Source organism: Triticum urartu, chromosome 5 (assembly GCF_003073215.2).
Source record: "Triticum urartu cultivar G1812 chromosome 5, Tu2.1, whole genome shotgun sequence".
Lineage (NCBI taxonomy): Eukaryota > Viridiplantae > Streptophyta > Magnoliopsida > Poales > Poaceae > Triticum > Triticum urartu.
In genome coordinates this window covers 46,740,095-46,812,183 of record NC_053026.1, presented here as the reverse complement: position 1 = coordinate 46,812,183, position 72,089 = coordinate 46,740,095, and the positions used below count along the sequence as shown (strand labels likewise).

The 72,089-nt window shown below is 47.9% G+C and overlaps 1 protein-coding gene across 1 annotated transcript; it reads left to right on the top strand.

The window, feature by feature from the left end:
* The first annotated feature begins 24,287 nt into the window (after nt 1-24,287).
* Nucleotides 24,288-58,118, top strand: LOC125506740. The gene is made up of 5 exons (XM_048671470.1): nt 24,288-24,394; nt 55,000-55,279; nt 55,609-57,382; nt 57,465-57,583; nt 57,666-58,118. The coding sequence occupies exons 1-5, from the start codon at nt 24,288-24,290 to the stop codon at nt 58,116-58,118; spliced, it is 2,733 nt and encodes a 910-aa protein (XP_048527427.1).
* Nucleotides 58,119-72,089: the final 13,971 nt, after the last annotated feature.

The window sequence follows — 72,089 nt, the reverse complement described above, 5'->3', positions numbered from 1 at the left end:
ATATGCCCTAGAGGCAATAATAAAGTTATTATTTATTTCCTTATATCATGATAAATGTTTATTATTCATACTAGAATTGTATTAACCGGAAACATAATACTTGTGTGAAAACATAGACAAACATAGTGTCACTAGTATGCCTCTACTTGACTAGCTCGTTAATCAAAGATGGTTATGTTTCCTGACCATAGACATGAGTTGTCATTTGATTAGCGGGATCACATCATTAGGAGAAATGATGTGATTGACTTGACCCATTTCGTTAGCTTAGCACTTGATCGTTTAGTATGTTGCTATTGCTTTCTTCATGACTTATACATGTTCCTATGACTATGAGATTATGCAACTCCCGTTTGCCGGAGGAACACTTTGGGTGCTACCAAACGTCACAACGTAACTGGGTGATTATAAAGGAGCATTACAGGTGTCTCCGAAGGTACATGTTGGGTTGGCGTATTTCGAGATTAGGATTTGTCACTCCGATTGTCGGAGAGGTATCTCTGGGCCCTCTCGGTAATACACATCACCTAAGCCTTGCAAGCACTGCAACTAATAAGTTGGTTGCGAGGTGATGTATTATGGAATGAGTAAAGACTTGCCGGTAACGAGATTGGATTAGGTATTGAGATACCGACGATCGAATCTCAGGCAAGTAACATACCGATGACAAAGGGAACAACATATGTTGTTATGTGGTCTGACCGATAAAGATCTTCGTAGAATATGTGGGAGCCAATATGAGCATCTAGGTTCCGCTATTGGTTATTGACCGGAGACATGTCTCCGTCATGTCTACATTATTCTCGAACCCGTAGGGTCCGCACGCTTAAGGTTACGATGACAGTTTCATTATGAGTTTATATATTTTGATGTACCAAAGGTTGTTCGGAGTCCCGGATGTGATCACGGACATGACGAGGAGTCTCGAAATGGTCGAGACATAAAGATTGATATATTGGACGACTATATTCGGACACCGGAAGTGTTCCGGGTGATTTCGGAGAAAACCGGAGTGCCGCAGGGTTACCGGAACCCCCCGGGAGATGTAATGGGCCTTATGGGCCTTAGTGGAGAGAGAGGGGCGGCCAGGGTGGGCCGCGCGCCCCCTCCCCCTCTGGTCTGAATTGGACTAGGAGAGGGGGGGGGGGCGGCGCCCCCCTTTCCTTCTCCCTCTCCCCCTTCCTTTCCCCCTCCTAGTAGGAGTAGGAAAGAGGGGAGTCCTACTCCTACTAGGAGGAGGACTCCTCCTCCTGGCGCACCTAGCTAGGGCCGGCCGGCCTCCCCCTCCACTCCTTTATATATGGGGGTGGGGGGCACCCCATAGACACACAAGTTGATCTTCATGATCGATCTCTTAGCCGTGTGCGGTGCCCCCCTTCACGATAATCCTCGATAATATTGTAGCGGTGCTTAGGCGAAGCCCTGCGATGGTAGAACATCAAGATCATCACCACGCCGTCGTGCTGACGGAACTCATCCCCGACACTTTGCTGGATCGGAGTCCGGGGATCGTCATCGAGCTGAACGTGTGCTCGAACTCGGAGGTGCCGTAGTTTCGGTGCTTGATCGGTCGGATCGGGAAGACGTACGACTACTTCCTCTACGTTGCGTCAATGCTTCCGTTGCCGGTCTACGAGGGTACGTAGACAACACTCTCCCCTCTCGTTGCTATGCATCACCATGATCTTGCGTGTGCGTAGAATTTTTTTTGAAATTACTACATTCCCCAACAGTGGCATCAGAGCCTGGTTTTATGCGTTGATGTTGTGCACGAGTAGAACACAAGTGAGTTGTGGGCGATATAAGTCATACTGCTTACCAGCATGTCGTACTTTGGTTCGGTGGTATTGTTGGATTGAAGCGGCCCGGACCGACATTACGCGTACGCTTACGCGAGACTGGTTCTACCGACATGCTTTGCACACAGGTGGCTGGCGGGTGTCAGTTTCTCCAACTTTAGTTGAACCGAGTATGGCTACACCCGCTCCTTGCGAAGGTTAAAACAGCACCAGCTTGACAAACTATCGTTGTGGTTTTTGATGCGTAGGTAAGAACGGTTCTTGCTAAGCCCGTAGCAGCCACGTAAAACTTGCAACAACAAAGTAGAGGACGTCTAACTTGTTTTTGCAGGGCATGTTGTGATGTGATATGGTCAAGGCATGATGCTAAATTTTATTGTATGAGATGATCATGTTTTGTAACCGAAGTTATCGGCAACTGGCAGGAGCCATATGGTTGTCGCTTTATTGTATGCAATGCAATCACCCTGTAATGCTTTACTTTATCACTACGCGGTAGCGATAGTCATAGAAGCATAAGATCGGCGAGACGACAACGATGCTACGATGGAGATCAAGGTGTCGCGCCGGTGACGATGGTGATCATGACGGTGCTTTGAAGATGGAGATCACAAGCACAAGATGATGATGGCCATATCATATCACTTATATTGATTGCATGTGATGTTTATCTTTTATGCATCTTATCTTGCTTTGATTGACGGTAGCATTATAAGATGATCCCTTACTAAATTATCAAGATAAGTGTTCTCCCTGAGTATGCGCCGTTGCAGAAGTTCTTCGTGCTGAGACACCACGTGATGATCGGGTGTGATAGGCTCTACGTTCAAATACAACGGGTGCAAAACAGTTGCACACGCGGAATACTCAGGTTAAACTTGACGAGCCTAGCATATAACAGATATGGCCTCGGAACACGGAGACCGAAAGGTCAAGCGTGAATCATATAGTAGATATGATCAACATATTGATGTTCACTGTTGAAACTGCTCCATCTCACGTGATGATTGGACATGGTGTGGTTGATATGGATCACGTAATCACTTAGAGGATTAGAGGGATGTCTATCTAAGTGGGAGTTCTTTAATAATTTGATTAATTGAACTTAAATTTATCATGAACTTAGTACCTGATAGTTTCTTGCTTATCTATGTTGTTGTAGATAGATGGCTCGTGCTGTTGTTCCATTGAATTTTAATGCGTTCCTTGAGAAAGCAAAGTTGAAAGATGATGGTAGCAATTACACGGACTGGGTCCGTAACTTGAGGATTATCCTCATTGCTGCACAGAAGAATTATGTCCTGGAAGCACCGCTGGGTGCCAGGCCTGCTGCTGATGCAACGCTAGATGTTTTGAACACCTGGCAGAGCAAAGCTGATGACCACTCAATAGTTCAGTGTGCCATGCTTTACGGCTTAGAACCGGGTCTTCAACGACGTTTTGAACGTCATGGAGCATATGAGATGTTTCAGGAGTTGAAGTTAATATTTCAAGCAAATGCCCGGATTGAGAGATATGAAGTCTCCAATAAGTTCTATAGCTGCAAGATGGAGGAGAATAGTTCTGTCAGTGAGCATATACTCAAAATGTCTGGGTATAATAATCACTTGATTCAACTGGGAGTTAATCTTCCGGATGATTGCGTCATTGACAGAATTCTCCAATCACTGCCACCAAGCTACAAGAGCTTCGTGATGAACTATAACATGCAAGGGATGGACACGACTATTCCCGAGCTCTTCACAATGCTAAAGACCACGGAGGTGGAAATAAAAAAGGAGCATCAAGTGTTGATGGTTAACAAAACCACTAGTTTCAAGAAAAAGGGCAAAGGGAAGAAGAAGGGGAACTTCAAGAAGAACGGCAAGCAAGTTGCCGCTCAGGAGAAGAAACCCAAGTCTGGACCTAAGGCTGAAACTGAGTGCTTCTACTGCAAGCAAGCTGGTCACTGGAAGCGGAACTGCCCCAAGTATTTGGCGGACAAGAAGGATGGCAAGGTGAACAAAGGTATATGTGATATACATGTTATTGATGTGTACCTTACTAATGCTCGCAGTAGCACCTGGGTATTTGATACTGGTTCTGTTGCTAATATTTGCAACTCGAAACAGGGACTACGGATTAAGCGAAGATTAGCTAAGGACGAGGTGACGATGCACGTGGGAAATGGTTCCAAATTCGATGTGATCGCGGTCGGCACGCTACCTCTACATCTACCTTCGGGATTAGTATTAGACCTGAATAATTGTTATTTGGTGCCAGCGTTGAGCATGAACATTATATCTGGATCTTGTTTGATGCGAGACGGTTATTCATTTAAATTAGAGAATAATGGTTGTTCTATTTATATGAGTAATATCTTTTATGGTCATGCACCCTTGAAGAATGGTCTATTCTTATTGAATCTCGATAGTAGTGACACACATATTCATAATGTTGAAGCCAAAAGACGCAGAGTTGATAATGATAGTGCAAATTATTTGTGGCACTGCCATTTAGGTCATATCGGTGTAAAGCGCATGAAGAAACTCCATACTGATGGACTTTTGGAGCCACTTGATTATGAATCACTTGGCACTTGCGAACCGTGCCTTATGGGCAAGATGACCAAAACGCCGTTCTCCGGTACTATGGAGAGAGCAACAGATTTATTGGAAATCATACATACTGATGTATGTGGTCCAATGAATATTGAGGCTCGTGGCGGATATCGTTATTTTCTCACCTTCACAGATGATTTAAGCAGATATGGTTATATCTACTTAATGAAACATAAGTCTGAAACATTTGAAAAGTTCAAAGAATTTCAGAGTGAAGTGGAAAATCATCGTAACAAGAAAATAAAGTTTCTATGATCTGATCGTGGAGGAGAATATTTGAGTTACGAGTTTGGTGTACATTTGAAACAATGCGGAATAGTTTCGCAACTCATGCCACCCGGAACACCACAGCGTAATGGTGTATCCGAACATCGTAATCGTACTTTACTTGATATGGTGCGATCTATGATGTCCCTTACAGATTTACCGCTATCATTTTGGGGTTATGCTTTAGAGACGGCTGCATTCACGTTAAATAGGGCACCATCGAAATCCGTTGAGACGACGCCTTATGAACTGTGGTTTGGCAAGAAACCAAAGTTGTCGTTTCTTAAAGTTTGGGGCTGCGATGCTTATGTGAAAAAGCTTCAACCTGATAAGCTCGAACCCAAATCGGAGAAATGTGTCTTCATAGGATACCCAAAGGAGACTGTTGGGTACACCTTCTATCACAGATCTGAAGGCAAGACTTTTGTTGCTAAATTTGGAAACTTTCTAGAGAAGGTGTTTATCTCGAAAGAAGTGAGTGGGAGGAAAGTAGAACTTGATGAGATAACTGTATCTACTCCCTTATTGGAAAGTAGTACATCACATAAACCGGTTTCTGTGACACCTACACCAATTAGTGAGGAAGCTTATGATGATGATCATGAAACTTCAGATCAAGTTACTACAAAACCTCGTAGATCAACCAGAGTAAGATCCGCACCAGAGTGGTACGGTAATCCTGTTCTGGAAGTCATGTTACTAGACCATGATGAACCTACGAACTATGAAGAAGCAATGGTGAGCCCAGATTCCGCAAAATGGCTTGAAGCCATGAAATCTGAGATGGGATCCATGTATGAGAACAAAGTATGGACTTTGGTTGACTTGCCCGATGATCGGCAAGCAATTGAGAATAAATGGATCTTCAAGAAGAAGATTGACGCTGACGGTAATATTACTGTCTACAAAGCTCGACTTGTTGCAAAAGGTTTTCGACAAGTTCAAGGGATTGACTACGATGAGACTTTCTCACCCGTAGCGATGCTTAAGTCTGTCCGAATCATGTTAGCAATTGCCGCATTTTATGATTATGAAATTTGGCAGATGGATGTCAAAACTGCATTCCTGAATGGATTTCTGGAAGAAGAGTTGTATAGATGCAACCAGAAGGTTTTGTCGATCCAAAGGGAGCTAACAAAGTGTGCAAGCTCCATCGATCCATTTATGGACTGGTGCAAGCCTCTTGGAGTTGGAATAAACACTTTGATAGTGTGATCAAAGCATTTGGTTTTATACAGACTTTGGAGAAGCCTGTATTTACAAGAAAGTGAGTGGGAGCTCTGTAGCATTTCTGATATTATATGTGGATGACATATTACTAATCGGAAATAATATAGAATTTCTGGATAGCATAAAAGGATACTTGAATAAGAGTTTTTCAATGAAAGACCTCGGTGAAGCTGCTTACATATTGGGCATTAAGATCTATAGAGATAGATCAAAACGCTTAATTGGACTTTCACAAAGCACATACCTTGACAAAGTTTTGAAAAGGTTCAAAATGGATCAAGCAAAGAAAGGATTCTTGCCTGTGTTACAAGGTGTGAAGTTGAGTAAGACTCAATGCCCGACCACTGCAGAAGATAGAGATAAAATGAAAGAAGTTCCCTATGCTTCAGCCATAGGCTCTATCATGTATGCAATGCTGTGTACCCGACCTGATGTGTGCCTTGCTATAAGTCTAGCAGGGAGGTACCAAAGTAATCCAGGTGTGGAGCACTGGACAGCGGTCAAGAACATCCTGAAGTACCTAAAAAGGACCAAGGATATGTTTCTCATTTATGGAGGTGACAAAGAGCTCGTCATAAACGGTATGTCGATGCAAGTTTTGACACTGATCCGGACGATTCTAAATCGCAAACCGGATACGTGTTTATATTGAATGGTGGAGCTGTCAGTTGGTGCAGTTCTAAACAAAGCGTCATGGCGGGATCTACTTGTGAAGTGGAGTACATAGCTGCTTCGGAAGCAGCAAATGAAGGAGTCTGGATGAAGGAGTTCATATCCGATCTAGGTGTCATACCTAGTGCATCGGGTCCAATGAAAATCTTTTGTGATAATACTGGTGCAATTGCCTTAGCAAAGGAATCCAGATTTCACAAGAGAACCAAGCACATCAAGAGACGCTTCAACTCCATCCGGGATCTAGTCCAGGTGGGAGACATAGAGATTTGCAAGATACATACGGATCTAAATGTTGCAGACCCGTTGACTAAGCCTCTTCCACGAGCAAAACATGATCAGCACCAAGACTCCATGGATGTTAGAATCATTACTGTGTAATCTAGATTATTGACTCTAGTGCAGGTGGGAGACTGAAGGAAATATGCCCTAGAGGCAATAATAAAGTTATTATTTATTTCCTTATATCATGATAAATGTTTATTATTCATACTAGAATTGTATTAACCGGAAACATAATACTTGTGTGAATACATAGACAAACATAGTGTCACTAGTATGCCTCTACTTGACTAGCTCGTTAATCAAAGATGGTTATGTTTCCTGACCATAGACATGAGTTGTCATTTGATTAGCGGGATCACATCGTTAGGAGAAATGATGTGATTGACTTGACCCATTCCGTTAGCTTAGCACTTGATCGTTTAGTATGTTGCTATTGCTTTCTTCATGACTTATACATGTTCCTATGACTATGAGATTATGCAACTCCCATTTGCCGGAGGAACACTTTGGGTGCTACCAAACGTCCCAACGTAACTGGATGATTATAAAGGAGCATTACAGGTGTCTCCGAAGGTACATGTTGGGTTGGCGTATTTCGAGATTAGGATTTTTCACTCCGATTGTCGGAGAGGTATCTCTGGGCCCTCTCAGTAATACACATCACCTAAGCCTTGCAAGCACTGCAACTAATAAGTTGGTTGCGAGATGATGTATTACGGAACGAGTAAAGATTTGCCGGTAATGAGATTGAACTAGGTATTGAGATACCGACGATCGAATCTCGGGCAAGTAACATATCGATGACAAAGGGAACAACGTATGTTGTTATGCAGCCTGACCGATAAAGATCTTCGTAGAATATGTGGGAGCCAATATGAGCATCCAGGTTCCACTATTGGTTATTGACCGGAGACGTGTCTCGGTCATGTCTACATTGTTCTCGAACCCGTAGGGTCCGCACGCTTAAGGTTACGATGATAGTTTCATTATGAGTTTATATATTTTGATGTACCAAAGGTTGTTTGGAGTCCCGGATGTGATCACGGACATGACGAGGAGTCTTGAAATGGTCGAGACATAAAGATTGATATATTGGACGACTATATTCGGACACCGGAAGTGTTCCGGGTGATTTCGGAGAAAACCGGAGTGCCGGAGGGTTACCGGAACCCCCCCGGGAGATGTAATGGCCTTATGGGCCTTAGTGGAGAGAGAGAGGGGCGGCCAGGGTGGGCCGCGCGCCCCCTCCCCCTCTGGTCCGAATTGGACTAGGAGAGGTGGGGGGGGCGGCGCCCCCCTTTCCTTCTCCCTCTCCCCCTTCCTTTCCCCCCTCCTAGTAGGAGTAGGAAAGAGGGGAGTCCTACTCCTACTAGGAGGAGGACTCCTCCTCCTGGCGCGCCTAGCTAGGGCTGGTCGGCCTCCCCCTCCACTCCTTTATATACGGAGGTGGGGGGCACCCCATAGACACACAAGTTGATCTTCGTGATCGATCTCTTAGCCGTGTGCGGTGCCCCCCTTCACGATAATCCTCGATAATATTGTAGCGGTGCTTAGGAGAAGCCCTGCGACGGTAGAACATCAAGATCGTCACCACACCGTCGTGCTGACGGAACTCATCCCCGACACTTTGCTGGATCAGAGTCCGGGGATCGTCATCGAGCTGAACGTGTGCTCGAACTCGGAGGTGCCGTAGTTTCGGTGCTTGATCGGTCGGATCGGGAAGACGTACTACTACTTCCTCTACGTTGAGTCAACGCTTCCGTTGTCGGTCTACGAAGGTACGTAGACAACACTCTCCCCTCTCGTTGCTATGCATCACCATGATCTTGCGTGTGCGTAGGAAATTTTTTGAAATTACCACGTTCCCCAACATGAACTACTCCCTCCTCGTCATGGAGAGCACCGGGATGATGAAGATGGCCACCAGTGAGGGATCCCCCCCTCCGGCAGGGTGCCGAAACAGGGTCCTGATTGAATTTTGGTGGCTACAGAGGCTTGCGGCGGCGGAACTCCCGATCTATTTTGTTTTGGAAGTTTTAGGGTATATGGGTATATATGGGTGAAAGAAGTACGTCGGTGGAGCTTTGGGGGGCCCACGAGGCAGGGGGCGCGCCCTAGGGGGGTGGGCGCGCCCCCGCCCTCGTGGCCACCTCCCTTCTCTCCTGACTTGCACTCCAAGCTTTTCCGGTAGCTTTCCTTCCAAAAATAACTTCTCCAGTTGATTTCATTCCGTTTCGACTCCATTTGATATTCCTTTTCTTAGAAATACTGAAATAGGCAAAAAACAACAAATCTAGGCTGGGCCTCCGGTTAATAGGTTAGTCCCAAAAGTAATATAAAAGTGGAAAATAAAGCCCGATATTTCCCAAAACAGTAAATAATATAGCATGGAGCAATCAAAAATTATAGATACGTTGGAGACGTATCAGTCATTCCGACCGAAGAATCTGCTAAAGAAGTCATTCCAGAACATGAAGAACGTCATGCTGATGCACCTGAGGAAAATGACGCTGAAGAAAATGCTGGTCAAATTCCTCAATGACAACCAACTCATCCTCGCGTTGCAAATGAAGTGCAGATTGAGAAAATCATCAGCGACATTAACGTTCCAGGTCCTCCTACACGCTCAAGAGCTTCACATTTATCTAACTTTTGTGGGCATTTTGCTTTTGTCTCTATCTCAGAACCCACTAAGGTAGATGAAGCATTTCTGGAGCCTGAGTGGATTCAAGCTATGCAAGAGGAATTACATCAATTCGAGCTCAACAACGTCTGGGAACTGGTCAAACGTCCAGACTGATGGGCTGTGAAGATGCGAAGATTGAAGACTCCACCCGTATCCAGATGGGACTCTCCTTGGCGTGGAAGGCAAGCTCGGCAATTGAATACGAAGATTCTTTTCTCTGTAAACCAACCTTATGTAACCCTAGACCACCCCGGTGTCTATATAAACTAGAGGGTTAGGTCTGTAGAGCCGAAGACAGATAGCCATAGTCAAACAGGCTAGACTTCTAGGGTTTTAGCCATTACGATATCGTGGTAGATGAACTCTTGTAGTACCCATATTCATCAAGATCAATCAAGCATGAAGTAGGGTATTATCTCCATAGAGAGGGCCCGAACCTGGGTAAACATTGTGTCCCCTGTCTCCTGTTACCATCGACCTTAGATGCATAGTTCGGGACCCCCTACCCGAGATCCGCCGGTTTTGACACCGACATTGGTGCTTTCATTGGGAGTTCCACTATGAAGTCAAAGATAGGATCGATGGGTCGCCTTGTTCTCAAGGACAATATCACCTCCGGAGGAGCACTGGCCCCAGGCAAAACCCTCCGGCTGGGCGGCTTTACCATGACCGCCCATTCGGCCATTAAGCTGACGATGACCTCTCGGGTCATCAAAAATCCCCTTCGTATCGACTCCAAACACTCCAAGCAGATGGATCCGACGGAGCTTTCGTCTTTAACGAGCTCCTAGATCACATCGCCGCCCTAGGGGTCGCTACAGACTACGATCGAATTGGGCTTAAACCCGATCAGAGAGAAACAAATCTCCACCGATCACCTACCAGATAGCGGTAGTCGAGGAGCGAGACACCAACTCTTCCTCCATATTAAGGACGGACTGTGTCCGGATCTCCGACCTCGAAGAGCCGGACACCCACCTATGAAGAGATGCATCCTACCCTCCGAACATAGAATCGGACGACGGGCCTAAGAAGTCAGTGGATATCTCGGAGCCCGATCTGTTAATTTCAGAAGACCTTCAGACCCTGGATCCAAAATTGGGCCAGGGTTCGGATTTAAAACCACCCACCCACCCAAATATAAGCGCTCTCATGAGCATACAACAGCAGTCTCAGGAAACGGTCCACCACTTCTGGGCTAGATTCCTTCTTGTCAAAGACAAGATTAAAGATTGCAGCAACGTGGAAGCAATCTCAGCATTCCGCAACAATTGCATGGATGAAGGAATCCTCAACGCCATCAACCGCCATCACATATTACACTTCGCTGAATTGGCAACTATCGTACAGAAGTACAACGCAATGGAAAGCGCCTGGAAAACTCAGGCTGCCCGTTGGGAACCATCTGTCCCCACTCAACCCCTCGTTCAGGCGAAAAGGGCGCACCCTCGTGGCACGCCCGGTCCAATAATAAAGAAATATAAGCCCATTACGGGGCGTGGAACCGTTCTGGAAGGATGGCTCGATGGGCCATGCAAAATACATACAACACCGGATAACATACCAACCCACAACCTTAGAGCATGTTGGATACTCCGGCAAGTTGCCAAGAGCGGCGAGGATATCCTCACCAAGAACACCCCAGAACAACACCCCTCAGAAGACGACGACCCCGGAGTACTGACGGTCTTCGAGACATTCGCTTCAAACAACAAGCGCAAAAGGGCACTCCGCGAACTCGCCGAAGTCTGCCAAATTGCAGCAATAAACCCTTGGAACGACACGGCTATAACTTCTAATGCCAATGACGAACCCAAATATAGGACAGTCCGGGCACCAGCCGCCTTGGTCCTCAGTCCAATCGTGGACGGCTTTCGGCTCGCCAAGGTTCTCATGGACGATGGCAGCGGACTAAAACTCATCTATGAGGATACACTCCACAAAATGGAAATAGACAGGAGCCGCATCGAGCAAAGCAGCACAACCTTCTGAGGAATCATTCCCAGTCGGGAGGCGCGGTGTGTGGGAAAAATCACACTTGACGTGGTATTTAGCACACCGGAGAATTATCAGTCCAAAGAGATAACCTTCCAAGTGCCCCCTTTCAACAGTGGATATCACACCCTCTTGGAGTGAGAGGCATTTACATGCTTCCAAGCTATACCTTGCTACCTCTTGAGCATTGCGTTGGTTTTCCCTTGAAGAGGAAAGGGTGATGCAGCAAAGTAGCGTAAGTATTTCCCTCAGTTTTTTAGAACCAATGTATCAATCCAGTAGGAGGCCACACGCAAGTCCCTTGTACCTACACAAACAAATAAGAACCTTGCAACCAACGTGATAAAGGGGTTGTCAATCCCTTCAGGGCCACTTGCAAAAGTGAGATCTGATAGAGATGATAAGATAATATTTTTGGTATTTTTATGATAAAGATTAAAAGTAAAGATTGCAAAGTAAACAAAGATAGAAATAGCTTGTTGACGGGAGATTAATAGGATGGAAAATAGAACCGGGGGCCATAGGTTTCACTAGTGGCTTCTCTCAAGATAGCATAAGTATTACGGTGGGTGAACGAATTACCGTCGAGCAATTGATAGAAAAGTGCATAATTATGAGAATATCTAGGTATGATCATGTATATAGGCATCACGTCCGTGACAAGTAGACCGACTCCTGCCTGCATCTACTACTATTACCCCACACATCGACCGCTATCCAGCATGCATCTAGAGTATTAAGTTCATAAGAATGGAGTAACGCTTTAAGCAAGATGACATGATGTAGAGGGATAAACTCATGCAATATGATATAAACCCCATCCTTTTATCCTCGATGGAAAGAATACAATACGTGTCGTTTCCCCTACTGTCACTGGGATCGAGCACCGCAAGATTGAACCCAAAGCTAAGCACTTCTCCCATTGCAAGAAAGATCAATCTAGTAGGCCAAACCAAATTGATAATTCGAAGAGACTTGCAAAGATAACCAATCATACATAAAAGAATTCAGAGAAGATTCAAATATTGTTCATAGATAATCTTGATCATAAACCCACAATTCATCGGATCTCGACAAACACACCGCAAAAGAAGATTACATCGAATAGATCTCCAAGAGAATCAAGGAGAACTTTGTATTGAGATCCAAAGAGAGAGAAGAAGCCATCTAGCTAATAACTATGGACCCGAAGGTCTGAGGTAAACTACTCACATCATCAGAGAGGCTAAGGTGTTGATGTAGAATCCCTCCGTGATCAATGCCCCCTTCGGTGGAGCACCGGAAAAGGCCCCAAGATGGGATCTCACGGGTACAGAAGGTTGCGGCGGTGGAATTAGGTTTTCGTGGTGCTCCCCGATGGTTTGGGGGTACATAGGTATATATAGGAGGAAGAAGTAGGTCGGTGGAGCCACGAGGGGCCCACGAGGGTGGAGGGCGCGCCCAGGGGGTAGGCGCGCCCCTGCCTCGTGGCCTCCTCGATGATTTCTTGACGTCCACTACAAGTCCTCTGGATCACGTTTGTTCCAAAAATAACTCTCCTGAAGGTTTCATTCCATTTGGACTCCGTTTGATATTCCTTTTCTGCGAAACACTGAAATAGGCAAAAAACAACAATTTGGGCTGGGCCTCCGGTTAATAGGTTAGTCCCAAAAATAATATAAAAGTGTATAAATAAGTCCATTAAACATCCAAAACATAATATATAATAGCATGGAGCAATCAAAAATTATAGATACGTTGGAGACGTATCAAGCATCCCCAAGCTTAATTCATGCTTGTCCTCGAGTAGGTAAATGATAAAAACAGAATTTTGATGTGGAATGCTACTTAGCATATTCTTCAATGTATTTCTCTCTATTGTGGCATGAATGTTCAGATCCGAAAGATTCAAGATAAAAGTTTAATATTAACATGAAAATAATAATACTTCAAGCATACTAACAAAGCAATCATGTCTTCTCAAAATAACATGGCCAAAGAAAGTTATCCCTACAAAATCATATAGTCTGGCTATGCTCTATCTTCACCACACAAAGTATTTAAATCATGCACAACCCCGATGACAAGCCAAGCAATTGTTTCATACTTTTGATGTTCTCAAACTTTTTCGATCTTCACGCAATATATGAGCGTGAGCTATGGGCATAGCACTATCGGTGGAATAGAATGGTGGTTGTGGAGAAGACAAAAAGGAGAGGATAGTCTCACATCAACTAGGCGTATCAACGGGCTATGGAGATGCCCATCAATAGATATCAATGTGAGTGAGTAGGGATTGCCATGCAACAGATGCACTAGAGCTATAAGTGTATGAAAGCTCAACAAAAGAAACTAAGTGGGTGTGCATCCAACTCGCTTGCTCACGAAGACCTAGGGCATTTTTGAGGAAGCCCATCATTGGAATATACAAGCCAAGTTCTATAATGTAAAATTCGCACTAGTATATGAAAATGATAACATAGGAGACTCTCTATCATGAAGATCATGGTGCTACTTTGAAGCACAAGTGTGGAAAAAGGATAGTAACATTGTCCCTTCTCTCTTTTTCTCTCCTTATTTTTTTCTCTTTTTTTATTTGGGCCTTCTTTTTGGCCTCTTTTTTTTGTCCGGAGTCTCATCCCGACTTATGGGGGAATCATAGTCTCCATCATCCTTTCCTCACATGGGACAATGCTCTAATAATGATCATCACACTTTATTTACTTACAACTCAATAATTACAACTCAATACTTAGAACAAAATATGACTCTATGTGAATGCCTCTGGCGGTGTACCGGGATATGCAATGAATCAAGAGTGACATGTATGAAAGAATTATGAAGGTGGCTTTGCCACAAATACGATGTCAACTACATGATCATGCAAAGCAATATGACAATGATGAAGCGTGTCATAATAAATGGAACGGTGGTAAGTTGCATGGCAATATATCTCGGAATGGCTATGGAAATGCCATAATAGGTAGGTATGGTGGCTGTTTTGAGGAAGGTATATGGTGGGTATATGATACCGGCGAAAGGTGCACGGTATTAAAGAGGCTAGCAATGGTGGAAGGATGAGAGTGCGTATAATCTCTGAGTGGCTTCGAAAGTAGTGTTAGGTGTGAAGGCAGCTTGGGAACTGGCCAATTCCGGAGCAAACGAACGAGTAACTCATTGAGATGCTGGTACAGTTGAAGCGGATGCTGCAGCTGGTGGAGCAGGTGATACTGTGTTTGTAGATTTAGCCGGTGGACTTGGACCTTCTACTGCACTATAAGTACTAGCAGAATCTGGAGGGCAGATCCTTTTCCGTTTCACCTGATGAGTAACACCACTCCCTACTATATTATTTTCCTTGCTCTTTTTTGACTTTGCCATGTCAAGCCGTACCCACAACACAAAAGAATAAAATCGCTCTTCAGAACTCATTGATGCATGATACAGACAAGCAATACTTTGATGTAAGACAACCGTATGAGGATGGAATATGTAAGAAAAACAGGACGGCATGACATATTCACAGCTACGATGTGTAAACTAAGCAGAAGGATTTTCAAGAAAATAGAAGTAATGCAAGCTAGACACCATATGAAAGATGCAACCAATATTACTCTGCCAAGTTAAAAGTGTCTTGTCATAAGTGGAAATTCAAAAAATTAGAAGCAATACAACGTAGAAATCAATGCAAGATGCAACCTTTATCAAACTGCCATGTTAAAAGTGTCCAATCATGAGTGACTGATGCGGGATACACAACAACAATACTTTGATGTAAGAACATGGTATGATAGATAGATGCAGTGTATTCTAGACACATAACGCCATGTCATATGCACATGTATAACGTATGAACTCAACATGTGCAATTTAATCAAAATAGAAGAAATACAGGCTAGACAACATATGCAACATGAAACCAATTATCACACCGTCAACTTAGAGCAAGCACCTGCGATGGTGGAGTACGGGAGATGAACTCATCATGTGGACTTGGGACTTCAACTTCATTAGCAGTAGCAGTGGAAAATCTAGAGAGTCTCTGTTTGCGTCGGTGCAGAGAACCACCAACATCCCCTAACTTACTCTTTTCCTTCCCATTCTCTGATATTGCCTTACGAAGTCAAAACCACAAGAATATGAATAAAATTAGCTCTGCATAACTGGTTGATGCATGATACAGATGAACACTACTTTGATGTAAGGCAAGCGCAGGATAGGAGGATGGAATATATACAAAAAAGACAGCGTTTCATATTCACACGTACGATAGGAGGATTGAATATGTATGAAAAAACAATAAGCGGAAGGCATTTCAACAAAATTAGAAGAAATGAAAGCTAGGCACCATATGAACATGCAACCAATATCACTCTATCAGGTAAAAAGTGTCTCGTCGTAAGTGCCATTTCAAGAAATTAGAAGCAGTACAAGCTAGAAGACAATGCAAGATGCAACCTACATCACAATCCCAAGTTAAATGTGTCTTATGGGTAAGTGATCGTTGCAGGTATAAGTTGTAAGCTACGCAGATGCAATTCAACATAATCAGAAGCAATACAAACTAGACATCATACGGAAAATGCAACCACATATAACAGTTCCAAGTTAGAGCAAGCACCTGTGATGGTGGAGTAGGGGAGATGTGCTCATTGTCGGCGTTCTAGGAATGGGGGTCCCCAGACTTGCCTGCCTGCGGCGTGGTTCAAGAGGGGGCCCAGCGCGGCCCATCTTGATCAACTCAGGCTCAAGACCCTCGCGAGGGGCCAAGCCTCACGGGGCGGACGACAGGAAGCTTCCTTAGAGGCAGCCTCATCAGGCAGGCTCGCGAGGAGGCGGAGAGATCAAGGCAGGGGTACCTCATGAGGAGCCCGTGACGCAAGCCATGACGATCGAGACCAGGCGCGCGCCGGCCTGCGCAGTGTCCTTGTATCCCTTTCGGTGCAAAGGGGGCAAGCACAAGCCAAGGCATCAGGAAAAGGTTACCATTCCGGTGCAACAAGACCAAGACCAGCCGAGCGGCAGGACGGAGGTCACCGTGGAGCCCAAGACGGCGTCACCACCAGTGCTTTTGGTAGCCGAAGACACCCTTTGGTCAGGATAACTTGTACTAGATGTTCCCCTTCAAAATGGCCAATTGTTGGCGTCCTTCCCGCTCAATATTTGGGGAGAGGCCCAGGGCCTCTATAAATAGGGCTAGCCACCACAAAGTAGAGGTGACCCGACCAAAATCTGACTAGATCAGACAGAGCCCTACCAGAGAGAGAAAGAGAGAGGCGATCGAACTCACCCAAGTAGTTCATCGCACCAGTTCAAGAACACCCCTCGCGAGGCTGTTCTTCCTCTGTACTGTTCATCTTCAGCCCCTGAGGCAATCCACCACACCACACACTGGAGTAGGGTATTACACCACAACGGTGGCCCGAACCAGTATAAATCTCGTGTCCTTTGTGTTGTTCATCATTTCCAGCTTAGATCGCACGAGGAGATCAGACGTAGATCGGTAGGGGAGAGATCTCCGCGCGCACCCCAGTGTTCGAACCTCAAGGGTCTGCTGGAACCCGAAATCTGACATTTGGCGCGCCAGGTAGGGGTGCGCCGAAATCTTTCTTCCGCTGTTCGCGTGTGATCTTCCGTCGAGTCCATGGCTGACGCTCGTTGGGCTTGCGCCGAGCGCCAGGCTGCTCTCGCCACCCGCGTCGCCTAGACGGCGCCTGTTGGCGGACACCCTCGTCGTTCCCTGTCGCCTGCCGCCAACGCCGCCACTGGCCCGACGGGGAATGAGCAGCATGCCTCATCCCAGCATCCTTCGGTGCGGCGGGATGGCCGCACCGCCACCCCGTCGCTGACTCCAGGTGGTTCGTCGTCCCACGCCCGTCGCGCCCCCACATATGCGCACGCCGCGCTTCTCCTGGCAAGAGAGCTCCTGCACTACCGCCCCGTCGACGACCTCTACGAGGACTGGCTCGCCCGCATCACCGAGCTCGTCAGCGCCGCAGGGGGCTCCCCCTTGCCATCCCTCTCGATGCCTCGCCCTCCATTCCGCGCAAGGGGCGAGGACCAGGAGGTGCCTCCGCCACCTCCTCCCCAAGAAGGCGCCTTGGCTCCAAGGCGCATGGTCCCAGGGCGAGATCCTCCATGTCCGGCGCCTGCACGGCAAGAAGGGAGCTGCCAGGAGATCCCTCGCCCCCAAGAAGGTGCTCGCGCGCTCCCAGCGCCGGCGCGCCAAGATCGCGTCCCTCCGCCTCCACGCCAAGACCCCGCGCTGCTCCAAGTGGCGGCACGTGGTAATCCCCAGGAGCAAGCCCAGCACCAGCAAAGGGCGCCGGTGGCCATAGCAGGCTGCCGCGCCTTCACCCCCGAGCTACGCGGGGTCGCATGGCCAGGCAAGTTCAAGCCCGACCTGCCCCCTCGCTACGATGGCATGGCGGACCCCGCGGAATACCTGCAGCTTTACGATCTGGGCATCAAAGCGGCCAACGGAGACGAAAAGATCATGGCGAATTGGTTTCCCATGGCGCTCAAGGACGGCGCCCGCACCTGGCTCCTGAACCTGGCTCCCGGCACGATCTCCTCCTGGGACGAGATGCGCACCCGCTTCATCGCCAACTTCCAGGGCACTCGCGACCGGCCCCCGGTCATGATCGACTTGCGTCGCATCAAGCAACAGCCAGGGGAAACCCTGCAGAAGTACATCCAGCGCTTCAACAACGCTCGCCTCAAGATCCCCAAGGTGACTGATGAAGGAGGAGCTGGCGATCCATGAAGACCTGTGCACATCCCTGGAGCTGTTCAACTTGGCGACCAAGTGTGCCAGGGCTGAGGAAGGGCGCCTCTCCCTCCTCGAGCTCGCGGCAGCCGATCTAGAAGAGGAGAAGCTCAAGGACAAGGACGTGAAGCGCAAGGGGGCTGTCGTGCTTGCAGCGGAACCAGACACCAAGCGAGGCAGGGATCAGCCTGAGTCATCCAAGGGCAGCCGATACTGCGTGTACCACGACCTCCACACCCACAACACCAATGAATGTCAAGAGATCAGGGCCGTGCGAGATGGGCGAGTCGGCCTACGCCCCGAGCGCAACGACAGGGGCTATGGTCGAGGAGGAGGAAGAGGTGGCGGACGATGGGAAGACCGTGGCCCTCGCCAAGGGTGGCGTGACCGACCTCGCAAGGATCGCTGGCAGGACCAGCCTCGCGAGGGAGGCTGGAGGGATCAGCCTCGTGAGGATCGTCCCCACGGCAACGCCGGCCTTCCTCCTTTGCCACCACCACCAAGGAGGAACGAAGACCAACATCAAGACGATGGGGCTGGGGGCTTCCATGAGCCGCGCGCAATCACTTGCATCTTGGGTGGCGCTCAGGCCCCAGCCTCACAGCGCAACTTCAAGCAGTTTGTTCGCGAGGTGAATGCAGTCCTCCCCAAGCTTGAGGCCACACGCCCTCTCAGGTGGTCTACGTGCGCTATCACGTTCAGCTTAGCGGATCAGCTCAAGTGCGCGGCAACGGCCGGAGTCCTCCCGATGCTTTGCTCCCCAGTCATCAGCAATGTGCAGGTCACCAGGACCCTCATCGATGGCGGAGCAGGGCTCAACGTCCTGTCCGTCGAAACGTTTGACAATCTTCAAGTGTCGTACGATCAGCTTCAGCCGACCAAGCCTTTCTCAGGAGTCACTGATGGTTCCACTGTTCCAATAGGGCAGGTTCGCCTTCTAGTCACCTTCAGGCAGCGCAACAACTACCACACCGAGCTCATCGACTCCGACGTCGCTCACATTCGCCTGCCGTACAACGCCATCCTCGGGTATCCGGCTCTAGCCAAGTTCATGGTAGTGACTCACCATGGCTACAATGTCCTCAAGATGCCAGGAAGCGGTGGAGTCATTACCGTACCCTGTGAAGAAAGGGACGCAGTGTGTTCGCTTGAGCGCGCGTTCCAAGCCACAGCAATCGAAGACCCAGATCACAGGAGCGGGAGACTTCCCGAGGCGACCCCCAAGAAGAAGAAGGCTTCGCCTAGCTCAAGCTACAAGGAGGCAGGCGCCTCCGGAGGTGTCGTGTCAGGGTTCGCGCCCGATCAGGGAGCGCCACCCTCTCACGCATAGGAAGGCGCGCCCGGCGCCCTCCTCAGGTAGGGCTCGGGGGCTTTTTCTTGGAGAGCCACTGACTTTGCCAAGGTCGCGAGGGAGGCGCTCGGGCACCACTTGGAGGGGTGCTTCCAGGCACATTTCCCTTAGGAAGATACAAGGCAAGGAAGACCAAACCCTCAGGAGTTCATCGCAAGGAATACCCAGGAGCTACAGGATTCGAGAGTCATGCGCGGCAGCCGCCGCTTGCCCGCCGTGGCCCCACATCCAGGCAAGGATGGTGGGCTGCGCGTCTGCATCGACGTACCAGGGCTCAACCGAGCCGTGTCTCAGGAGCGCCTCTGGCCTTCGCACGTGGGGCGCTGCGAGGGGCCACCTCACAGCTACGTTCGCATGCCATTCGGCCTGCCGAACACGGCCGCCACTCATCAGCGCCTGCTGAGGAGCATTCTGGAGGCTCAGGAGGTCAGGCATCGCGCGGTCCTGGCGCAGCTGGAGATGGCCCTCGAAGACCCACCTGTGCCCCTGGAGCCTCCCGAGGCTCCTGGGCCAGGGGGCTCGCGAGGACCGACGCCTTCACCGCGCATCACCAGCTTCTTCAGCGTCACTTCATCCTCGACGGCACTAGGTGACATCTTTCTAAGTTCCATTTTTAGCTGGGAGCGCCCACAAGGCCGCATCATTCCCAGGCCGCGTGGATCCGTCCCCGCGGCATGTATCCGTTTTGCTTATGCTCTTTACCTACCTTGTTAGGGGTGCTCCTCGGGCTGCATCATCCTCAAGCTGCTCGGGTCCGACCCAACGACGTTTGCTTTTCCTGCATCTACCTGAATGAATTTACTCTTTCCCATGATTGTCACCTGTTGCTTATCGCGGACTTCTCCGCTCTCATGCAAAGCGCTTGCACGTTAAAAGGGGGGGTACCTGAGCATCGCGACTCATGGGCTCCTACTGGCTCTCCAGCCCTCACCCCTGGCCTTGACCCACGGCATCGCGACCTGTCATACCAGCGGCGGCTGAGCTCGCTCGAGGGCCGGGACCTGAGGACGTAGAGCATTTGCATTCTAACCACCCTGCAGGAACACACCATTGATAAAGGCCCAGAGCCAGGCGCAACCCGCCTTGAGGTAGGGCCTCGTGAGTCCCGTGCTGGCTCACGAGTGCCCAGATACACCTCTCCTAGCCCTACCGTGCCGGCCACGTGTCAGGGCGGGGCTGTACACGCCCCGGGGGCTCCTCCCGGAGGGGATCCCCCTCCCATGCACCAGTGGAAACACCATGCTCCGCGTTGGCTGACGACACTTCCGAGGAGCGGCTATGCCTGTACACATACAGAAGCACTATGCTCCGCGCTGGTGATAAACAACTGAGGGCGGCCCATGGCCGTACCAAGCTCAGGGAGCCCAGTGCTCAGTGTCCGGCACCGTCGCAACGCCTCCCCTCAGGAGCACCGCGCGAGGGGCTGGACACGGGGGCTACGCCCGGGCCTCGCCCGAGCGCATGCCACCCAGCCAGGTCCCTCGGACCTGGTCGTCGCGTGCCCTCCCCGAGCGGAGCCAAGGTATGAAGACCCGTTTGAGCGTCAAGGGGGACTCCTGAGCATCGCGACTCAGGAGCCTAACTGGTCACATAGCCCCTCACTCCTTAGTCCCGTCCTGGTTTCCGGTCGGGGCTAACGCTAGGTGAGGTACGCGCGGGGCCGGCCCCTGCCGACGCAGAATGATCAATCCACTCCTCACTCCCCCTTCCCTACTTGTTGCTTGCGTGTCAAGGGGGACTCTTGAGCATTGCGACTCAGGAGCCTAACTTGCCATGTAGCCCCTCACTCCTTAGTCCCGTCCTGGTTTCCGGTCGGGGCTAACGCTGGGTGAGGTACGCGCGGGGCCGGGCCCTGCCGACGTAGAGCGCAAGCAAGTAGGAGAGGAAAATGCAAATTCCAGGAAATTCAAAGCAAATATTACAAGCCATAGATTGTTTCGCAACGCCAAACACAAGTTTAAACGCCTCCACGAGGCATGGTGCATGTTGCAGGGATAAAAACAGGATAGAAGCTGCGAAGGGATCACTCTCCAGTGGCGTCACCGCCTGTGGTGGAGTCATGTTGGGCGACTCTGCCTCCTGAGGCTGAGGAGCTGGCGGCACCGCGCCCGGGCAAGATGCTGAAGGAGTGGAACTTCCCCAGCAAAACCTCGGCTCGGCCTTTCACGGCCTCAGCGGCAGCGGTGGCACGGTCGCCGCTCATGGGCTCCAACAGGCTGTCGAGACGTTGGGGTCGCGTAGATAGACGTGGTTGAGGACATGCATCAGCGCCGCGGAAGACAGAGCACGCGCCTCGGCCTCGACTGTGGGGCCAAGGCCGTCCGCGACATCTTCAAGCGCATCGACCAGGAAGGAGAGCAGCTTGGCGGGGCCGTCCTCCGCACCAGCCAACGGCTCCTCCAAGCCGCTCTCGTAAAGCGTCTTCAGTATGGCGCGAGCCTTCTTCTCCAGCTTCGCGAAGGCCACCCGATCCTCCGCCAGGACCTTCGCCTTGGCGTCCAGCTCGGTCCTCTCCACCTTCAGTGACTACTCCAGCATCTCCAATCGGCCCTGGCGGTCATCAAGCTTGGCGTCCCGGTCCTTGACGGTAGCCTCCCGAGCCTTCATCTCCTTCTCCTTCTCCTGGCGGCCGTGCACCTCCTTGGCGAGCTCGTCGCGCAGACCTTGCAGCTCGACCTCCAGTGCCTTGCAGCGGCTCTGGGCGGCCGCAGCGTCGCCCAGGGCAGCGTCGCGAGCGGCCTTGGCTTGGCTGGCGGCCTACTTCTCCCCATCGGAGGCCGACACGGCCTGGCTTAGCGCTGCTCAGATGGAGGCGGCAGACCGAGCCCAGCCAGAAACTTGCTCCAGGCACCCGACCACTAGGCGAGGGTCCGCGCTCAGAAGATCCTCCCGCAGCTGGCTCAGTTCGTTGGCGGCTTGGTCCAGGACGGCGGCAGAGGGAGCAGAAGAAACAGGAACCAGTGGAGCGGGCGGAGAGGACGGCAGCGTGATCACGACTTGGAAAGGAGGAACCCCCTGGGCCTTGGCTGCCCCAGCCGCAGCGCCAAGCGCAGTCGACTCCAGGGTCAGCGGGGCCACGGGGGCTGACTTCTCACCAAGGTGTCCCAGTTGGCCTCGCGAAGATGATCAGGCAGGGGAGGCGCAAGCCTCGCCGTCCTCTTCCCCAACAGATGAAGGTGCCGCCCCGATAGGTGGACTTGCCCCAAGCAGGGCCCAGAAGCCCCTCTCAACTTCTTCGCAGCGAGCGCCGTCCTAGCAAAAGAATACGGACATCAAGCCTCGGCGGCAGAAACCAAGCAAAGCACGAATCAAGCACTTACTGGTCGTCGTTCGTGGACTCAAGAAACCTCCGGCCGAACTTGAAGCCCGAAAGCCTGCAGCTGGGTTCGGCCTTGGGAGGCCTGGAAGCAGAAGGCACGTCAGGAGGGCCAGAGCTGGCCCCGGACCGCTCAGGGACCAGAGCAGACCCTGGGGGAACCAGGCTCGACCTTCCCCTCTTTGTGATCAAGGGAGAATCCTCCCCTCCTCGCCCGGCGCCGGCCTCATCGTCGTCCGGCATGGAGCGGAGGGCCTGGGTCCTGCGCTGAGGGAAGGACTCCCTCGACTCCTCGCCAGTCGCTTCAGAGTCGGACTCTTCCTCCTCCGCCTCTTCTTCCCCCTTACTCCCGCTGGAGCTGCCGAAGGACACGTGCACCATCGCCAGCGTCGCCAGATCCTCGAGAGCCTCCATGGGCACCAGTCCCTCACCATTGAAGGTGGGCATGGCGTTCACCACCTGCTCCCAGTCGTCGCGAAGGAACAGGGGGACGGGGGCGCCCGCCGGGCTCGCCACGTCTCCCCCAACCAAGGATTGGAGGGCCGCGACCAGATTCTTGCCAGTCAGGGCCTCGGAGCTCAGGCGCAGGGCGGCGTCCGCTTCTCCAAGCCTCCACAGTGGGAGCGAGTGCTCCTGGAGTGGAGCCACCCGGTGCTCCAAGAACTCCCTCAGGAGCGTGGCCCCGGTCAACTTCGCCGCCCCCAAGTTGCTTGGCCCTAGGTCCGTGTTCATCCTCTTCAGCACCGCCTTCGCACGGGGCCGACGAGCTCCGCGCGGGACCATGCGTTAACAGCCTTGGGTTGCCCCGTGGGCAACACCAGTCGGGGGTGGATGCGCCCGACGTCCGCCATGATCCACTTGCTCCGGAAGCCTTCAATCCTCTTCCCAGGCTTCGAGATAGAATTGGAGTTGGAGTACGCGATGAAGCTCGCGCACGCGGAGACATGGGCGCCAGAAACCCGGAGGGAGAAATAGTGGCGCAGCAAGGCCACTGAGGGCTCTACCCCAACGTGAGCCTCGCAATAGTAAGCAAAAATCGCCAGGAGAAGAACAGAGTTGGGATGGAGATGCAGAGCCTGCAAGTTGTATTGGCGGAGAACAGCAAAGAAGAACTCAGAGAAAGGAGGCAACAGACCGGCGATGATGGCGCTCACGAAGAGTGGGTAGAAGGTGCTCCCCTTTCCCTCAGGCTGGTCGGAGCCGGCCTTGAGCACGGTCGCCCCCTAGCGGCCCTGCGCCACCGTCATTAGGCGCGTGAGGGCGAGATTCTTCTCCGACAGGTTCGGGGAATCCAGAGCCGGCGAGTACCAGGCCTCGGTCGAAGACTTGCGAGGCGCCATGGCGTACCAGAGGAGAAGGATTGAGACAGATCTGGAGGATTTCGGGAGCAGGAAGGAGAAGAGCGAGAAAGGGGATCTGGGGCGAGACGGACGAAAACAAAGCAAGTAAGTCTGGCCCGGGCACCTCTTTTGTCAGATGGATAGTTGCCGAGGCGTCGTGGGAAGCGCAGACGCCCACGTCCAATCAATCGCCACGCGGCGCCCAAGGCCGCAGGCTATTGGGGCCCGCGGCGCTTCGCGCTTGCCCCTTCGCTTCTCTGCTAAGCCAAGCCCGGGCGCGCCTTGGGCCCGGGGGCTACTGTCGGTGTTCTGGGAACGGGGGTCCCCAGACTTGCCTGCCTGCGGCCTGCGGCGTGGCTCAAGAGGGGCCCAGCGCGGCCAATCTTCATCAACTTAGGCTCAAGACCCTCGCGAGGGGCCAAGCCTCGCGGGGCGGACGATAGGAAGCTTCCTCAGAGGCAGCCTCATCAGGCAGGCTCGCGAGGAGGTGGAGAGATCAAGGCAGGGGTACCTCGCGAGGAGCCCATGACGCAAGCCATGACGATCGAGACCAGGCGGGCGCCAGGCGGGCGCCGGCCTGTGCAGTGTCCTTGTTTCCCTTTCGGTGCAAAGGGGGCAAGCACAGGCCAAGGCATCAGGTAAAGGTTACCATTCCGGTGCAACGAGACCAAGACCAGCCGAGCGGCAGGATGGAGGTCACCGTGGAGCCCAAGACGGCGTCACCACCAGTGCTTTTGGTAGCCGAAGACCACCTTTGGTCAGGATAACTTGTACTAGATGTTCCCCTTCAAAATGGCCAATTGTTGGCGCCCTTCCCGCTCAATATTTGGGGAGAGGCCCAGGGCCTCTATAATAGGGCTAGCCACCACAGAGTAGAGGCGACCTGACCAAAATCTGACCAGATCAGACAGAGCCCTACCAGGGAGAGAAAGAGAGAGGCGATTGAACTCACCCAAGCAGTTCATCGCACCAGTTCAGGAACACCCCTCGCGAGGCTGTTCTTCCTCTGTACTGTTCATCTTCAGCCCCTGAGGCAATCCACCACACCCACACTGGAGTAGGGTATTACACCACAACGGTGGCCCGAACCAGTATAAATCTCGTGTCCTTTGTGTTGTTCATCATTTCTAGCTTAGATCGCACGAGGAGATCAGACGTAGATCGGTAGGGGAGAGATCTCCATGCGCACCCCAGTTTTTGAACGTCAAGGGTCTGCCGGAACCTGAAATCCAACACTCATCATGTACACGTATGTTCTAGAAACAGGGACACGTGTCATATTCACAGGCATTATGTGTAAAGTAAGCAGATGCAATTCAACAAAGTTAGAAGCAATACAAGATAGACATCATACACAAGATGCAACCACATATAATAGTGCCAAGTTAGACAAAGACCTGTTGTTGAGGCATATCTCTCTCGATGTGGTTTTGATGATTGATGACAACATGTTTGCGGACTAATCGTGTGCCTTGAGCATTTCAGAGATCCATCTTTGGCACGAGACGATTTCTTTCCCTCGGAGTGTCATTCTAGACGGTGTAGCTCTTTCGTTTCTTTTTCGGTGGACTAGTTTTGTAGAGGGCACCGTACTATCAAGAGGGGGTCCGCTTTGGTAAGGCTAGGGTGGAATCAACACGTACACATCCTTTTCACACCCTCTGAGCCTTTCCACTTCAATGGAGAGCTCTTCCCTCCTTCTTTGGGCTTTGTCTGGTCCCAGTGGTAGTACCGCGGTACCCAGCGGTAGTACCGCTTAGGGGTCACAGGCGGCAGTACCGCTCCGCAACGGTAGTACCGCCGGTGGGTCCTCAGCCGTAGTACTGCTGCGGTACCAGGCCCCTACCACGTCGATTCGAGGGGGTCGATTCTTGTGTCGGATTGTGTGGTACTTTGCAGCGGCAGCACCGCTCATGAGCGGTAGTACCGCCCTACCACCGCGACAGTATTGCTCGGGTCCCTTTCTCCCCTGCCTTCCAGACTGCGCGGCAGTACCGCCAGGGGGAGCAGTAGTACCGCTGAGGCCAGCGGTAGTACCGCTGCCTCCTGCGGTAGTACCGCCCTCTGCGGGGCTGCTTTGGGGGGTAACGGTTGGATTGTTCCCCCCACTATATAAGGGGGTCTTCTTCCCCAAAGTTGACCTACCTCTTCCCCCAAAAGCTCCATTGTTGCTCCAAGCTCCATTTTCGCCCGATCTCTCTCCCTAGCCAATCAAACTTGTTGATTTGCTCGGGATTGGTTGAGAAGGCCTCGATCTACACTTCCACCAAGAGAAATTTGATTCCCCCAACGAATCCCTAGCGGATCTTGTTACTCTTGGGTGTTTGAGCACCCTAGACGGTTGAGGTCACCGTGGAGCCATAGTCCATTGTGGTGAAGCTTCGTGGTGTCGTTGGGAGCCTCCAATTAAGTTGTGGAGATTGCCCCAACCTTGTTTGTAAAGGTTCAGTTGCCACCTCCAAGGGCACCAATAGTGGAATCACGGCATCTCGCATTGTGTGAGGGCGTGAGGAGAATATGGTGGCCCTAGTGGCTTCTTGGGGAGCATTGTGCCTCCACACCGCTCTAACAGAGACGTACTTCCCCTCAAAAGGAAGGAACTTCGGTAACACATCCTCGTCTCCACCGGCTCCACTTTTGGTTATCTCATCCCTTTACTTGTGCAAGCTTATTTGTGTTATATCCTTTGCTTGCTTGTGGGGTTATGGTTGTTGCATCATATAGGTTGTCCACCTAGTTGCATATCTAGACAACTTACTTTGATGCAAAGTTTAATTTGATAAAGAAAAGCTAAAAATTGTTAGTTGCCTATTCACCCCCCTCTAGTCAACCATATCGATCCTTTCAATTGGTATTAGAGCTTCGTCTCTTTATTAAGGACTTTGCCTTCCGAAGAGTATGGTTGACACTGTAGACGCAGCGGAGGAGCACTCCGGTGTGAATCCAATCTCATCTACGGCCGATGGGGAAACCTCGATCTCTCGTGAGGAATTCAATGTGGCTTTGGACACATTGAAGACCTCCATGACGACCGAGGTTGAAAGCATGTTTAATAAATTCATAGAAGGGATTAAACTTTCCACCGCACCGTTGAAAGTGGGTGATGCTGCTAACAAGGTGACGGATGCTAACCCCGACAAGGGGGAAGCTACTAGTGAGAAAGCTCCTTATTCTAGTGGTAAGAATGGCATCGGCATCTTTGCCCATGTGGAACCTCCACCCGTTTATGGTGGACCGATTCCTTCTACTCACTTGAATCATGCCGGTCCTCCCCCCAAGATTGATAAAAGGGAGGACTTTGATTCTTGGGTATATCGTTTTAAGCGTCATTTAAATCATGTGAATACTAATCTTTGGAGAATCATTGAGGAAGGGTTTTATCCACACGACCGAAGCAACTTCACTCCTAGAGAAGCCGCGGATAATCAATTCAATGAGAGTGCTCTCTTCATCATCCAAGATGCAATTCCACCAAAAGATCTTCCTCACCTCTGGCCCTACGCCATGGCCAAAGATGCATGGCTCCAAGTTGTGTCCCTCTATCGAGGAAGCGCAAGCATTCAATGCTCCAACTATGAAGTGGTGCAAGATGAAGCCGGCGAGTTTGCAATGAAAGAGGATGAAGAACCTCATGAGCTTTATCGGAGAGTAACCAAACTTGTGGTTTCACTCCGAGATCATGGGAGCAAGGACACGGATGACAATTGGATCAAGCAAAAATTCCTCAAGGCAATGATGCCTTACCACAAGGCCATGTCCTCCATCATTCTCAAAGGCCGGACTTCCACACCTTGACCTCAAGTGAGGTGTTGGATGAGTTGGCGGCAATGAGCATATTGGACAAGACCGCCGACAATGCGGTACTTCGCTCACAAAGAGCAAAGAAGCCCAACCTTGCATTGAAGGCCAAGGTTTGTGTTGAAGAAGAGGAAGATGAGGAGAGCAACCCTGAAGACACAAAGTATGACTATCATGAACACATGGCCCTTGCTTCTAGGCAATTTTGGAACAAGAAGAACTCAAGACCCAACTTCAACAAGAGCAACTCAAGTGGCGCTAAGGTCAAGCAACGTGTGAGAACTTGCTATAATTGTGGCAATGTGAGTCACTTTGTTGCGGAGTGCCCTTATGAGAAGAGGGAAGACAATGGTGGCAAGCTCATCCGAAAGGACAAGGCCAAGTCCTTCCCCAACAAGAGCAACTTCACCAAGAAGACTCATCACAAGGCGTTGGTGGTATAAGAAGAGTACAATTAGGATGATGATGAAGATGGTGGGTCGGTTCCCATGGCCTCTGTTGCCATTGCGACGAATCCACGGGTGTCTCTCTTCGGTTCTCCTAACGAGAGCATCGCTGCCAAGTGCCTCATGGCTAAAGCCACCAACAAGGTAACCCCCAACATCAAAACTACCTTCATTGATCATCCTTCTTTGACGGATAGCATTGATGAACATGAGGGAACAAATGTGGAGGAGAATGAGTTTGAGACCTTTATGAGTAAACTCAAGGGTAAATCCAAGAAGCACTCTGTTGCTCTCTTGGAACAACTTGGTGAAGCCAATGACTTGACCGAGGCTCACGAAGATACCATCTCTAGGATGGAGGGGCATAGTCGTGACTATGCCGATGAGATCTCGGATCTTTCCAATGCTCTTGAGGAAGAGCGTGGTCTTCGTTTGGCTCTTGAGGAGTCACACAACGATGATCATGCTAAGTTAAAGAAAGACCTTGATCATGCTCTTGTTGTTTCTCGTGTGCTAAATTCCGAGAAGGCCAAACTTGGGGTTGATCTTGACTCAAGGAGGAGTTTGATATACTTGACAAGGCTCACAAGGCCTTGAAAGGTATTCATGATAGCCTCAAGGAGTCTCATGATCAACTCCAAGTGAAGCTAACTAAGGAGAAAGCCACTTTTCCTCATATGGTTTTAATTGATAATGCAAATGCTACTAACCCATGTTGTGAGCATGTGCATCTTATTGAGGAAAATGCTAAGTTGAAGGAGCAACTTGAGAAAGGCCTTGTGTCGTGCATACAAGGTGAGAAGAACCTCAACGACCTTTTGAGCAATCAAAAGGAAGTTGTGGCCAAGGAGGGGACTGGGTTCGCACCCAAGCCCAAGAGCAAGAAGAAGAATGACAAGACCAAATGACCTCCTCCTCTCAAGCAAACCTTTGTGAAAGAGGGAGAGGGTGCTTCCAAGGATAAGAAGAACAATGCGAAGGGTGATAGTGTCAAGAAGGGAAATACCATTCTTCCCAACAAAGCCGGCGACTTTAACCCTTCCTATGTGTTGTGCCGTGCTAGTGATGGGCATGTTTATGCCAAATTTGTTGGTTCTCCTTATGAGTACATTGAATGGTCTATTTGGGTTCCTAAGACCCTTGTCACTAACTTCAAAGGACCCATTACAAAATGGGTACCTAAAACCAATCATTGATCTCTTGTAGGTGTTTGCTTCCGGTGGGGGATCATGGTTGCTCAATAGTGGAGCTACAAATCACATGACCGGAAGCAAGGACTTGGTGGTGGACGTACTCAAGACTCCATCTATGCCCACCAATGTCGAGTGGGGTGATGCCTCATCTTCTAAGGTATTGGGACTCGGCAAGGTTGCCATTTCTAATGATCTCACGATCGAGAAAGTCATGCTCATTGAGTCCCTTGCATACAATTTACTTTCCGTTTGTCAACTTGCAATCATGGGCTTTGCCACTTTCTTTTATATCGATACCGTGGCCCTCTTGTGGAGCAAGACTCTGAAAGTAGCCTTTGTTGGGCATGTCGAGAACGGTCTATATGTGATTAAATTTTCGGAGCGACCCACTAAGACCGCGACATGCCTAATGGCTAAAGTTGACGTAGGATGGCTTTGGCATCACCGCCTAGCCCATGTCAATATGAGATCTTTGCAAAGTCTTCTCAAGGGGGACTGTCGGTGTCAAAACCGGCGGATCTCGGGTAGGGGGTCCCGAACTGTGCGTCTAGGCGGATGGTAACAGGAGACAAGGGACACGATGTTTTTACCCAGGTTCGGGCCCTCTCGATGGAGGTAAAACCCTACTCCTGCTTGATTGATATTGATGATATAGGTATTACAAGAGTTGATCTACCACGAGATTAGAGAGGCTAAACCCTAGAAGCTAGCCTATGGTATGATTGTTGTTGTTGGTCCTATGGACTAAACCCTCTGGTTTAAATAGACACCGGAGGGGGCTAGGGTTACACAAAGTCAGTTACAAGGAAGGAGATCTACATATCCATATCGCCAAGTTTGCCTTCCACGCCAAGGAGAGTCCCATCCGGACATGAGACGAAGTCTTCAATCTTGTATCTTCATAGTTCAACAGTCCGGCCAAAGGTTATAGTCCGGCTGTCCGGATACCCCCTAATCCAGGACTCCCTCAGTAGCCCCTGAACGAGGCTTCAATGACGATGAGTCCGACGCGCAGATTGTCTTCGGCATTGCAAGGCGGGTTCCTCCTCCGAATACTTCATAGAAGATTTTGAACACGAGGATCGTGTCCGGCTCTGCAAAACAAGTTCCACATACCACCGTAGAGAGAATAATATTTTCACAAGTCTAATCTGCTGACGCATTCCATAGCGTGACATCACACCACAGCCAAGCCTTTAGTCGAATCGTTTTTTACACCCCACCTCAGCGCGTTTCGCGAGGCAGTTTCCTTGCCACGTCTTGTCGAAGCAGAGATCGTGTCCCCTTTATTTACGGGATTCTCATCAACGCGGACGCGGGTAACCCAATCGTGCCCGTTGGTATGTCCCCTCGATCAAAGGTAAGTCCCAAACGGTCACAAGGAGGGCTCTTGGTATTCAACCTCTTTATAAAGAGACCATGGCCTTACTCTTTTCTTTCGATCTCAATCGAATCCACCTCCCGCCTCGAGTTCCAACACCCGAAGCTTCAGATTCAAGCGCTTCGGACCTTCGATTATGTCCGGATCCAACCTTCAAGGTCAATGGATGCCTTCCTCTGTCATGGAGGAAGACATAATAAAGCTAAGGGAGGCCAGGTACTTGACCGGCGAAATCCCGCATAGGCTGCCTGCTCAAGGGCAGGTTATTCCCACTCCTAAGCCTGGTGAGAGCGTCGTGTTCGTATCTCACTTCCTCCGAGGGCTAGGCTTCACGCCGGATCCCTTCGTGAGGGGGCTCATGTTCTATTATGGGCTGGACTTCCACGACTTAGCTCTGGAGTCTATCCTCCACATCTCATTGTTCATCGTCGTGTGCGAAGCTTTCCTCCGCATTACCCCTCACTTCGGACTGTGGCTGAAGACCTTCAAAGTGGAGCCGAAGATGATCGAGGGGCAGCACGCAGAGTGCGGAGGCACTATAATAAGCAAAAATGCTGACGCCCCATGGCCCGAGGGCTCTTTCCAGGAGGAGCGCAGCCTATGGCAAAAAGAGTGGTTTTATATCACGGCTCCCAGGGGTACCAAGTGGGTGGCTCCACCTGTCTTTCGCTCGGGTCCGCCGCCATGACTAACGTCATGGGTCAACAAGGGGCTAGGCTGGGGGCCAGTAAAGGATGTGCCAGTATTGCAGAGCCGCATCCAAGATCTCCTAGAGAGAGATGTCAGTCTAGTCGTGGTGACGCAAGTTATGTTACTTCGTCGAGTCCTGCCCTGCAAACGTCGCCCCCTCCGCCTGTGGGAGTTTAACCCGGAGGGACCGCGACTCTTCAACATTTCCTTGGCATGACGCCCGTGGAGATGTAAAAATTGTTCTTCGGACCACAAGCCATGTGTCCGGATTCCACTAAGGATGCAGGTCTGAGCTACAATCGTCCAGATACCCAAGTAAGTAGCCCCGCATCCGAACACTCCATCTGCTCATTTATCGCAATATCGCCCTTTAAAAAAGCCGCTCTTTAACCAGGAGTGGATAGCGAAGGCAAAGTTGATCAGGTGTCCGGCCCCCCTCCCTGAGACCTCGCCAGACCCTGTGTTAACCAGGATGCTGGAGATCGTGCCTTATCCAGTGCCTTCGGGAGAAGATAAAGGGGGAAACAAGGAAGCTACTGCCTCTGAGGAGGAGGTTAGCTAGAAGGGAGGAATCAAAACTTCCTCTCCCCAGGGAAAGAAGAGGACCGCCTCTGAGGACCCGGAGACAATGGTCTCAAAACGGGGGAAGAAATCTTCGCCAGAGGGTCCTGCACCGGGGGATACCCTCGCCGCACTATGCCCTCAAGGGGATCAGCCCTCTACCGAGCTGTAAGTAAAAGGGTACTAAATAATGAGAGAGAACCTTGCTCTACCTCTGAGGTAAATAACCGAAGCCTTTATCTTTGCAGTTCGGATCTTAGCCCTTCCCAGCAGAGCTCGTCTTCGGGGGGTCTTCTACCGGAGATGATGGAGAGCGGAACGCCTCCCCCTGCCATACCGCCTCATGGGCGGGCGACCCCGAAGTGTCGTCGCGGAGGGTTTCTCCTGATCCGGCAAGGCCAGAAGGTAGTCATATGGCCACCAGAAGCCCTTAGTATCTGGTTTTTAAGGAAAGTAATCAAAAGAGTCCGGCACCACCTGGTGTACGGTCAGACGTACTAAGGAATCTGCTGGAGCGAGCAGTTATCTCAGGGGAGCACCACACGTTAATGGGTACGGTAATTGAAAGGATTTCATCCGCGGAAAGTGGGTTGCATGAAGCTGTCATGAGTCTACTGACGGGTTTTGAGGTACGTGAAGTGATGCACCTTTTTGACAGTACCGCATATTTTTAAGATGCGCCCTGTATAGGTAGTAGCCCCTGAGACTCTGAGTACTATCGTAGACGACAACACGCAGAGGATCATAGTCCCAGGTATGATTTTGCCGCCTTCATGTGCAGGTGGCGAAGTGTCCGGTGGCCATCCAGACTATTGAATTTGCCGAGTTAAAGCGGCAACTTGACATGGCAGATGCCGACATCGTGCTTGTCAACAAGCGGCTTGACGAGGCACAAGGTATGTGATTTCTTCGGAGACACATGGTAAGAGGAGCACGATGCCAGTATCTATAACATGTGTGTTTAATGCAGATGGAGCTGCGGCCGTGGAGAAGCTGCGGGCAGAACTTGCCCGAGCCAAGGAACAAGCCAGAAAAAGTGATGCGGCTGCCCTAAAGGCAATCGAGGAGCTGAAAGCCGAACAGGCCGCTCACTACCAAAGCAAGGAGGAAATGGCCAAGATGGCTGTGGAATTGAAGAACACCGCTGACCGTTGCAAGCTTCTTGAAAAGGAAGATCAAGCGAAGAGGACAGACCTGGAGAAGGCCACGATGGCAGCCAAGGATACTCGCTCTGCAATGAGAGCGATGAAGGAGGAGCTGCGTCAAGCCGGAGATATCGCGGCTGGGAAGTCTTTTATGCTGCGGAGGAAGTTCGGAGATCCTAAATATGCTCCTTTGGACCGGCTGTGGAGTTCTGCGAACGAATATCTGGATTTAGCAGCGAGTGCGGCCGATGCGGCCGAACACTTCCGAGATAAAAAAGATCGCGAGGTGGAAAAGCTGTTCTGGTCACAATTTAATGATCTAGAGCGTTCGCTTCCATTGACAGATCGGCTGGCCGAATGGGCCGAGCTGAATAGGCTATCCGGACTTGCCATGAGGTATGTCGTGGATCATCTGTGGCCGGAAAGACCAAAGCCGAACAGTTATTTTAGCTTGGTGCAGCAGTTCCTTGGTGCAGTGCCACATATCAATGCGATGAAGAGGTCGGCATGCGTAGAGGGTGTGCGGATGGCCCTTGCCCGTGTGAAGACATACTGGGTGGAGATGGAGGCCACCGTCATTGCAGCCCAAGATTCGGACGAAAGCCGAGTACCTGCCGAGCACTACTTTCAAGAAGTTCTTGAGGGCGCTCGTTCAATAGAGCCGCAGTGCTCGAAGAATATTATGTTCTAATGACATGTATTCCCATTGAAAACAATGTTTTGCTGAAATGTAAAGGCTATTTTATACTTGTGCCTGCAAGAATTATAGTACCTCCTGTGCGGCCGTTTATGTATATATGTATATAACCTGAAAGATGGCAGTCGTCAGCTTCAGCCCCCACGCATATAATGCAGGGTGTTCGCAGAAGACGCATATTCACACTTGATCCAATGTCTTGGTCCATTAAGGAGGTGACAGTGCAGCAAACTAGGCAATCAGACTATAATGCTTTATCACTTTCACTTAGCCATAGGAGTTTGACAGTGGTGCTACTATATAGCCCCTGGTGGATCCGCGCTCATCCGAATTCGGGGCGCGTACATGCCTAGCCGGGAAGCGACCCTTCGTTAAGGCGGAGGAATCCCGAAGATTCCGCTAGGTCATCGAGTGGTTGACCAGTCTCATGCTATATCATGACATTCAGTTTTCGGCTTTCTCTACTGAGGTGCTCGCCTGGCTGAACCGGGGCACAATCGCAGTAGTTCTCCTGGTGCCGCCTTAGCCGATAGAGCGGAACATAAGACAGCAAAACACAGGAGCCGGGAAAACCCAACATTTGACCAAAGACATGATTCGGAGCTGATGCATATAAGGCCAAACTCGCGACGCCGAACACTCCCTAAGGTATTCGGTCTTTATGATTTTAAACGGGCTGAACAGTGCCCTTTGTAATAAGCCCCTAGTGTCCAGGTACGTGCAATATTCTGACATGGCCACATGCCAAGACGCCAGCCTCCTTCTCAGTTGTGCTGAGAATCCGGGGGATGTGTATCAACAAAAGACAGTAAAAAAGGTTTAAGCAGGGTCTTAATCTAAAAAGAATCCTTGGAACGGGTCCCTGCTGCACGTCTGCGCCTGTGTCTCCATTGTGCCATATCCTGGATGGGTGTAGCACGATGGTCATCTGTAGAAGAGAGGAACTTAGTTGAAAAAGTAGTCGTGCAAAATGTGTGTTATACTAAATAAACAAAGTATAATTCAAGATGGGTAAAATTGAGCCTTATTGTCGCTTGTTTACATGCGCGGAGCCCCTTGTATAGTCATCAAACCTTTATCAATTATATTGTTATGCCGGACTCGTCTAGCCGTGTCCGTGGTCTTAACGACCTGTTAGATGCTCTGGTTGGTGAGGCCGTTTAGTGTGTGGCTGCCAAGGCAGCCGCACAGTCTTCCGCGCGCAAGGAGCGCTCAATATTTCCCTTTACTGAAATGATGCCATGTGGACCGGGCATCTTAAGCATGAGAGACGCATAATGCGGTATTGCGTTAAAGCGAGCGAAAGCTTCGCGTCCCAGTAGTGCTTGATAACCACTTTTAAACGAAGCGATGTGGAAGGTTAGCTTTTCGCTACGGAAGTTATCAGGGAAGCCGAATATAACCTCTAGTAGGAGGGAGCCCGTGCAATGGGCTTCTGGGCCTGGCGTTACTCCTTTAAGGGAAGTATTGCTATGGCTAATTTTTGTTGGGTCCATCCCCATTTTGCGGACTGTGTCCTGATATATCAGGTTTAAACTACCGCCGCCGTCCATCAGGACTTGTGTAAAGTGGTATCCGTCAATTATCGGGTCTAACACCAAGGCAGCCCATCCTGCGTGCCGGATACTTGCAGAGTAATCCCGATGGTCGAAGGTGATCGATTTGGACGACCAGTGGCGGAACTCCGTTGTGATAGGCCCTGGGGCACATATCTCTATGGGTGCCGTTTGTTTCTCCCCTTTGTCATGTGTAACACGTTTACCGTTTTGACTTCTAGTGGGAATTTCTTCCGTTCCCCAGTGCTTTGTTTGCGGGGTTCGTCATCGTCTTCGCTTGGTGTATCCAGCCCCTTGTGTTCGGTGTTGAGTTTACCGGATTGCTTGAAGACCCAACATAATTCTCTATGGGCATGATTTGCAGGTTTATCAGGGGTGCTGTGGATTTGACATATCTTGTCCAGAATCTTGTTTAGGCTGGACAGTTCGTCCCTGTTGCCTTTGAGGGGCAGCTTTTGCTGACCCCGCCGAGAGCTTTTGAATCTGGCGTTTACTGCCGTGCTCTTCGGGCTGTCTTCTTTATTCCGGCACTTGTTTGTGCTGCGTCGTGGCTTCTCGTTTTCGTCCCTGACTTCGGATGTACTTGGGTCGCTGGTGCTACATCGGGCTAACTAGCTGTCCTCGCCCACGCAAAAGCGGGTCATGAGGCTTGTTAATGCAACCATTGTTCTCGGCTTTTCTTGGCCGAGGTGTCTGGCGAGCCATTCGTCTCGAACGCTGTGTTTGAAAGATGCTAGGGCTTCAACGTCCGGACAGTCTACTATTTGATTCTTTTTAGTAAGAAACCTGTTCCAAAGTTTTCGGGCTGACTCTCCGGGCTGTTGAGTTATATGACTTAAATCGTCTGCATCCGGTGGTCGGACATAAGTCCCTTGAAAATTTGCCCGAAAAGCGTTCTCGAGCTCTTCCCAACTTCCAATGGTGTTTTCGGGAAGGCCTTTAAGCTAATGCCGGGCTGGCCCATTGAGCTTGAGGGGTATGTACTTTGTGGCGTGGAGATCGTCTCCTCTAGCCATGTGGATATGGAGGATATAGTCCTCAATCCAGACCCCAGGGTCTGTCGTTCCGTCGTATGCCTCTATGTTTACGGGTTTGAATCCCTCTGGAAATTCATGGTCCAGCACCTCATCGGTGAAACATAGGGGGTGTGCGGCACCCCTATACTTGGGTGTGCCGTGGTGTTCGGAATTTTGTAGTATTGTATTGCGTGTTTGAGCGCACTTTCTTGGCCCGTAGATGGATCTAGTTGCGCCATCCTTTTGGTGCGAGTTTTCGCGTGGACCGCATACTGGCTTGTGTGCGACATTGCTTGCCGCTCTATGTTGGCCGTGGGGTGGTCTATCCGACCGGATGGCTGTTTTGTTTTTTGATTGCGGGGGCTCTAAGGCCTCCTCATCGAATTCAGGTAGTAGCTTTCACTTCGGGTAGCTCTTTGTGTGGCGGCTGCCACCATACTTGTCTGCGGTGTTGAGTACTTTACCCCATCTGAGTCTGAGTGCATCTTCCGCAGTCTTGAGCTTCTGCTTCTGCTTTTTCAGGCTCCGCGCAGTGGTGACGAGCCTTTTATGGAGGTTCTTCTACTCCCGGAGCATATCCGGCGTGATGTCTTCCGGACTGTTATCTTCGCCGGAGACGGGTTGTTCGGTTCGATTCTCCGTGTTGCCACCGTCGGACGATTGTTCAATGCCGTGTGCATCGTCCGCTGGCTCACCTTGCTCCATTGTTGGGTCTGTATGCCTGTTGTATCTGTCGAGGCGAGGTTTTGAGCGGCGCTTACGCCGCCGCTTTGACTGCTTTTCGAGGGAACGATCCTTTGCTGCGTCCTCGTCGTCGTTTTCTTTGGGTGTGTCCACCATGTATACATCATGGGATGAGGTGGCTATCCAGTGCCCTGTGGGAAGTGGTTCCTGTTCGTATCCTGCATCGTCGTCTATACCGTCGATGTCTTCGGAGTCGAAGTCGAGCATGTCGGTCATATCATCGACAGTGGTTACTAAGTGGGTGGTGGGTGGGCGGCGAATTTCTTCGTCATCCACATCCCAATCCTGCCGGACGTAGTCCGGCAAGGACTCTCCTGACAAGGAGAGAGACCTTAGTGAGTTTAGTATGTCGCCAAGGGTCGAGTGTAAAAAGATATCTGCGAAGGTGAACTCCATGATCGGTGCCCAATCGGATTAGATTAGCACGGGCGCTGGCAGTTCGGAGTCCGTGGCCGGAGAAGAATCCGGCATCTTGGATTCACGGCTCTCATGAAGGGTGAGATCGGTATTCGGCTCGATCGCCGCAGAGACTGCGGCCTCCGGTGCGGGGTCTAGCCACCCGTCCACAGATGGCGCAATTGGCTCCAAGTTGAAGGTCAGAGAGGTGGTTGGTGCGATCTCCTGAATACTGTCCGACGGCAGAGCTAAATCATGCTCATCGAGACCATGCGGCGCACTCGATAGGGGCTCGAATTCGTTGAAGATCAAGTCCCCGCGGATGTCGGCCGTGTAGCTTAAGCTTCCAAACCCGACCTGATGGCCAGGGGCGTAACTTTCAATCTGCTCCAAATGGCCAAACGAATTGGCCCGTAGTGCAAAGCCGCCGAATACAAAAATCTGACCGGGGAGAAAAGTCTCACCCTGGGCTGCATCGCTAATGATGATCGAAGGAGCCATCAAGCCTAATGATGACGACACAGAGGAACTCTCAATGAAAGCACCAATGTCAGTGTCAAAACCGGTGGATCTCGGGTAGGGGGTCTCGAACTGTGCGTCTAGGCGGATGGTAATAGGAGACAAGGGACACGATGTTTTTACCCAGGTTTGGGCCCTCTCGATGGAGGTAAAACCCTACTCCTGCTTGACTGATATTGATGATATAGGTATTACAAGAGTTGATCTACCACGAGATCAGAGAGGCTAAACCCTAGAAGCTAGCCTATGGTATGATTGTTGTTGTTGGTCCTACGGACTAAATCCTCCGGTTTATATAGACACCGGAGGGGGCTAGGGTTACACAGAGTCGGTTACAAGGAAGGAGATCTACATATCCATATCGCCAAGCTTTCCTTCCACGCCAAGGAGAGTCCCATCCGAACACGAGACGAAGTCTTCAATCTTGTATCTTCATAGTCCAATAGTCCGGCCAAAGGTTATAGTCCGACTGTCCGGATACCCCCTAATCCAGGACTCCCTCAGGGACCATGTCCGTGGACTAACGAATGTTAGTTTTGCTAAAGATCGTGCTTGCAGTGCTTGTATCGAAGGTGAGCTACATGAGAAGGCTCACCCTCCCACGACTATCATTTACTGGAAGAGGCCTTTGGAGCTCCTTCATTTGGACCTCTTTGGGCCTCCATCCTTTGATAGTCTTGGGGGGAGGAAGTATTGCTTGGTGATTGTGGATGATTATTCAAGATACACTTGGGTGTATTTCTTCAAGAGGAAGAGCGAGACGCAACAAACCGTCATTGACTTTGCAAATGAAGCCCAACGTCAACACAATGCAAAGATCTTGACAATAAGAAGTGACAACGACACCGAGTTCAAGAACTACACCTTGGATGAGTTTCTTAGTGATGAGGGGATCAAGCATCAATACTCTGCACCTTACACCCCTCAACAAAATGGTGTTGCGGAGAGGAAGAACCGGACGTTGATGGATGCGGCAAGGACCATGATGGCGGAGTTCAAGTCTCCCTACAACTTTTGGGCCGAAGCCATCAACACCGCGTGTCATGCTTCAAACCAGCTCTATCTCCGCAAAGGCTTGAACAAGACTCCATATGAGATACTCACCTGTAACAAGCCCAACCTAAAGTACTTTCGGGTGTTCGGGTGTAAGTGTTTCATTCTCAAGAAAGGTGTTCGTTTGTCTAAATTTGAGGCTAGAGTGTCGGTGTCAAAACCGGCGGATCTCGGGTAGGGGGTCCCTAGGCGGATGGTAACAGGAGACAAGGGACACGATGTTTTTACCCAGGTTCGGGCCCTCTCGATGGAGGTAAAACCCTACTCCTTCTTGATTAATATTGATGATATGGGTATTACAAGAGTTGATCTACCACGAGATCAGAGAGGCTAAACCCTAGAAGCTAGCCTATGGTATGATTGTTGTTGTTCCTACGGACTAAACCCTCCGGTTTATATAGACACCGTAGGGGGCTAGGGTTACACAGAGTCGGTTACAAGGAAGGAGATCTACATATCCATATCGCCAAGCTTGCGTTCCACGCAAAGGAGAGTCCCATCCGGACACGAGACGAAGTCTTTAATCTTGTATCTTCATAGTCCAACAGTCCGGCCAAAGGTTATAGTCCGGCTGTCCGGATACCCCCTAATCCAGGACTCCCTCAGTAGCCCCTGAACCAGGCTTCAATGACGATGAGTCTGGCGCGCAGATTGTCTTCGGCATTGCAAGGAGGGTTCCTCCTCCAATACTTCATAGAAGATTTTGAACACGAGGATCGTGTCCGGCTCTACAAAACAAGTTCCACATACCACCGTAGAGAGAATAATATTTTCACAAATCTAATCTGCTGACGTATTCCGTAGTGCGACATCACATCACACCACAGCCAAGCCTTTTTCCGAATCGTTTTTTACACCCCACCTCAGCGCGTTTCACGAGACGGTTTCCTTGGCACGTCTTATCGAAGCAGACATTGTGTCCCCTTATCACGGGATTCTCATCAATACGAACATGGGTAACCCAACCGCGCCATTGATTACGGCGCTTGGGGGATAAGCGAGTTTTACCAGGCTGGTGGGGGCGCATAGTTTTGTCCGCCCATATAAAGGGATAAGGATTCACCTTTTTCTACCCACGCCTTCTTCCTCCTTGCTCATCCATTCTCGTGCACTCGAGCTCCAGCGCCCAAGTCCACATTCTCATCCTCAACCTTCTCTAACAATGTCCGGAGCAGGAGGCAAGTGGATGGTCTCCTCTGTCACAGAGGGAGATGTCAAAAAGTTGAGGGGAGCCGGATACCTGTCCGAGGATATTGCACACGGGCTCCCTGATGCGGGGCAGATCATACCCACCCCAAGGCCCCATGAGAGGGTTGTATTCCTTACCCACTTCCTCCACGGACTGGGATTTCCCCCTCACCCATTCGTTCGTGGGCTCATGTTCTATTACGGCCTGGATTTTCACAATCTGGCCCCGAATTTCATCCTTAATATCTCGGCATTTATCGTCGTGTGTGAGGCTTTCCTCCGCATCAAGCCCCACTTCGGCTTATGGCTGAAGACTTTTAATGTCAAACCGAAGGTGGTGAGTGGCCAGCAGGCGGAGTGCGGAGGCGCCATGGTGGGCAAGATGCCCAACATCACATGGCTTGAGGGCTCCTATGTGGAGACCATAAAGGAGTGGCAATCGGGGTGGTTCTACATCACTGAGCCACGCGACACCAAATGGGCGGCAACCCCTGAATTCCGATCCGGGATCCCCACGCGGCTCACCTCCTGGAAAGAGAAGGGCCTGCCCTGGGGTAATCGGGTAGAGCTGACCGGACTCCAGACCTGTATCCAAAATATGATAAACAGGAAGCTCAAGCTTGTTAACATAGTCCAGGTCATGCTCATCCGTCGGATCCTCCCGTGTCAACAACGGGTGTTCAATCTGTGGGAGTTCGACCCGGCCCAGCACCAAACTCTGAAGGAGCTCTTCGACACGACGCACAAGGACGTCTGGAAGGTGCTGTTCAAGAGGGCCGAGGTTCCCCCACCCCTCACCGAGGATCGCGGACTCAGCGCGCAGCGTCAAGCCAGCGCGGTAAGCTCTTTTATCAGTTACATGGTATTCATTTTCCCCAGTATAACCATATGCGGGATCTAAGCTCCCATACCTTTGATAGGAATGGCTGGAGATGGCCGAACAGATTGACTGTCCGACTCCTCTGCCCGAAGACCCAGCAGATGCTCGCTTAGCGGAGATGCTGGTTCCGGCGCCTTACGTGGTGCCGGAGAAGAAGGCCAAGAAGAAGGCCACTGGAACCCGAAAGAGTTCCCGACGCCCGGTGGTATTGGACTCATCGTCCGATGACTCCGAGATGCACTCCGCCCATGAAGATGGGGAGGAGGAAAAAGAAGCTTCTTCCCCTCCAGCTGGGGGAGAAAAGAAAAGAAAGGCCTCCCCAATCGGGGAGGCCGGAGGGTCCAAGAGGGGAAGGACTCTCCTTCCGGACCATTCTACCACCGCCGCCGACAGCGAATACGAGTGGCCACCCAGGGCCAAGCCCCTGGCGAAGTCGTAAGTGTTCGGATGCCAGAGTAACTCATAGCGTTCCTTTATTGCACAGCTTCTCTGACGCCGAATATAATCATGCAGTCCACCCCGAGACCGCGACGACGTATCGTCGAGCGGCTCCTTAGATTCGTCGGATGTGAATAGCTTTTCTCTTCTGACCGCCTCCTCTCCTCGCCCTACGGACAATGCCGAGGTATTGTCTCAAGGGGGTCCAAACCGAGGGGAGGTAGTCCTGGGGGCGCCTCAAGGCGACATCCCGGACTCCAGGCGCAAGGGGAGCAAGGCTCCCAAGGGCTCCAAGTCCGGCCCTCCGCCGAACATCGCGCCGGAACCTCCAGTGGTTCCGGACTCCGTCAGGCGACCCCCTTCCAAGAGGGGCAAGCCGCCCATGCCGGTGACCTCCGTCCATCCGGAGGCACCGGACAATTTGCTGGAAGTGCTTGGAGGCGCTTCCATCGACGAGGAGCACCGCACTATTATGAGTGCGGTGATCAAGAAGGTTCAGTCTGCCAAGAGCAGACTGACTAAAGCCTGTGCTAGCCTTCTAATAGGCTTTGAGGTAAGTATTAAAAATATAGGAAAATATTACCGCATAGACAGTAGCCCCTGATGCTCTATTTGGTGTTCGCTAAGAAAATCCGAATAGAGGATCAAATAATATCTGCAGGAGTCTAATACAAGTATGTCTATATGCGTATGCAGGCTTCGCTGCTGACCTCTGCCGCACTGACTGCGGAGGTCGCCGCACTGAAGCAGAACCTCGAGCGGTCCAAGAAAGAGCTCGGCCTTGCCAAGAAGCAGCTCAAGGAGAACAAAGGTAAGTAATACCTTGTGTATATATATAAAAAAGATGTAGTTGCAAAAAATGACAGGATCATTGTGGATATACCAGGGGCCACGACCGAGGTGGCGACCCTGAAGCAAGCGTTGTCCGAGGCCGAAAACAAAGCGGCCACGGACCGCACTGAGCAGGGGAAACAAGAGGCGCGGGTTGCGGAGGTGCAGCAAGAGCTCCAGGCTCTTGTGAAAAAACACGAGAGTTTGGAGCTTGACTCGAAGACGCGAGAGTCCGAGCTTGCCTCGGCCCTCGAGAGCGCCAAGCATGCCAAGGCCGAAGCCCAAAAGGCCCTCTAGGAAATTGAGGAAATGAAGAAGATAGCGGTGGGTAAGGCATTCATTATGCAAAGCAAGCACGTGAAAGTGAATTACTTGTTACTTACCCGAGTTCGGAGCTCTCCAGGAGCATTCATAGATTTGCCCCACAGTGTGTCGGATGCCGCAAAGCACTACCGAGCCAAGGAGGGGAGCTCGACAGAGAAGGTGTTCTAGTCTCAGTATACTGAGGCGGAACATCCGGTGCCCTTAAGCGACCAGCTGAAGCAATTGGTCGAGCTCCATAAGGCGGCCGAACAGGTCATGAAGGGTCTGATAGTCCGGCTGTGGCCTGGAGAGGCCATGCTAGGGAGCTACTTTGGGCTGGTGAAGCGGCTTGTGGATGCCTGTCCTTGGCTTGAGGTCATCAAGCGCTCCGTCTGCATCGAGGGCGCCCGCAGGGCGCTTGCCCGTGTTAAAGTACACTTGGGCAAGATGGACGCTGAGAAGCTGGTGAAGGATGGGCCACCGCAGGGCAAGGAGCATTGCCACCCTGAAATGTACTATGAGGGCGTCTTGAAGGGTGCCCGCCTTTTGGCAGATGAATGTTCCAAAGATGTAATTTTTGAGTGAACTCGCATGTGTGATCCTATACGCTGAAAACTTGGTTCATATGCGCTATGCAACACTTGTTTGAATTTAAAATATTACCTTCTGTGCGGCCGTTTATGAAATCTGAGAGATGGCGAGTCATCGGCTTCTGCCCCCATGCCACGAGTGCTGGGGTGTTCGGGATAAACCTGAGCACTCTTTTTCCCATTCTTGGGTCCTTCGAGGGAGGTGCTTAGCACAACGAACAAGGCAATCGGACTATAATGCTTTATCACTCTCACTTAGCCAGAGAATTCTATAATTTTAAATTTTTGGCGAAGCCCCTGGTATTCGGAAGGCCGAATTCGGGGCGCTATACACGCCTAGGTCGGACAAGGCCGACTCCTCGCTCTAAGCGGCATAAGTCTTTAGGGACTCGAGACCTCTCGAATAGCGACCAACTCTCGCCTTATCATGACAGTCAGTTTTAGATTTCTTTACTGAGGTGCTTAGCCTAGCTGAACCGGGGCACAATCGCAGTAGTTCTCCCAGTGCCACCTTAGCCGATATAGCGGAACGTAAGGTACCAAAACATGGGAGCCGGGAAAACCCAACTATTGACCCAAGACATGATTCGTAGCTGATGCATATAATGCTATAAGTTCGGGGTGCCGCACTTGTGAAAGTGTTCGGACTTCTCACGCCGTATTATGGGGTACTTAAGCCCCTGGCGTATTGGCCGTACCAAAGTGTACGGGTGCTAAATGTCATGAATGAACATATATACATAAAAAGGGACAGAATAGAGAATGCGAAAATAGACTAGTGCTATGCATTGTTTATTCAAAAAAGGGTGCATTAAAGCAGGACGATACAAGCAGTGCGATAAGAAAAAAATGGGACTATTTGACATGTCTCCTCCAAGGGTAAGCTGCTGAATGGTATTTAAAGCAGGTATTTCGCTCGTTATAGAGACCACCTGGGAGTTCCATGATGCGACGTAGCTTTCGGCCCCCCTGGTCCTTGTATCATGTGTTCAGCAATTATACTGCCGGACAGGGCTTCCAGAGAGTAAAGTCCTGAAAGAGAGAAAGAATAACAAAGTGGGAAGCCCCTAGTGCGGTTGAGCCGCGTTTTGGGGCGTGCCGTAGTCGTGCCCCTCCCTCTGTGCCCATGGTATTTTCAATGCGTAATTATGTACGCGTGGCATGTATGTCGCCGTTTGGCTGGGGCTGGCGTAGGGGCCGCATTGCTATGCGAGCTCGGAACGTGCCAGGAGGTCTTGTTGCAGATTACTCCGGGCGCGCTTGAAGGCGTTCGGGCGTTTGGTCGCCGGACTGGAGAATTGCCTTGAGAGGCTGCTTTGTACTTCTGCTGCGAGGGCCCCAGTGTGCTCCTCCATTCGGAGAGAGCGCTCTGTGTTTCCATTGACTGTGATGACCCCCTGAGGTCCTGGCATCTTGAGCTTGAGGTATGCATAGTGCGGTGATGTCTACTACACAACCTTCTTCTTGTAGACGTTGTTGGGCCTCCAAGTGTAGAGGTTTGTAGGACAGTAGCAAATTTCCCTCAAGTGGATGACCTAAGGTTTATCAATCCATGGGAGGCGTAGGATGAAGATGGTTTCTCTCAAACAACCCTGCAACCAAATAACAAAGAGTCTCTTGTGTCCCCAACACACCCAATACAATGGTAAATTGTATAGGTGCACTAGTTTGGCGAAGAGATGGTGATACAAGTGCAATATGGATGGTAGATATAGGTTTTTGTAATCTGAAACTATAAAAACAGCAAGGTAACGAACGGTAAAAGTGAGCATAAACGGTATTGCAATGCTAGAAAACAAGGCCTAGGGTTCATACTTTCACTAGTGCAAGTTCTCTCAACAATAATAACATAGTTGGATCATATAACTATCCCTCAACATGCAACAAAGAGTCAATCCAAAGTCACTAATAGCGGAGAACAAACGAAGAGATTATGGTAGGGTACGAAACCACCTCAAAGTTATTCTTTCCAATCAATCTATTGGGCTATTCCTATAAGTGTCACAAACAGCCCTAGAGTTCGTACTAGAATAACACCTTAAGATACAAATCAACCAAAACCCCAATGTCACCTAGATACTCCATTGTCACCTCAAGTATCCGTGGGCATGATTATACGATATGCATCACACAATCTCAATTCATCTATTCAACCAACACATAGAACCTCAAAGAGTGCCCAAAGTTCCTACCGGAGAATCACGACGAAAACGTGTGCCAACCCCTATGCATTAGTTCATGGGCGGAACCAGCAAGTTGATCACCAAAACATACATCAAGTGGCACGTGATATCCCATTGTCACCACAGATACGCACGGCAAGACATACATCAAGTGTTCTCAAATATTTAAAGACTCAATCCGATAAGATTATTTCAAAGGGGAAACTCAATTCATTACAAGAGAGAAGAGGGGGAGAAGAAACATAGGATCCAACTATAATAGCAAAGCTCGTGATACATCAAGATCGTGCCAAATCAAGAACACGAGAGAGAGAGAGATCAAACACATAGCTACTGGTACATACCCTCATCCCCGAGGGTGAACTACTCCCTCGTCGTCATGGAGAGCGCCGGGATGATGAAGAAGGCCACCGGTGAGGGTTCCCCCCTCCGGCAGGGTGCCGGAACAGGGTCCCAATTGACTTTTGGTGGCTATAGAGGCTTGCGGCGGCAAAACTCCCGATCTATGTTCTCCTCTGGAAGTTTTAGGGTATATGGGAATATATAGGAGCCGGAAGTACGTCGGGGGAGTCATGGGGGCCCCACGAGGCAGGGGGTGGCGCGCCCCCCACCCTCGTGGGCAGCTCCTGTATCTTCTGACATGCACTCCAAGTTTCCTGTGTTGCTTTCCTTCCGAAAATAACTTCTCCAGTTGATTTCGTTCCGTTTCGAGTCCGTCTGATATTCCTTTTCTTCGAAACACTGAAATAGGCATAAAACAACAAATCTAGGCTGGGCCTCCGGTTAATAGGTTAGTCCCAAAAGTAATATAAAAGTGGATAATAAAGCCCAATATTGCCCAAAACAGTAGATAATATAGCATGGAGCAATCAAAAATTATAGATACGTTGGAGACGTATCAAGCATCCCCAAGATTAATTCATGCTCGTCCTCGAGTAGGTAAATGATAAAAAAAGAATTTTTGATGCGGAGTGCTACTTGGCATAATTTCAATGTAATTCTTCTTAATTGTGGTATGAATATTCAGATCTATAAGATTCAAGACAAAAGTTCATATTGACATAAAAATAATAATACTTCAAGCATACTAATAAAGCAATCATGTCTTCTCAAAATAACATGGCCAAAGAAAGTTATCCCTACAAAATTATATAGTCTGGCTATGCTCTATCTTCACCACACAAAGTATTTAAATCATGCACAACCTCGATGACAAGCCAAGCAATTGTTTCATACTTTAGAATTTTCAAACTTTTTCAATCTTCACGCAATACATGAGCGTGAGCCATGGACATAACACTATATGTGGAATAGAATGGTGGTTGTGGAGAAGACAAAAAGGGAGAAGATAGTCTCACATCAACTAGGCGTATCAACGGGCTATGGAGATGCCCATCAATAGATATTAATGTGAGTGAGTAGGGATTGCCATGCAACGGATGCACTAGAGCTATAAGTATATGAAAGCTCAACAAAAGAAACTAAGTGGGTGTGCATCCAACTCGCTTGCTCACAAAGACCTAGGGCAATTTGAGGAAGCCCATCATTTGAATATACAAGCCAAGTTCTATAATGAAAAATTCCCACTAGTATATGAAAGTGAAAGCATAGGATACTCTCTCTATGAAGAACATGGTGCTACTTTGAAGCACAAGTGTGGTAAAAGGATAGTAACATTGCCCCTTCTCTCCTTTTCTCTCATTTTTTATATTATTTTTTCTTTCTTTTTTTTGTTGGGCATCTTTGCCCTCCTTTTTTTATTCGGGCTTCTTTGGCCTCTTTTATTTTTTTGTAAAGTCCGGAGTATCATCCCGACTTGTGGGGGAATCATAGTCTCCATCATCCTTTCCTCACCGGGGCAATACTCTAATAATGATGGTCATCACACTTTTATTTACTTACAACTCAATATTACAACTCGATATCTAGAACAAAGATATGACTCTATATGAATGCCTCCGGCGGTGTACCGGGATGTGCAATGATCTAGCGTAGCAATGACATCAAAAAATGGACAAGCCATGAAAACATCATCCTAGCTATCTTACGACCATGCAAAGCAATATGACAATGAATGCTCAAGTCATGTATATGATGATGATGGAAGTTGCATGGCAGTATATCTCGCAATGGCTATGGAAATGCCATGATAGGTAGGTATGGTGGCTGTTTTGAGGAAGATATAATGAGGCTTATGTGTGATAGAGCGTATCATATCACGGGGTTTGGATGCACCGGCGAAATTTGCACCAACTCTCGAGGTGAGAAAGGGCAATGCACGGTACCGAAGAGGCTAGCAATGATGGAAGGGTAAGAGTGCGTATAATCCATGGACTCAACATTAGTCATAAAGAACTCACATACTTATTGCAAAAATCTATTAGTCATTGAAACAAAGTACTACGTGCATGCTCCTAGGGGGATAGATTGGTAGGAAAAGACCATCGCTCGTCCCCGACCGCCACTCATAAGGAAGGCAATCAATAAATAAATCATGCTCTGACTTCATCACATAACGGTTCACCATACGTGCATGCTACGGGAATCACAAAGTTCAACACAAGTATTTCTACAATCCACAACTACCCACTAGCATGACTCTAATATCACCATCTTTATATTGCAAAACTATTGCAAGGAATCAAACATATCATATTCAGTGATCTACAAGTTTTATGTAGGATTTTATGACTAACCATGTGAATGACCAGTTCCTGTCATCTCTCTAAATAGATATAAGTGAAGCAAGAGAGTTTAATTCTTTCTACAAAAGATATGCCCACGCTCTAACAAATATAAGTGAAGCAAAAAAGCATTCTACAAATGGCGATTGTCTAAGTAAAGAGAAACAGGCAATCCAAACTTCAAATGATGTAAGTGAAGCACATGAAGCATTCTATAAAGCCATACTCAAAAGATATAAGTGCAGTGCAAAGAGCGTTCTATAAATCAACCAAGGACTATCTCATACCAGCATGGTGCATAAAAGAAAAATGAAACGAAATGCAAAAGACGCTCCAAGATTGCACATATCGCATGAACGAAACGAATCCGAAAACATACCGATACTTGTTGAAGAAAGAGGGGATACCTTCCCAGCATCCCCAAGCTTAGACTCTTGAGTCTCCTTGAATATTTACTTGGGGTGCCTCGGGCATCCCCAAGCTTGAGCTCTTGCCTCTCTTCCTTCTTCTCACATCGAGACCTTCTCGATCATCGAACACTTCATCCACACAAAACTTCAACAGAAAACTCGGTAAGATCAGTTAGTATAATAAAGCAAATCACTACTCTAAGTACTGTTGCAAACCAATTCATATTTTGTTTTTGCATTGTGTCTACTCTAATATAACTTTTTCATGGCTTAATCCGCTGATATAAATTGATAGTTTCATCAAAACAAGCAAACTATGCATCAAAAACAGAATCTGTCACAAACAGAACAGTCTGTAACAATATGAACATTAACCATACTTATGATACTTGAAAAATTCTGCCAGCATTAGGAAAAATAAACAATTTGTACATAAAGACAATGCAAAAAGAATCAGAACCATTTGACGTTCCAGTAAAAAATGAAAAATCGCGCACTACAGCCAAAGTTTCTGTCCTGCACCGCACAAACCAACAAGCATTGTAAACATCCTAAAGGCAAACCTTGGTACATTATTTTTATAATACAATGGAATTGTACAAGGGGATAATTATTTTTATTGAAAAGTTTCTGTTATCAAGATTCACAAAGTTTGCGTGAGCATGAACAAAGTTCAAGGCTAGCTCCCACTTCAACAATGCTTGTCTCTCTCACTTTCGCTTTTCTTTTTGAAAAAGTTTTGGGTTCCCCTCTTTATTTTTGTTGTTTTTAAACTATATGAAAGCACTCAACAGAAATAAATGACTCTCTAAAACTTCCGGGTTGTCTCCCTGGCAGCGCTTTCTTTAAGGCCATTAAGCTAGGCATATAGTGCTCAAGTAGTGAATCCACCCGGATCCCAAGGTATATCAAAGCCAATTTTAATTAACAATGATTTGGAATTTAGTAGTGAGCACAAAGCAACATATATCATGAAACAATGAAGTCTAACTCTCTTCCTATGCATCGGCATGTCATAAAAGAACAATTCATGCACACATAGTAAAGGCCAATGCATAGTATAAACAGTTTCTTGCAATTTTATCATATTGGAAACATAGAGAGGTGGAGATATAGTTCCTCTCTCATAATAATTGCAAGTAGGAGTAGAAAGCACATGCATATTATATTCATCAAAATCATCATGTGCAATGGTAAAAGGCAACCCATCAATATAATCCTTAATAAGTGCAAACTTCTCCGATATAGTGTAGTCGGGAGAATTCAAGAAGATAATAGGACTATCATGCGTGGGTGCAATAGCAACAATTTCATGTTTAACATAAGGAACTATAGCAAGTTCATCTCCATAAGCATAATTAATATTGGCATCTTGGCCACAAGCATAGCAAGCATCATCAAAAAGGGATATTTCAAGAGAATCAATGGGATCATAACAATCATCATAGCAATCATCCTTCGGTAAGCACGAAGGGAAATTAAACAATGTATGAGTTGGAGGGTTACTCTCATTAGAAGGTGGGCACAAGTGATCAATCCGCTCTTCCTCCTTTTGTTCTTCGCTCTCCTCCTCATCTTTTTCATCCAATGAGCTCACAGTTTCATCAAATTTCTTCTTCCATAGATTCCTGCAAAATATTAGTCTCTTCTTGGACAGCGGAGACTTTCTCAATAAGTGCATTAATTTCGGCATTGTATTCATAATTATCATAGCAATATTTGAGGATAGCTAAATTTTCAGATCTATAAACAGCATCATCAAAATCTTCAAACTCTTTACACATAGATTCAATTTCATAAGCACCCATAAAAGCAACAAATTCTTCTATTTGTTCCACATCATAGTAATCATATATACCATTAACATAAGAAGCTAAGGTTTTATTATCATTAAATTTGCATGAAAAGGGAAGGTGTGGAGCATTCATCCTAGAGCAACAAGTATAATCATAACTCACGCATAGTTGCCAAGCATACCACTTCAATATATGAATTTGATCCCATAATAGTTTCCCTTTTTGTGTTAAGCCATAATCCCTTAAGTATTCACGTTGATCCAACGTTACTCCCATTACATAATTGAATGGGGTTTTCTCAGGATTATTAAAGTAGTACATAATATCTTCCACATAACCAGCATCGAGGGTTTTAGGAGGTTCCCCATCTCCATGAGCAGCAAGTACACCTAAATTTTTTGGTATTTCGTGTTCCATATCCATAACTAAAGATAAAGAACAACTAAGAACAGCAAATAAAAATTACTTAGTGATAAAGGAAACAAGCACACACGAGAATATTCACCCCACGCTATTGCTCCCCGGCAACGGTGCCAGAAAAAAGCTTGATGTCTACTACACAACCTTCTTCTTGTAGACGTTGTTGGGCCTCCAAGTGTAGAGGTTTATAGGACAGTAGCAAATTTCCCTCAAGTGGATGACCTAAGGTTTATCAATCCGTGGGAGGCGTAGGATGAATATGGTCTCTCTCAAACAACCCTGCAACCAAATAACAAAGAGTCTCTTGTGTCCCCAACACACCCAATACAATGGTAAATTGTATAGGTGCACTAGTTTGGCGAAGAGATGGTGATACAAGTGCAATATGGATGGTAGATATAGGTTTTTGTAATCTAAAAATATAAAAACAGCAAGGTAACGAACGGTAAAAGTGAGCGTAAACGGTATTGCAATGCTAGGAAACAAGGCCTAGGGTTCATACTTTCACTAGTGCAAGTTCTCTCAACAATAATAACATAGTTGGGTCATATAACTATCCCTCCACATGCAACAAAGAGTCAATCCAAAGTCACTAATAGCGGAGAACAAACAAAGAGATTATGGTAGGGTACGAAACCACCTCAAAGTTATTCTTTCCAATCAATCTATTGGACTATTCCTATAAGTGTCACAAACAGCCCTAGAGTTCGTACTAGAATAACACCTTAAGATACAAATCAACCAAAACCCTAATGTCACCTAGATACTCCATTGTCACCTCAAGTATCCGTGGGCATGATTATACGATATGCATCACACAATCTCAATTCATCTATTCAACTAACACATAGAACCTCAAAGAGTGCCCAAAGTTTCTACCGGAGAATCACGACGAAAACGTGTGCCAACCCCTATGCATTAGTTCATGGGTGGAACCAGCAAGTTGATCACCAAAACATACATCAACTGGCACGTGATATCCCATTGTCACCACAAATACGCACGGCAAGACATACATCAAGTGTTCTCAAATCTTTAAAGACTCAATCCGATAAGATTACTTCAAAGGGGAAACTCAATTCATTACAAGAGAGAAGAGGGGGAGAATAAACATAGGATCCAACTATAATAGCAAAGCTCGCGATACATCAAGATCGTGCCAAATCAAGAACACGAGAGAGAGAGAGAGATCAAACACATAGCTACTGGTACATACCCTCAGCCCCGAGGGTGAACTACTCCCTCCTCGTCATGGAGAGTGCCGGGATGATGAAGAAGGCCACCGGTGAGGATTCCCCCCCTCTGGCAGGGTGCCGGTACAGGGTCCCGATTGACTTTTGGTGGCTACAGAGGCTTGCGGCGGCGGAACTCCTGATCTATGTTCTCCTATGGAAGTTTTAGGGTATATGGGAATATATAGGAGCCGGAAGTACGTCGGGGGAGCCACGGGGGCCCCATGAGGCAGGGGGCACGCCCTAGGGGGGTGGGCGCGCCCCCCACCCTCGTGGGCAGCTCCCGTATCTTCTGACATGCACTCCAAGTTTCCTGGGTTGCTTTCCTTCTGAAAATAACTTCTCCAATTGATTTCGTTCCGTTTCGAGTCCATCTGATATTCCTTTTCTTTGAGACACTGAAATAGGCATAAAACAACAAATCTGGGCTGGGCCTCCGGTTAATAGGTTAGTCCCAAAAGTAATATAAAAGTGGATAATAAAGCCCAATATTGCCCAAAACAGTAGATAATATAGCATGGAGCAATAAAAAATTATAGATACGTTGGAGACGTATCATGCGGCACCGCATTGAATTTTGCAAATGCGGTTCGCCCAAGCAGTGCATGATAGCCACTGCGGAACGGGACTATATCGAAGATTAACTCCTCGCTTCGGAAATTATCCGGGGATCCGAAGACCACTTCCAGTGTGACTGAGCCTGTGCAATGGGCCTCTACACATGGTATGACGACTTTAATGGTCATTTTTGTGGGTTTAATCCTTGAGGGATCTATACCCATTTTTCGCACTGTGTCCTGATAAAGAAGGTTCAGGCTGCTGCCGCCGTCCATAAGGACTCAAGTGAGGTGAAATCCGTCAATGATTGGGTCTAGGACCAATGCGGCGAATCCGCCGTGGCGGATACTAGTGGGATAGTCCCTGCGATCGAAAGTGATCGGACAGGAGGACCATGGGTTGAACTTTGGGGCAACTGGCTCCAATGCGTATACGTCCCTTAACGCACGCTTCCGCTCCCTCTTGGGGATGTGGGTTGCATATATCATGTTCACCGTCCGCACTTGTGGGGGAAACCCCTTCTGTCCTCCGTTGTTCGGTGGTCGGGGCTCCTCCTCGTCGTCGCTATGTAGCCCCTTGTCTTTGTTTTCGGCATTTAACTTGCCCGCCTGCTTGAACACCCAACAATCCCTGTTGGTGTGGTTGGCTGGCTTGTCGGGGGTGCCATGTATCTGACACGAGCGATCGAGTATACGGTCCAAACTGGACGGGCCCGGAGTACTTTGTTTAAATGGCTTTTTCCGCTGACCGGGCTTGGAGCCTCTGAATCCGGCATTGACTGCCGTATCCTCTGTATTGTTGCTGTTGATGTGGCGCTTGTGTTTGTTGCGACGTGACCTACCATTGCTGTCCTTGGTATCCGAAGTACCAGGGTTCTTTGATATGTTATTGCTGCGAGCCAGCCAGCTGCCCTCTCCCGCACAAAAGCGGGTCATGAGCGTCGTGAGGGCTGCCATAGTTTTTGGCTTTTCCTGGGCAAGGTGCCGGGCAAGCCACTCGTCGCGGATGATATGCTTGAAAGCTGCTAGGGCCTCTGCATCCGGACAGTCGACGATTTGATTTTTCTTGGTTAGGAACCATGTCCAGAATTGCCTGGCCGATTCCTCTAGCTGTTGAATTATGTGGCTCAAGTCATCGGCATCTGGTGGTTGCACATAAGTGCCCTGGAAGTTGTCGAGGAATGCGGCTTCCAGATATTCCCAACAGCTAATGGATTCTGCTGGCAGGCTGTTGAGCCAATGCCGAGCTGGTCCTTTAAGCTTGAGTGGGAGGTATTTGATGGCGTGTAGATCGTCACCACGGGCCATGTGGATATGCAGGACGTAGTCCTCAATCCATACCGCAGGATCTGTTGTACCATCGTATGATTCAGTATTTACGGGTTAAAAACCCTCTGGGATTTGATGATCCATTACTTCATCTGTGAAGCATAGGGGGTGTGCGGCGCCTCTATACTGGGCTATGTCACGACACAGCTTGAATGAGTCTTGTCTGCTGTGTTCGGCCCGGCCGGATTTACTTTTACTGTATCCGACGTGACGGTTATCGTCTCTCGTAGTGGGGCGCCCTCGCGATCTGTAGATCGATCTTGCTTGCTTTGCTTTATCCTCCAATACGTCTCACAGGTCTAGCGTATTTCCCTGTGCCTTGACATTTTTCTTTGAATGGCGACGGGGTGCGGCTTGAGCATTTGGCTGAAATCAAGCTTTTAAATATCGGTCGTATCGGCCGCAATATCGGCCGCAATATCGGGCGCAATATCGGTTTTGACTGCCCACCGATACGAAGCTATGTTATCGTTTCCAGAATTGCGTTTCTCAACTTACCGGCCGCAATATCGCTGGTCAGCCCGCAATTTCAGGCCGATACATGTCTGACCGATATGGACGATATGTAAAAGTGGCCCAATTTACATAAACTGGATGAGCCCAGCCCACAAACGTGCACAAGCCTGCCTAGTACTAATAGACCTAGGTCTTTTTCTTGGCGTACTAGTACACAGCGGTGGCGACGGCGGCGGCGGCTGCGATCCTGAACGTTTTCCCCTGGCGGCCGCCGGCTGCGACGGCGGATGGGTAACTACACGACGTTCTGCTTTGCTCTCCGGCTGGAACCCTGCTCCATCCTTGCCATTAGTTCCTTTGGCGTCCATCATCTGCAACGGTACAACCTTCTCTGGCAAGCTGCAAATCCACGAGCTTCAAGCAAGTAGTGATGGATGCTGGGTGCTGGCCCTCGTCTCGCTCGCCGCCGGCGGACACAGACACGCGCAAGCTAGTTCAGTTTCTACCACGCACACACGAAGCAGAGGAAAAACAGAGCACTTGTTCAGTTTTGAGAGAGAGAGAGAGTACAAATATATGCGCATTCAAGTTTAAGCAAACAGTGCAAATGCGCATTCAGGTTTAAGCATAGAGTATGAGTGTGCATTCTGTCCTCAAGTCCGTATTGCCTCATTTCTTGAATGCTTCTTGCGTCTAGCACTAGTACACTATTTCTTTTGCTTATGGCTTATTAAGTGGCTCTGTTTTTTTGCGTCTAGTACTAGTACACTAGTTCTTTGTTCAGATTTATGGCTTATTAATCAGGAATATTTTTTGTAATTTCTTAGATCATCATGTCAGCAAGTGCGACTTCATCAGCAACACAGGAAGGAGTGTCAGCCAAAAATAAGCCAAAAAAGGATTCAGCTTGGGAGTATGCATTTTCGCCAAGTGAGAAGCACCCGAACAATGTTGGATGTAATTTCTGTAAAAGTATCTTCAGTGGAGGAATCACCAGGATGAAGCAACATTTAGCTGGATTGAGAGGCCAGGTTACCCCATGCACACAAGTTCCTCAAGATGTTAGGGATAAGATGAAGACTATCCTTGAGGTAGCAGAACAAAAGAAACTAGATAAAGAAGAAGAGTTGAACAAACCTAGAAGTCAGGTTCATATTGCTGAGGAGGACGACGATGAGCAAGATCAATCAACCAGTTTAGTGCGAAAGAGGTCTTTGAATAAAGGACCACTTGACTGTTATCGTGAGAAACCAGAAGAAGCTCGTGGAAAAGGAAAGAATTCTCGGACTTGCACTCAAACCACACTAAATGAAACATACAAGTTGAAGGAGAAACAGAGAGCTCATGAATACATTGCAGATTGGTTTTACGAAGCTGGAATTCCATTAAATGCCGTTCGCCTTGATTCATTCGATTTAATGATAGAAGCTATTGGACAATATGGCCCACGATTGAAGAAGCCATCTCCTTATCAGCTTGGCACTCCTTTGTTGGAGAACAGAGTCAGATCACTAGATGAATATGCAAATGCACATAAGGAGGCATGGTCATTGACTGGATGCTCTCTTTTGACAAATGCTTGGACAGATCGACGGGGAAGAAGCCTAATGAACTTGGTATCTCATTCTGCTAGAGGTGTGTGGTTTCTCCGAGATATAGATGCTTCTGCAGATGTTCATGATGCTAATTACATCTACTCTTTGGTACACTCATGCATAGATGAAATTGGTCCGGAGAAGGTTTTACAAGTAGTGACCGATAATGCTTCAAATAACATGGCTGCAGCAAAGTTACTAAAACAGAAATATCCTCAGATATTTTGGACTCCTTGTGCAGCACATACCATTGATCTAATGCTTGAGGACATTGGTAAGAAGCCTGCTATCCAGAATACAATTAAGAAAGCAAAGTCTATTACATGTTACATTTATGCCCACACTAGAGTGTTGTCTATGATGCGTTCTTTTACTGGTGATCGTGATTTAGTTCGAGCTAGAATGACTCGGTTTGCCACTTGCTACCTTAATTTGAAAAGTCTGTATGACAAAAGAAAAGAACTGAAAGAAATGTTCGGATCAACAAAGTGGAGCGACTCTAGGTTTGCTAAGCAAAAAGCAGGAAAAGTTATTGCTAAGTTGGTCATGGGCAACGATTTTTGGTCATCAATTTTGCGACTTATAAACTATTTTGAGCCACTAGCATTTGTACTTAGAAGGATGGATGGAGATGTTCCTGCTATGGGTTACCTTTATGGTGATCTTGAAAATGCAAAAAAGGAAATTGCTGTCCGTTTTGATGGAAATGCAAAGAAATATGGTTTCATTTGGGATATTATAGACGAAAGGTGGAACGACAAACTCAAGACTCCATTGCATAAAGCTGGATATTACTTGAATCCATTCTTTTATTATGAGAACAAGGCAGAGTTGGAGGAAGAGGTTTTCGTCGCAGCAGTTGTACAGTGTGTAGGTCGTGTGTACCATGATAATGACAAATTACAAGACATGATTGTTGCCCAGCTAAATATGTACACTAATGGCACTGTTTCTTTTGGCTCTGCAATGGCTATTCGACAAAGGAAAAGTACAACTATCACCCCAGGTAAAAGCTCTCTCTCTCTCTTTTTGGTTTCAACAATATTTATCTTGTCAAATTTCTAACTTAAATTCGGTTATATTTGCAGCAAATTGGTGGGCGGCACATGGCACGGGTGCAAAGGAATTAAGAAACATGGCTATCAAGATTCTAAATTTGACGTGTAGCTCATCTGCGTGTGAAAGGAACTGGAGTGCATTTGAGAGGGTACGCACATCACTTACTTTATGCACTACCTTTTCATGTAGCGTATTGTGCTTCTTGGATCTTAATGGCTGCTTCATTTTAGGTCCATACCAAGAAAAGGACGAGATTAACACAGAAGAGATTGAATTCTCTTGTCTATGTCATGTTTAACAAGAGGCTTCAGTGGATGTATGCTCAAAGGAAGAGAGACCCATTAGCTGTAAAGTTTGTTGATGATGAACCACCGAATGAGTGGATTGAAGGGGAGGCGAGTGTTGAAGGGCAGCAGCAAGAAAATATTGTTGAAGAACAAGATGGAGAAGGAGAAAATGCATCTGATTATGATGGTGAACAAGATGAACCGGCTCAGGCTGGCGTAAATGAGAAGAAGAGAGCACTGAGCAAAGGTTCGTCGAGCAAGTCGAAGAGAGCCCGCACCATGGAGGCTGAAGAAGAGTCTTCTGACTGTGACGAAGATGATACAGCCATGCAGTTAATGGATGATTCTTCAAGTGATGATGGAGAAAATGAGGACAATTTCCTTGATGATGACTAAAATCTACAATGAAGCGACTAGATCAATATTTACTATTATGCCCACACGCACTTAATTGAAATATGTTTGAACTATTTACTCGTGAATCGTGATGCACTTGAACTGGATATGGAGTTTATGACTTTATGTGTTATTTTTTTTCATCCTATGCTTTTTTTCTTACTGTTTTGGTTATTACATGCTTGAGAACCAATTTTTCGTACATGTGAATTCGGCATGCATGATGTGTGTTCAATTTTATCTCCATAGTTTACTCCATATTATGTTAAAAATGCATGGAAAGTATAACACTTCAGATAGAAAATTATAGACCAATTTTAATTTCCGATATAACTACATATCGTCCGATATATCACCCGATATCCGATATCCGATATGTCGAGGGCAATCCTATACGAACCCGATATCCGCAATTTTTAACCTTGGCTGAAATATCTCTCTATCGCGGCCGCGTGGTGGCCGATCAGCCGCGTCATACGCTGGGGATGTAGGTTTTAATGCTTCCTCCTCTAATCGGGGTAGCAGCCTGCGCTTTGGGTAGCTCTTGGAGGGGCATTCGAGTTCATATTCCTCGGCCGCAAGGACTTCAGTCCATCTCAGCTAGCAGGTTTTGATCAGCTCTGAGCTGCTGTTGCTTTTTCTTAAGGCTATTTGCTATGGCCATAAGCCGGCGCTTGAAGCGCTCTTGTTCGGCGGGATCCTCAGGCACGACAAATTCGTCGTCGTCGAGGCTTGCCTTGTCTTCGGAGGGAGGCATGTAATTATCATCCTCTACCTCTCTGTCCCCCGCTCTCTCAAGAGGGCTGGCTTCTCCATCCTCCCGCGCTGAATCCTGCTGGAGGGAATTGTCTTCGGCACTGTTCGGAGTGTTATTATCTCCTGTGTCGGTATCACCATTTTTGCTTTGGCGGGACTTAGAGTGGCGCCGCTGACGCCGACGCTTGGGTTGCTTCTTGGAGGGGTCATCCCCTGCTGTCCCGTCGCCATTGCCTTCTTTGGGTGTATCCACCATATATATCATATGATGAGGTGGCTGTCCAGTGCCCTGTGGGCGGTGGTTCCTGTTCGTCTCTTGCATCGTCGTCCATACCGTCGATGTCTTCAGAGTTGAAGTCGAGCATGTCGGTCAAATCATCGACAGTGGCTACGAAGTGGGTGGTGGGTGGGCATCGAATTTCTTCATCATCCGCATCCCAATCCTGCCGGTCATAATCTGGCTAGGACTCTCCTGACAAGGAGAGAGACCTCAGTGAGTTCAGTATGTCGCCGAAGGGCGAGTGCTGAAAGATATCCGCGGCGGTGAACTCCATGATCGGCGCCCAATCGGATTTGATTGGCAAGGGCGCGGGTGGTTCGGGGTCCGGAGGAGAGTCCGACAATTTGGAGTCACAGGCCTCGCGAAGGGTAAGGCTGGTATTCGGCTCGATCGCCGTTGAGGCTGCGGCCTCCATGGCGGGGTCTAACCACCCGCCCACAGATGGAGCAATTGACTCTGAATTGAAGGTCGGAGCGGTTGCAGGTGCGATCTCTTGAACACTCTCCGGCAGCAGAGCTAAATCATGCCCATCGTGACAGTGCGGCGCACTCGGCAGGGGCTCGAATCCGTCGAAGATCAAGTCTCCGCAGATGTCGGACGTGTAGTTTAAGCTTCCAAACCTGACCTGATGGCCAGGGGCGTAACTTTCAATCTGCTCTAGATGGCCAAGCGAATTGGCCCGCAGTGCAAAGCCGCCGAATACAAAAATCTGTCCGGGGAGAAAAGTCTCACCCTGGGCTGGATTGCTAACGATGATCGAAGGAGCCATCAAGCCTAATGGTGACGACACAGAGGAACTCTCAATGAAAGCACCAATGTCGGTGTCAAAACCGGCGGATCTCGGGTAGGGGGTCCCGAACTATGTGTCTAGGCGGATGGTAACATGAGACAAGGGACACGATGTTTTTACCCAGGTTCGGGCCCTCTTGATGGAGGTAAAACCCTACTCCTTCTTGATTAATATTGATGATATGGGTATTACAAGAGTTGATCTACCATGAGATCAGAGAGGCTAAACCCTAGAAGCTAGCCTATGGTATGATTGTTGTTGTTCCTACGGACTAAACCCTTCGGTTTATATAGACCCCGGAGGGGGCTAGGGTTACACAGAGTCGGTTACAAGGAAGGAGATCTGCATATCCATATCGCCAAGCTTGCCTTCCACGCCAAGGAGAGTCCCATCCGGACACGAGATGAAGTCTTCAATCTTGTATCTTCATAGTCCAACAGTCTGGCCAAAGGTTATAGTTCGGCTGTCCGGATACCCCCTAATCCAGGACTCCCTCATAGAGGTTATGAGGGCATATTTGTTGGTTATGCTACAAACTCTCATGCTTACCGTGTCCTCAATAAATCCACGGGACTCATTGAGGAGACGTGTAACGTGGAGTTTTATGAGAATAATGGCTCCCAAGTGGAGCAAAGTGGCACTTGTGATGTAGGTGATGAAATTCCTCCTCAAGCCATAAGAAGAATGGGTGTTGGTTTTATCCTACCCATTGAGGAACCCCTTGTGGCCGAAGGAGAAGGACAATGCTCCACTCAAGTGGAGCCATCACCAACCCAAGGCCCACACGCTTCCGAAGAACATAGTGAAGGCCCTCTACCTAGTGAACAAGATCAAGGGCAAGATCACTCTCAAGATGGTGGTGAACCACCACATGATGCCCAAGGTCAAGTTCTCACCTCCGAGCAAGCTCAAGATCAAGAGCAAGCTCAAGATCAAGAACAAGCTCAAGACGGTGCTCTAGATGATCAAGTTTCCTCTCCTCATCTCACTTCCGAGGAGGAATTGGAGCATCGTGCCGCCAAGATCGCTTCCAAGCTCACCACCAAAGGGCACATCATGGAGAATGTGCTTGGAAGCTTAACCAAGGGGGTAAGCACTCGTAGACAATTAGAAAACTATTGTGAACATCATGCGTTTGTCTCTTGTGTGGAACCACAAAAGGTTTATGAAGCTCTCGAGGATCCAGATTGGCTCAATGCGATGCATGAAGAACTCAACAACTTCGAGCACAACAAGGTGTGGAGATTGGTGCCAAGGCCAACCGGGAACCATAATGTCATTGGAACCAAGTGGATATTCAAGAACAAGCAAGATGCTCATGGAACTATCATTCACAACAAGGCTCGTTTGGTGGCACAAGGCTACTCCCAAGTCGAGGGTATCGACTACGGTGAAACCTTTGCTCCCATTGCTCGCCTTGAGTCCATTCGCATGTTAATTGCATATGCTTCTCATCATAACTTTAAGTTGCAACAAATGGATGTGAAGAGTGCTTTTCTTAATGGTCCCATTAATGAGTTGGTTTACGTCAAACAACCCCCCGGGTTAGAGGATCCCTACTTTCCCGATCATGTGTATCAACTTGATGAGGCACTCTATGGCCTTAAACAAGCCCCATGTGCGTGGTATGACCACCTTACCGAGTTGCTACAAGATCGTGGATTTGAAGTTGGGCTAATCGACCCCACTCTTTTTACTAAGAAGGTCAAAGGGTAGTTGTTTGTGTGCAAACTATATGTTGATGATATTATCTTTGGTTCCCCTAACAAAGCTTTCAATGAGGAATTTGCCAATCTCATGACCTCAAAGTTCAAGATGTCTTCCATGGGAGAGTTGAAGTTCTTCCTCGGATTCGAAGTGAAGCAAAGAAGAGAAGGAACCTTCATCAACCAAGCCAAATACACTCAAGACATGCTCAAGAGATTCAAGCTAATTGATGTCAAGCCGGCTTCCACTCCAATGCCCACCAAGTGCCAACTTGACATTGATCCTAATGGTAAAGTGGTGGATCAAAAGGTATATCGCTCCATGATTGGCTCCTTGCTTTACCTTTGTGCATCTAGACCAGATATCATGTTGAGTGTGGGAATTTGTGCACGGTTTCAAGCCACACCTAAGGAAAGCCACTATGTGGCGGTCAAGCGAATCTTTCGATATTTGGCTCATACCCCAAACTTTGGCTTATGGTACCCAAGAGGAGAAAACTTCAAGTTTGTAGGATATTCGGACTCCGATTGGGCGGGAGACAAAGTGGATAGGAAGTCCACTTCCAGAGGGTGCCAATTCCTTGGTTGCTCTTTGGTGAGTTGGTCTTCCAAGAAGCAAAGTTGTGTGTCTCTCTCGTCCATCGAAGCGGAGTATGTGGCGGCCGGTAGTTGTTGTGCACAACTCTTATGGATGAGGCAAACTTTAAAGGCTTACAGTGTCATTTGTGACAAAGTGCCTCTTTGGTGTGACAATGAAAGTGCCATCAAGATTTCTCTCAACCAGGTGCAACACTTCAAGACGAAGCATATTGAGATTCGGTATCACTTCATCCGGGATCACATTAGGCGAGGGGAGATCGAGCTCAACTATGTCAACACTCATGATAACCTTACAGATATCTTCACAAAGCCTTTGGATGAAGCAAGATTTCGCGACTTAAGGCATGAGCTAAATATCATTGATTCGAGCAATGTTGCTTGAACTCTTGCACACCCTACCATACTCAACTTGTTATCTTGTTTAGGTGTAGGCATGGATATAGGGGGAGTGGTGTTCTCTCAATGAACTCTCCCTCCCCCATTATGCATAAATTGATCAACTCTTTCACATTAGCCATTTTTGATGGTACTTGTGCTTCAAAGACGAGTTTTGGTCATGGGCCCAAGGATAATTCTTCGCGGTGCCATACCAATTGACTCAAACATAGGTGTGTAGGATCGGAAGTATGTCTAGAGGGGGGTGATTAGACTACTTGACCAAATAAAAATCTATCCTTTTCCCAATTTTAGTTCTTGGCAGATTTTAGCTATCTTAGCACAAGTCAAGCAATCTCCACTCGATTCAAGCAAGCATGCAAAAGAGTATATGAGCAGCGGAAAGTAAAGCATGCAATTTGCAAGAATGTAAAGGGAAGGGTTTGGAGAATTCAAACACAATTGGAGACACGGATGTTTTTGGCGTGGTTCCGATAGGTGGTGCTATCGTACATCCACGTTGATGGAGACTTCAACCCACGGAGGGTAACGGTTGCGCGAGTCCACGGAGGGCTCCACCCACGAAGGGTCCACGAAGAAGCAACCTTGTCTATTCCATCACGGCCGTCGCCCATGAAGGACTTGCCTCACTAGCGGTAGATCTTCACGAAGTAGGCGATCTCCTTGCCCTTACAAACTCCTTGGTTCAACTCCACAATCTTGTCGGAGGCTCCCAAGTGACACCTAGCCAATCTAGGAGACACCACTCTCCAAGAAGTAACAAATGGTGTGTTGATGATGAACTCCTTGGTCTTGTGCTTCAAATGATAGTCTCCCCAACACTCAACTCTCTCTCACAGGATTTGGATTTGGTGGAAAGAAGATTTGAGTGGAAAGCAACTTGGGGAAGGCTAGAGATCAAGATTCATATGGTAGGAATGGAATATCTTGAGCTCAACACAAGTGTAGGTGGTTCTCTCTCAGAAAATGTGTATTGGAATTGAAGATCTGTTCTGATGGCTCTCTTACCGAATGAAGAGTGGGTGGAGGGGTATATATAGCCTCCACACAAAATCTAACCGTTACACACAATCTGCCAAACTCGGTGGGACCGAATCGTTAAACTCGGTCGGACCGATTCAGCAAACCTAGTGACCGTTAGGATTTTCGGTGGGACTGAGATGCAACTCGGTAGGACCGATATGGTTAGGGTTTGGGCATAACGTAATCTCGGTGTGACCGATTACACAAGCTCGGTGGGACCGATTTTGGTAATAAGCTAACCAGAGAGTTGGTCAGGTAAACTCGGTGGGACCGATTCGCTCTTTTCGCTGAGACCGAAATGTTACGAAAAGGAAACAGAGAGTTTACATTGCAATCTCGGTGGGACCGATCGCTCACTTCGGATGGACCGAAATGTTACGAAGGGAAACCGAGAAATTGCAATCCCATCTCGGTGAGACTGAGATCCCTATTGGTGAAACCGAATTGCTAGGGTTTGTGGCAGTGGCTATGATAAATGAAACTCCCGTGGCGCCGGATAGAAAGAATCGGTGGGGCCGAGTTTGACTTTTGGTTTAGGTCAAAAGTGGATGTGGGAAGATGGTTGAGGGTTTTGGAGCATATCACTAAGCACATGAAGCAAGAGGCTCATTAAGCAACACCTCATCCCTCCTTAATAGTATTGGCTTTTCCTATAGACTCAATGTGATCTTGGATCACTAAAATATAAAATGTAGAGTCTTGATCTTGAAGCTTGAGCCAATCTTTTGTCCTTATAATTTTGAGGGATCCACTTTCCTCATCCATGCCATGCCATCCATTGAGCTTTTCCTGAAATATTAATCTTGGAATAATGTTAGCTCAATGAGTTATATGTTGTTAGGAATTACCGAAACCACCCAGGGATAGTTGCACTTCCAAGGTGGCCTCAGCCACCGCTCTCTCTTGGAGAGGTGTGTGTTTCTCTCTCTCTTTGTTGGTTTTGTGTGTGTGTTTGTTCTCGTTCTTATCCCTTGAGCTAAGCCCTTTTTGGACTAGGTCTTCTTGCGGCAGAGCAGTACTACCGCTGTGTGCGGGGTACTACCGCTTATAAGGGTCAAGCGGCACTACCGCCCACTCCAGCGGTACTACCGCTGCGGGGGCGGGCGATGGGGGTTATATCGGGGCAGGGGGGGGTTATTTTCTTCCCCATACCCATTCGCCCCCACTCGCTCGTCTTCCTCATCGCTCCAGCGACGTCTTGCCGCGGGAGGGCTCCGGCCGGTCGCCGTTTTTGGGCCGTCCCTCTCCATCTCCTCTGGTGGAGTTGTTCCCCACCACGTCTGATACGTCTCCAACGTATCTATAATTTTTGATTGCTCCCTGCTATATTATCTACTGTTTTGGGCAAAATTGGGCTTTATTATCCACTTTTATATTACTTTTGGGACTAACCTATTAACCGGAGGCCCAGTCCAGATTTGCTGTTTTATGCCTATTTCAGTGTTTCGAGGAAAAGGAATATCAGACGGACTCGAAACGGAACGAAATCAACTTGAGAAGTTATTTTTGGGAGGAAACCTACCAGATAGACTTGGACCCTACTTTAGGGGATCTCCGGGCTGCTCATGAGGGTAGGGGGCGCCCCCCCCTAGGGCGCGCCCCCCTACCTCGTGACCCCCCCAGAGGTCCACCGACGTACCCCTTGCACCCATATATACCTACGTATCCTAAAACTTCCAGAACAGAACCTAGATCGGGAGTTCCGCCGCCCCAAGACTCTGTAGCCACCAAAAGTCAATCGGGACCCTGTTCCGGCACCCTGCCGGAGGGGGGATCCCTCACCTGTGGCCTTCTTCATCATCCTGGTGCTCTCCATGACGAGGAGGGATTAGTTCAACGTCGGGGCTGAGGGTATGTACCAGTAGCTATGTGTTTGATCTCTCTGTCTCGTGTTCTTGATCTGGCACGATCTTGATGTATCGCGAGCTTTGCTATTATAGTTGGATCTTATGTTTCTTCTCCCCCTCTTCTCTCTTGTAATGGATTGAGTTTCCCCTTTGAAGTTATGTTATCAGATTGAGTCTTTAAATATTTGAGAACACTTGATGTATGTCTTGCCGTGCATATCTGTGGTGACAATGGGATATCACGTGCCACTTGATGTATGTTTTGGTGATCAACTTGCTGGTTCCGCCCATGAACTAATGCATAGGGGTTGGCACACGTTTTCGTCGTGATTCTCCAGTAGAAACTTTGGGCACTCTTTGAGGTTCTATGTGTTGGTTTGAATAGATGAATTGATATTGTGTGATGCATATCGTATAATCATACCCACGGATACTTGAGGTGACAATGGAGTATCTAGGTGACATTAGGGTTTTGGTTGATTTGGGTCTTAAGGTGTTATTCTAGTACGAACTCCAGGGCTGTTTGTGACACTTATAGGAATATTCCAACGGATTGATTGGAAAGAATAACTTTGAGGTGGTTTCGTACCCTACCATAATCTCTTCGTTTGTTCTCCGCCATTAGTTACTTTGAAGTGACTCTTTGTTGCATGTTGAGGGATAGTTATATGATCCAATTATGTTATTATTGTTGAGAGGACTTGCACTAGTGAAAGTATGAACCCTAGGCCTCGTTTCCACGCATTGCAATACCATTTACGCTCACTTTTACCACTTGCTACCTTGCTGTTTTTATAGTTTCAGATTACAAAAACCTATATCTACCATCCATATTGCACTTGTATCACCATCTCTTCGCCGAACTAGTGCACCTATGCAATTTACCATTGTATTGGGTGTGTTGGGGACACAAGAGATTCTTTGTTATTTGGTTGCAGGGTTGCTTGAGAGAGACCATCTTCATCCTACGCCTCCCACGGATTGATAAACCTTAGGTCATCCACTTGAGGGAAATTTGCTACTGTCCTACAAACCTCTGCACTTGGAGGCCTAACAACGTCTACAAGAAGAAGGTTGCATAGTAGACATCAAGCTCTTTTCTGGCGCCGTTGCCGGGGATGCTAGGTAAGTGAAGGTATATCTTTAGCACTAGTCTAGTTTATAAAAAGAAAGCTACAAAAAAATGGAATTGAGTTTGTCTCATACGCTTCACCTTTTTAATATCTTTCGTGAGTATGATGGAAAAGAAAATTGTGCTCAAATACTAGAAGAAGAAATCTATAAAATGTTTGGCACTAAATCCTTGAATGATGAGCATGATTGCAATGTTGTTAGTATGAATTCCTTGGATACCCATGATGCTAATGACGATTGCGCTAGTTATGATGAAAATGCCTCCTATAAACATGTCAATTTTTGTGGAGTGCATGTTTGCGAGTACACACCGAATAGGGAAGATAGATATTGCAAGAGGCATAAGTACTTAGAGACCAAATTGTTACAAGAAGAGTGATACGTCTCCATCGTAACTACTTTTCCAAACACTTTTGCCGTTGTTTTGGTCTCTAATTTGCATGATTTGAATGGAACTTACCCGGACTGACGCTGTTTTCAGTAGAATTGCCATGGTGTTGTTTTATGTGCAGAAAATAAAAGTTCTCGGAAAGTCCTGAAACTCCACGGAACACCTTAGAAAAATCAATAAAAAATCCTCGCCAAAGATGAAGTCCAGGGGGCCCACACCCTATCCACGAGGGTGGGGGGCGCGCCCCCCCTAGGGCGCTCCCCCTACCTCGTGGGCCCACTTGTGACCCTCTGACATCAACTCCAACTCTATATATCTCGTTTCGGAGAGAAAAAAATAGGAGAGAAGAAAGAATCGCGTTCCACGACACGGAGCCGCCGCCAAGCCCTAATCTCTCTCGGGAGGGCTGATCTGGAGTCCGTTCGGGGCTCCGGAGAGGGGGATTCGTCGCTGTCGTCATCATCAACCATCCTCCATCACCAATTTCATGATGCTCACCGCCGTGCGTGAGTAATTCCATCGTAGGCTTGCTGGACGGTGATGGGTTGGATGAGATCTATCATGTAATCGAGTTAGTTTTGTTAGGGTTTGATCCCTAGTATCCCCTATGTTCTGAGATTGATGTTTCTATGACTTTGCTATGCTTAATGCTTGTCACTAGGGCCCGAGTGCCATGATTTCAGATCTGAACCTATTATGTTTTCATGAATATATGTGTGTTCTTGATCCTATCTTGCAAGTCTATAGTCACCTACTATGTGTTATGATCCGGCAACCCCGAAGTGACAATAATCGGGACCACTCCCGGTGATGACCTTAGTTGGAGGAGTTCATGTATTCACTATGTGCTAATGCTTTGTTCCGGTTCTCTATTAAAAGGAGGCCTTAATATCCCTTAGTTTGCATTAGGACCCCGCTGCCACGGGAGGGTAGGACAAAAGATGTCATGCAAGTTCTTTCCATAAGCACGTATGACTATATTCGGAATACATGCCTACATTACATTGATGAATTGGAGCTAGTTCTATGTCACCCTATGTTATGACCATTACATGATGAACCGCATACGACATAATTATCCATCACTGATCTGGTGCCTACGAGTTTGCCATCTACTGGTTTACGCTTATTTACTTTTCCGTTGCTATTGTTATAATCACTACAAAATACCAAAAACATTATTATTACCTGCTTTACTCTTTTGTTACCATTACCACCACTATCATATTATTTTGCTACTAAACACTTTGCTACAGATATTAAGTTTCCAGGTGTGGTTGAATTGACAACTCAGCTGCTAATACTCGAGAATATTCTTTGGCTCCCCTTGTGTCAAATCAATAAATTTGGGTTAAATACTACCCTCGAAAGCTGTTGCGATCCCCTACACTTGTGGGTTATCAAGACCAATTTCTGGCGCTGTTGCCGGGGAGCATAGCTCTATCCTTTGAGTCACTTGGGATTCATATCTTCTGGACACTATGAAGAACTTGAAAGATGCTAAGACCACTATTTATCCCTCAACTACGAGGGGAGGTAAGGAACTGCCATCTAGTTCTACACTTGATTCACCTTCTGTTATGAGTAAGCTTGCGACACCTATACCTGCTTCTGCTATTCGTTCTGATATGTCGCATGTTATTGATGATGCCACTTCTGCTATGCATGATACTTATGATGAAACTACTTCTATGCCTGATACTACTGAGCCCCTTAGTGAATTTCTCGAGGAACAAATTGCTAGGGCTAGAGAGAGAGAAATTATTGAAAATGATACTGACAATATTGATGAAATAGATGATGAAGATATGCCTGCTATTCCTGCTGGTTATTTATTTGATGCTGAATCTTCTGTAGCTATTTTAGCTTGCAAAGATCGTTATGAGCTTAAAAGGCTATTAGTTAAATGGATTAAGGAGTCTCTCAATGATAGAATGAGACCTGACCCTGCTTTTTCAACCTCACCCATTTGTGTTGCCGATAAGGATTATGAATTTTCCGTTGATCCTGATATAATTACCTTGGTTGAATCTGATCCTTTTTATGGCTATGAATCTGAAACTGTTGTGGCACATCTCACTAAATTAAATGATATAGCCACCCTGTTCACTAAAGATGAGAGATCTCGCTACTTTTATATCCTTAAAATTTTTCCGTTCTCATTAAAGGGTGATGCTAAGATATGGTTTAATTCTCTTGATCCTGGTTGTGTGCGTAGTCCCCAGGATATGATTTTTACTACTTCTCTGCTAAATATTTCCCTGCTCATAAGAAACAAGCTGCTTTAAAGGAAATATACAACTTCATGCAAATTGAAGAAGAGAGTCTCCCACAAGCTTGGAGGAGGCTTCTCAAGTTACTTAAAGCTTTGCCTGATCATCCTGTTAAGAAACCTGAAATACTTGATATCTTTTATAATGGGCTAATCGATACTTCCAAGGACCACTTGGATAGTTGTGCTGGTTCTCTTTTCAGGGAAAGAACACCGGATGAAGCTGAAATTCTATTGAATAATATGTTGGCAAATGAAAATAATTGGGCACCTCCGGAGCCAGCTCCTGTTCCAGTTAATGATCCTATTCTTAAACCAACTCCGAAGAAGAGAGGTGTTCTATTTCTCAGCCCCGAAGATATGCAAGAGGCAAAGAAATCTATGAAAGAAAAAGGTATTAAAGCTGAAGACGTTAAGAATTTACCTCCTATTGAAGAAATACATGGACTTAATATACCGCCTATTGAAGAAACGTATGATCTCAATCCTTTATTTATTGAAGAACCTCTAGATCTCGATATCCCGACACAGGTAGTAAAGGTAAATTCTCTCTATAGATATGATAAAGTTGAAGTCCCTCCTACTAAAATTGCTAGCCAGTGCTTGGATGAATTTGACAACTTTATGTTCAAGCAAGATGATTTCAATGCTTATTTTGGTAGGCAATTAAAACAAAATAGTTATATGATTAAACAATTGGGTGATTATATGGCTGATGTTAGAGGTGAACTTAGACTTGTTAGTAAGCATGCTTCTATGGTAACCACCCAAGTAGAACAAGTACTTAAGGCTCAAAAAGAATTGCTTGATGAAATGAATAGTAAGAGAAATGATTATGCTGTTAGAGTGGCTACTAGAACTGGTAGAATGACTCAGGAACCTTTGTATCCTGAAGGCCATCCTAAAAGAATTGAGCAAGAGTCTCAGAGAAATGATGTTGATGTGCCTATTTCTTCCAAAAGGAAGAAAAAGAAAAATGATAGGACTTTGCAAACTTCTAGTGAACCTATTATTGAAACACTTGAGAATCCAACCGATATATCTATTTCTGATGCTGAGACACAATCTGGTGATGAACATGAACCTAGTAATAATTCTAATAATGATGTTCATGATGATTCTCAACCTGGCAATGATAATGACGTAGAAATTGAACCTGCTGTTGATCTTGATAACCCACAATCAAAGAATCAACGTTATGATAAGAGAGACTTTGTTGCTAGAAAACATGGTAAAGAAAGAGAACCTTGGGTTCAGAAACCCATGCCTTTTCCTCCCAAACCATCCAAGAAAAAGGATGATGAGGATTTTGAGCGCTTTGCTGAAATGATTAGACCTATCTTCTTACATATGCGCTTAACTGATATGCTTAAAACAAATCCTTATGCTAAATATATGAAGGATATCATTACTAATAAAAGAAAGATACCGGAAGCTGAAATTTCCACTATGCTTGCTAATTATACTTTTAAGGGTGGAATACCAAAGAAACTCGGAGATCCAGGAGTGCCCACTATACCATGTTCCATTAAAAGAAATTATATTAAGACTGCTTTATGTGATCTTGGAGCCGGTGTTAGTGTTATGCCTCTCTGTTTATATTGTAGACTTGACTTGAGTAAGTTGGCACCTACCGAAATATCTTTGCAAATGGCCGATAAATCAACTGCCATACCTGTCGGTATTTGTGAGGACGTGCCTGTTGTGGTTGCAAATGTTACTATTCTAACGGACTTTGTTATTCTTGATATTCCTGAGGATGATAGTATGTCCATTATTCTTGGGAGACCTTTTCTGAACACTGCAGGGGCTGTTATTGATTGCAACAAAGGCAATGTCACTTTTCATGTCAATGGTAATGAGCATATGGTACACTTTGCGAGGAAACAACCTCAGGTTTATAGCATCAACTCTATTGGAAAAACTCCATCGATTATATTCGGAGGTTTTGAATTCCCTCTCCCCACTGTCAAGAAAAAATATGATATTCTTATTATAGGGGATGTGCATATCCCCATTGAGGTAACTTAGTGTTATTCAAAATTTCTCCGGTTCCATGATTATCGGAATGATTTTGTTAGCAAGACTTGATCAACCTTGTTAGTGGATTCCTTTTGATGAGCATGAGACGGATGAAACTAGAAGCACCATCTTCTATACCCTCTCTATATTTTCTGTTATTTAGTTGAAATAAAGTAAAATAGTATTTTTCTGTCTGTCTCCTGCTTTATCCGTGCAATATAAAAATATCCTAAAAATAAAAGTCCTCAGAATGACATGCCAATTTAATATGATTTTTTCGGGAATATTTGAGGATTTATAGTGCAAAAATCACAGCCAGAGGAGCTGCCACCTGGCCACGAGGGTCAGGGGCGCGCCCCCCTGCCTTGTGGGCCCATGGTGGCCCTCCTCCACTTATCCCAGCACCCATCATCTTCCTCTGTCTCACACAAACCCAAAAAACCAACTCAAGCACGAGTTCCAGCCACTTTTGCTGCGATTTTCGATCTCCTTGCTCAAAGCACCTCTCGCAAAACTGCTTGGGGAGATTGTTCCTTGGTATGTGACTCCTCCATAGGTCCAATTAGTTTTTGTTCTAGTGCTTTATTCTTTGCAAATTTGTGCTGCATAGGTGACCATGTTCTTGAGCTTGCATGTCAAATTTATATGGTTCCAAGTAGTTCTAATGCTTGATATAGGCTCTAGGCACTTGTGGGAGTAGTTGCTATCAGTTTTATTGAGTTTGGTTCACTTTTATTTTGAAGCTACTAAAATT

Coding starts and splice junctions, on each gene's coding strand:
- LOC125506740 (XM_048671470.1), top strand. CDS start 24,288: ATGGCGTACCAGAGGAGAAGGATTGAGACAGATCTGGAGGATTTCGGG. Junction 24,395..54,999: donor GACGGACGAAAACAAAGCAA/GTAAGTCTGGCC, acceptor ACTAGTACACAG/CGGTGGCGACGGCGGCGGCG. Junction 57,383..57,464: donor AAGTACAACTATCACCCCAG/GTAAAAGCTCTC, acceptor TTATATTTGCAG/CAAATTGGTGGGCGGCACAT.